This window comes from Podarcis bocagei (genome assembly GCF_964188305.1).
Source record: "Podarcis bocagei genome assembly, chromosome: 5".
NCBI classification, from domain to species: domain Eukaryota; kingdom Metazoa; phylum Chordata; class Lepidosauria; order Squamata; family Lacertidae; genus Podarcis; species Podarcis bocagei.
In genome coordinates this window covers 2,518,179-2,581,779 of record NC_138129.1, presented here as the reverse complement: position 1 = coordinate 2,581,779, position 63,601 = coordinate 2,518,179, and the positions used below count along the sequence as shown (strand labels likewise).

The 63,601-nt window shown below is 48.9% G+C and overlaps 2 protein-coding genes across 3 annotated transcripts; one reads left to right on the top strand and one right to left on the bottom strand.

The window, feature by feature from the left end:
• Positions 1–13,817: 13,817 nt before the first annotated feature.
• RPRD1B (regulation of nuclear pre-mRNA domain containing 1B) lies at positions 13,818–39,094 on the bottom strand. Of its 2 annotated transcripts, none has more exons than XM_081196617.1 (7): positions 38,890–39,094; positions 32,848–32,977; positions 31,091–31,224; positions 28,201–28,313; positions 27,535–27,661; positions 26,369–26,544; positions 13,818–15,751 (listed from the first exon to the last, which is right to left on the bottom strand). In XM_081196617.1, the coding sequence occupies exons 1-7, from the start codon at positions 39,032–39,034 to the stop codon at positions 15,602–15,604; spliced, it is 975 nt and encodes a 324-aa protein (XP_081052743.1). In that variant the 5' UTR covers positions 39,035–39,094; the 3' UTR covers positions 13,818–15,601. The 2 variants fall into 2 exon arrangements, with proteins under 2 accessions (XP_081052743.1, XP_081052742.1); XM_081196616.1 differs by having other exon boundaries at positions 38,884–39,093.
• A 91-nt stretch (positions 39,095–39,185) lies between these two features.
• TTI1 (TELO2 interacting protein 1) lies at positions 39,186–63,397 on the top strand. The gene is made up of 8 exons (XM_081196066.1): positions 39,186–39,650; positions 40,240–42,556; positions 44,679–44,879; positions 46,247–46,395; positions 47,052–47,192; positions 50,900–51,104; positions 52,237–52,324; positions 62,640–63,397. The coding sequence occupies exons 2-8, from the start codon at positions 40,291–40,293 to the stop codon at positions 62,851–62,853; spliced, it is 3,264 nt and encodes a 1,087-aa protein (XP_081052192.1). The 5' UTR covers positions 39,186–39,650; positions 40,240–40,290; the 3' UTR covers positions 62,854–63,397.
• The last annotated feature ends 204 nt before the right edge of the window (positions 63,398–63,601 follow it).

Below are 63,601 nucleotides of genomic sequence, written 5' to 3'. Positions count from 1 at the left end.
ATGTCTGTGCATCTTATGGAGCGAATGCGTGGTCCCTGGAGCCGAATTGCCCAGTGGCAAAAAGCAGGTCGTGCTTTTTTTTTTTTTTTTTTTTGAAAGAGGGAAGTGGGTGTTGAAACAAAGCCGCCGAGCAGCTGATCAGCAAGCGATCGGGAGGGAGATAAGGGATGCTAGCAATAAAGGAGGCTGCCTGAGAGCGGGGAGGTAAAGACAGCAAACCTGCAAGGAGAGGAGACAGGAAGACTAAATCAATGAAGAAAGAAATTAGAAGAAAAGGAGGAGCAAAAAACTGCTCCAGCTAAAGAAAAGACACTAAGGCAAACAAGAGGGAAGGGACTGTTGAAAGGAAGCAGCTGATCAGTGGGAGCAGGAGAGAGATAAGGGACACTAGAGATAAAGGAGGCTGCCTGGGAGGGGGGAGGTAAAAGCCCATGGATCCTCAGGATTTTTGCATTGGGTCACCCCAAATTCACCATCAGATCACATAGCATGTTCATGGCTACAGCCTGCCCCCCAAAAATCACGCACCCACTCTTGCCTGGGGCCGCAATGGTGCAAAAACGTGGTTACAAAGCATGGATCCACATTGATCCTCAGGATTTTTGCATTGGGCTACCCCAAACTCACCATCAGATCATGTGTCTGTGGCCACAGCATGAACCACAAAAATCATACATCCACTGTTCAGAATATTTTTCTTTCTTGTATTCCTCCTCTAAAAACTAGGCGCATCTAATGGTCAGGTGCGTCTTATGGAGCGAAAAATACGGTATGCCCCGGGACCCAGCGGCTGAACAGGCCCAAGTGGAGGGTCCTCAGGAGTAGCTGGGAGAAAGTTGGGGGGGGGAGAGAGAGACCCTTTTGTGTTGCCAGAATGCAGAACTGAGCACAGTGAAAACTTGTCAGGACCAGCCTTATCATGACAGCTGTCCGTGGGCAGAGTAAAGAATTCCATCATCCTTGGAAATAAAAGGATTTTGCAGCCTCTTTAAACCAGCTGCCTCCACGCTGACCTGACCCTGATGGAAACGGGGGGTTATCTCTGCATTCTTGAGCCAGGCGGCTCAAGGCTGAGGCAATGAAGGTAAATTCTGCCCATGTTTCCCAGTGCCAGGCGCTGGGAGGACTTCAAAGGGCTGGCCAGGCAGCAAACTCCACAGAAAGCGATGGAAGAAACCATCTCCTTCCTGGGAGGATTTTAAGCTGAGGTCAGATGGCGATTTGTCATGGACGCTTTAGCTGAGATTCCTGCATTGGGGTTCCTTCCAACTCTGATTTTATGATTCTAGTATATATAAAGTTTTTATTCGTTTTTTAACATATCGTTTTCAACAGTAATTAAACATACTTTTACATCTTATTCAATTTTTTTTTTACTTCCATCAATCCTGTCTGAAAATTTTCCAATCTAATCTCTCAGTATGCATTTCTTATCTTCCCGATTACATTTCAAACTCATAACCAATATCTCTATCTTTTTCTACTTCGTAACACTTCATATATTTCTCCTTACAAAACTTCTTGTAGTCCTACTAGCGTAATTTGTTGGTTACAGTTGCTCTTCAAATAATTCATATACTTCTTCCAATCTTCTGTAAATCTCTGGTCCCGCAGGTTTCGAATCCTTCCTGTCATTTTGTCCAATTCTGCGTAGTCCATTAATTTCATCTGCCATTCTTCTTTTGTCAGAATTTCTTCTTGTTTCCGTTTCTGGGCTAACAATACTCTTGCCACAGTTGTTGCATATAAAAACAATTTAACATCTTGCCTATTAATGTTCTGACCTAAAATACCAAGTAAAAATGCTTGTCTTTTTTTAAAAAAAGTATATTTCAACATCTTTTTCATCTCATTATATATCATTTCCCAGAAGTTCTTTACTTTTTTACATTCCCACCACATATGATAAAATGTTCCTTCTTTTTCTTTACATTTCCAACATTTATTATTTGTCTTACACATTTTAGCTAATTTCACTGGTGTAATATACTATCTATACAACAGTTCCATGGTTCTAGGGCAGTGCAGTGCAGTGGTTAGGGTGACAGACTGCTAGGACCTGGAAGTGACCAGGATTCAAATCCCTGCTTGGCCATGAAGCTCACTGGTCATGACCTTGGGCCACAACCTCGCAGGGTTGCCGTCGCAGGGACAGAAAGGGGAAGAGGAGAACGATGTATGAGCTCCCTGGAGGGGTATATCTGAAAGCAATAAATAAATAAATAAATAAATAATGGGGGATTCTTTGCATTGCAGGGGGCTGGACTAGAGGACCTTTGGGGTTCCCTCCCAACTGTAACTGTGTGGGTAATGCTAACGGCAGGTACACACAGAATTTTACTGTACCTATTTTGTGGGCAAAACGCCTCCTGCCTTGCTCTTCTTTTGAATCCAAGTCGCTTGGGGTTGCCCTGGGCGAGAGAAAGCTGCTAAGATTTCCCAGCCCCACTCGAGCCTGCCTGAAGGGGGCTCTGGCTTCCCCCTTGGAGCAGTGGGGCTGGCGGGGCAGAAGGCAGGGAGACCAACAGCAGGAGAGCCAGAGCCAGCAAGAAGCAGAGTCCACAGCCGGCAGTTGCATCCTCACCTCTAGAAGCATAAGGACAGGAGGAGAGCTGGATCAGGCCGGCCAGCCCAGCCTCCTGCTCCCACCGGGGCCAAAGGGAAACCCCCGAGCAGGACCTGAGCAGGAGAGCAGCTCTCCCCTTCCTTTTACCTGTCCTGCTTCAATGTGTGATGGGAATTCTGAGGTCTTAGATCTATGTTAAACGTTCATAAGTGTACCAACCAAGCGCATACATAGATCAGCACAGGAAGACTGACCCGAAACCATTTTGATTCCCAAACTGAGCAAATGTTTTCTCTGCAAGGTCAAGGAAAATGGAAAAGCCTCCCCATTGTCTTTTCCTTCACAAATCCTAACGGTATGTCTGTGTATGAATAGGGTGATCCTGTGACCTGGCTCAGGAACTAAGTATTTATCATTACGAAAGACTGGCCAAGCTCCCCAGGTTATCCAATCAAGTGACCGTTAAACATGTAACCTGGCAGACAGGAGGTAAACAAAGCACTCAGATTTCTGCTGTAGACCACCTTTTCTGTGATGTAGGTACGATGTATCTGGGGGCTGGTCTTAGGTTACACCCCTTCTGTGATGTAGGTATGATCCATGGAGGGGTGGTCTGGAATTCCAGGGCAGGGAATTTAAAATGTCTATCTAAGGGCAGGCACACCTGGGTTCTGGGTTCTTCCTCCTTTCCTGCATGTGAGGGGAGCACCCTGTTGCAACAGATCAGTAAAAGATCAGGCTTACTAGCTGCTTTGCTTCTCAATATTCTCTGCTTGGCCTCTGTTATTTTCTCCTACCAATAGGGAACCTACGTAAAGACTCTATATGGGCTCTTGGGTACCCCATAAGGGAAAAAGGGCAGATTTTGTTTACAATGTTAACGGAAAAATCCGAGGGCTCCCTTGGACAAAAACAAAGACACCAACCAGGATAACTTGGAGCAAAACAGCAGCCTGTAGGCTTGGCCTTTATTGATCTGTTGCAACAGGGTGCTCCCCTCACTTGCAGGAGAGAGGAAGGACCCAGAAAAATGGCGCGCAAGGCCTTATAAAGACTTTTGAAATTGCCACCCTGTAGATCAAGACCACCCCCAGAAACATCATACATACATCACAGAAGGGGTGTAACCTAAGACCACCCCTCAGATACATCACACCATAGCTGTCAACTTACAGATTTGAAAATAAGGGACCAGCAGCCTTGAAAATAAGGGACCAGCAGCCAAAATAAGGGACCTGCAGCCTCACCTGTTCCAGGCACTCCAGTCTTCCTGTCCTCCTGCAGTCTAGTCAAACTCATGCTGGGTAGCTTCAAGAACACTGTCCAACCAACTTTGTAACCAGAGGTTCAACTGAATAGAATCTGAATCACATGCACCACAAAGCCTATGCAGCCTCAACTTAAGATGGCTCCCCGGTCTGGCTTTGCACTGCAAAGTTTGCAGCAGCACATGCAACAAAATGGTGTCCAGCATTCAAAAAACCCCTCAGCTTGCATTAACTAGCCACACACAAGGCATGCAAGCTCCACCCCCCAGTCGTTCTTAGACTTCTTATTGGGTGAGCAACACAGCCAAGCAACACAGTTGGAGCCTCCCTTCTCCCTGGCCGGCAGGGAGGGAGGGAGGGAGAGGAGCTGCTTCCTTTGAAATTTAAGGGACATCATTTAAGGGACATCCATCAATAAGGGACAGCAGCGGGACATGGCGCTGGAATAAGGGACTGTCCCTTCAAATAAGGGACACTTGCCACTTGACAGCTATGCATCACACCTACATCACAGAAAGGAGGGGTTGAGGGAGGAGTTGTGGTGGTAACCTGAGTGTCCTGTCACCTGGCTGGTTCCCCCTTTCCCCCTCCCCATGAGTACTTTCCAGGTGACAGAGGGGAGTTTGCAGTTTCCTTTTTTTTTTAATGAAATTTTTATTGGTTTTACAGAATTTTAAAGAACAAACAAACACTTAAAAAGACATACAAACACGTATAATTTCATAACCTTTTTTCATAAACCTCTTTTCTGAGACTCCCCCATACCCCCCCTTTCTGCATCCCAATGTCCATAATTTTATAGCAACTCCCAATTGTTCCTTTCCAACCTCTGTCATCTTAGTCATCTCTGTATTCTGACCTTATATCACTGTATCCCTTTATTCCTAAAAACCACAACACTCTAACATTCATCAAGTTTATAATAGTCCTTAAGATAACTTTTGAATTTTCTCCATTCTTCTTCCGCCGTCTCTTTTCCTTGGTCACGGATTCTGCCTGTCATCTCGGCCAATGTCATATAGTCCATCACTTTCATCTGCCATTCTTCCAGAGTGGGTAGATCTTGTGTCTTCCAATACTTTGCGATGAGTATTCTTGCTGCTGTTGTAGCATACATAAAAAAAAGTTCTATCCCTCTTTGACACCAATTGGCCGACAATGCCCAAGAGAAAGGCCTCTGGTTTTTTAGGAAAAGTACATTTAAGTACCTTTTTCATTTCATTATAGATCATTTCCCAGAAAGCCTTAATCTTCGGGCATGTCCACCAAAGGTGATAGAAGGTACCTTCAGTCTCTTTACATTTCCAACATTTGTTATCGGGCAAATGATAAATTTTTGCCAGCTTGACTGGGGTCATGTACCACCTATAAACCATTTTCATAATGTTTTCCTTTAAGGCATTACATGCCGTGAATTTAATACCGGTGTTCCATAACCATTCCCAGTCAGCAGACATAATGTTATGACCAACATCCTGTGCCCACTTAATCATAGCCGATTTAACTGTTTCATCCTGAGTATTCCATTTCAGCAGCAAGTTATACATTCTTGATAAATTCTTAGTATTGGGTTCTAACAGTTCAGTCTCTAGTTTTGATTTTTCCACCTGAAAGCCAATTTTCCTGTCCTGTTTGAAAAACTCCATTATTTGATGATATTGAAACCAATTTTGTACTTTATGTTTCATTTTCTCATGACTTTGTAATTTCAATTTATCTCCCTCCTGTTCCAAAATTTCCCAATACTTCGGCCATCCGACCTCCATATTGAGTTTCTTCACTGCCTTAGCCTCCACTGGTGACACCCATCTGGGGGTTTTGTTTTCCAACAGATCTTTATATCTTATCCAAACATTGAACAATGCTTTTCTAACAATATGATTTTTAAAGGCGCTATGCAGCTTGATTTTATCATACCATAGATATGCATGCCAAAAGCATTATTGAAACCTTCCAGATCCAAAATGTCTGTGTTCTCGAGGAGCATCCACTCTTTCAGCCAGCAAAAAGCTGCTGCCTCATAGTACAATTTTAAGTCCGGCAGGGCAAAACCCCCTCTTTCTTTAGCATCTGTCAATATTTTAAATTTGATTCTGGGCTTTTTGCCCTGCCAGACAAATTTCGAGATATCTTTCTGCCACCTCTTAAAACATTCCATCTTGTCAAGAATCTGCAAGGTCTGAAACAAAAATAACATTCTAGGCAATACATTCATTTTAATCACTGCGATTCGGCCTAACATTGACAATTTCAAATTTGACCATATTTCTAGATCTTTTTTGATTTCTGACCAACATTTTTCATAATTATCCTTATACAAATTCACATTTTTAGATGTCAAATAAACCCCTAGGTATTTCACCTTCTTGACCACCGTCAACCCTGTCTCCTCTTGGAATTTCTCCTTTTCCATATCTGTTAATTTTTTTCCTAGAACTTTGGTTTTTTGTTTATTCAACTTAAATCCAGCTACCTGGCCAAACTGTTGGATTATTTCCAGGACCTTTTTCGTACTAGTGTTTGGCTCTTGCAAAGTCAATACTAGGTCATCTGCAAATGCTCTTAACTTATAATGTTTAGCTCCGACCTGCACTCCTTTAACCTGCTGGTCATTCCTAATCATATTCAGCAACACCTCCAGAACTGAAATAAAGAGCAGTGGGGAAATTGGGCACCCCTGTCGTGTTCCTTTTTCTATCTTAAGTTCCTCAGTTATTACATTATTTACAATCAATTTAGCTTTTTGTTCAGAATATATTGCAGCCATACCATTCTCAAAACCTTGGCCTACCCCCATCCCATGAAGATTCTTTGTCATAAAGGTCCAAGAAATATTGTCAAAGGGAGTTTGCAGTTTCCTGCCCCCAGAGGGAAGAGATGATCATTGGCCTTTGTTCCAGTCCATGCTGAATCCACTCCCATATGCAAGTTCTTTGTGATCTTGGTGGTCTTCTGTCTAGGACCATCAGGGTTGGCATAGCAACTGGGCAGGGCTCCTGTGTATGTGCTGGTATGCTCCAGGGATTATGGCTGCCCTGTATCAAACCTTCCCCATTTTGTAGTCCTTCCTTCATGGAGTAAAATAAAAGTGGAACAGTGCAAATCCGATGTATGGTTGATTTTCTATGAATTTATAACAGAAGCGTAGCGTATGTAGTGTTTGAGTGTGAGTCTGTGCGAAGTTTGTAGAAACTGAATGACTGGGGGGGGGGGGGGGTCCTGCGACAACAACAAATAGATACCCAGAAATTCTAGCTTTGAGAGAGAGGGACAAAGACTCTTCTCTACCCTCTTATCGGCAGAGGCTTCTCTCTTCCACCTGGAGACAAGCGGAAGCCAGGATCAAGCCCCTTGCACAGTGGCAGGGACCCAACCCCCCCCCCCCAAGCCCTGTTCTTCCTGACCGGCTTGCAATGTTCAGAGGAAAAATTGTGGGTGTCAGGCTAGGACTGCAAACCACTGGCAGAGATACAGGATTGGGTGGAAAATGGAATCAGACCGCGCTGGAGAAGCCGCAGGTGTCGGAGATAAGATTCTAGCCTTGAGGCCGCAGCATTTAGTCCTGGGGGAGAATGGGATGCGGTCAGAGCTAAATTGACGTAGCAGTGTGGTTTGGGGCCAGTTTTGCCAGGAAATCCCCTGCAGCCATTGACCTGAGATTCAAGGGGCTGTTTAGAGAACACATTCCTTTCTGAATGGAAGAAATTAAATTGTCGATATCCAACGAAACTGGCTGTGGAAAGATACATAGCAGATAAAAGAGGAGGCTCTCTGGGGCCACGAAGCTTGCTGACTTTTTTTGGCAGGGGGGCCGACCCTTGGGAGTCTCTTCCAACCCTACAATTCTATGATTTTAAGCTGGCCACTGTTTGGGGGTGAAGATTTTTTAAAAAATTAATTTTACTTTATAATGCATATAAAACAGAGAGAACGATTATAAAAACAGATGACAAGAGATGAAAAACAAGGCTATAAAATAGGCGTGTAGAATGAGTAACAGTTCCGCAGGGGTCCAAGGAAATACTATCAGTATCATCAGATTATTAATTCCAGATTTGCTAGGCTGGTGATGAGGGTTGCCTTGAAAAGGACGGCTGAAAATGCCAAATCACATAAAAAATTGTCTGGAGCTTCTAATCTTTGTCGACACCTCAATTACTGTTTGATTTTCTCCGTTGTAGCTCTATTCCAGAGTGTCCAGTCTAAGGTTTTGGGCTGTTGAGCCGCAGCTACTATTTGAGTTGCCAATTTCATGGATAAAAGCAATCCTTTTAACAACAGACCTGCATTGGCATCCTCAGAAATACTCAGCGTTGATTTAGGACGACAGACAACCGTTCCTTTAGTAGCGTTTGTCGTTCCTGCCAGAATTAAATCCCAAAAATCTGGCACCGTTTTGCCTTCCCATCATGAAGGATAATGTGCCCCCAGCTGGGCGTTATGAAATGGGAGGCTATTGGGGAGACCCCGCGTTTTGCTTCCATCCCTGCTGAATCTCCTGCGTTGCATTAATTGGAGGAGAGGAGGAGGAGGAGAGACCTAGCAGCCTGAGAAGGGCAGCCTCCTCCATCTCCCTCCTCTGCCTCTCCCCAGTCCTTTTCATCTGCTCCCAGTTCAGAGCAATTACTTCTCCGCTGGGTGCAGATTCCTCCTTGATCTTCTTGGCTCTCATCTCTCCCCTCGGATTGAGGCACTAATGAAGCCTCCGCAGGTGAGATCCTGCAGCATCTACTACACACGACTCTTCCAGCTGCTGCTGTAACTGACAATCGCACCCGCTTCCCGTGGAGAGAAGTAATTTAATTTTTCTGGCCACCGTGAGGACAGGATTCTGGTCTACATGGGCCACTGGCTTGATCCTGCAAGGCTCTTCTTCTGTTCCAATGAATGCCTGCAATAAGTTTTGTAAGACTACCATATTTATAGGTTTTTTAAAAAGGTAACGACATAAGCTTTTTGAGGGCTCAAAAAGAAAAGGAAAAAACGCTAAGCAAAACTCTCAGCATACTGCAAACATTTTTTTGTGCGCGCGCCAAGTTTCTGTCCATTGCTTTGGGCTATTAGATAAGGCTGTATAAAAATCCCCCAAAATGAATAAAAGAAGATCAGAGATTTCCCGCACAGCATCTGGTCTCCCTCCCTGCATTGTGTTCTCGACCACAACCATTCCCTGGCCTAGAGAATGTCAGCAGCTCCTCCAAAACAACATCTGGCTTGCCTCTCCAAAAACCAGGGGGTTGGCGGGGGTGAAGAGGGGAGAAAGCCTTTCATTTGTTTTCCAGGACGTATTTGTAGTCATAGAATCGTACAGTTGGAAGGGACCCCTGGGGGTTATCCAGTCCAACCCCCTGCAATGCAGGAATCACAGCTAAACAATCCCTGATAGGTGGCCATCTAGTTTCTGCTTAAAAAACCCCAGCGATAGAGAGGCCAGAACCCTCCTTCCAGTAGTTCACTTTCTGCTTATTCTTCTTGACAAAGGGATAAAGTCGCAAAGCTGCCATCAGCAGGGAGAAGAGGCAGAATTTCAGCAGGCCAGTCCCGGAGCCCTTTGGCTGTGGGGCTGCTTCTTCAGGGTGATTTGCAGCGGCGGCTGGTGTCCATTGAGGCTGGTAGGAAGGCAGGCAGGCAGGCCAGCACTTTTGTTGTTTAGTCGTTTAGTCGCGTCCGCCTTTTCGTGACCCCCTGGACCAGAGCACGCCAGGCCCTCCTGTCTTCCACTGCCTCCCACAGTTTGGTCAGACTCATGTTGGTAGCTCTGAGAACACTGTCCAACCATCTCGTCCTCTGTCGTCCCCTTTTCCTTGTGCCCTCCATCTTCCGCAACACCAGGATCTTTTCCAGGGAGTCTTCTCTTCTCATGAGGTGGCCAAAGTCTTGGAGCCTCAGTTTCACGATCTGTCCTTCCAGTGAGCACTCAGGGCTGATTTCCTTCAGAATGGAGAGGTTTGATCTTCTTGCAGTCCATGAGACTCTCAAGAGTCTCCTCCAGCACCAGAATTCAAAAGCATCCATTCTTTGGCGATCCGCCTTCTTTATGGTCCAGCTCTCACTTCAATACATCACTACTGGGAAAACCATAGCTAACTATACGGACCTTTGTTGTCAAGGTGATGTCTCTGCTTTTTAAGATGCTGTCTAGGTTTGTCATTGCTAGCACAGCACTGGGTAAAGGTAAAGGGACCCCTGACCATGAGGTTCAGTTGTGACCGACTCTGGGGTTGCGGCGCTCATCTCACTTTACTGACCGAGGGAGCCGGCGTACAGCTTCCGGGTCATGTGGTCAGCATGACTAAGCCACTTCTGGCGAACCAGAGCAGTGCACGGAAACTCCGTTTACCTTCCTGCCCAAGCGGTATCTATTTATCTACTTGCACTTTGACGTGCTTTCCAACTGCTAGGTTGGCAGGAGCAGGGACCGAGCAAGGGGAGCTCACCCCGTTGCGGGGATTCGAACCGCCGACCTTCTGATCGGCAAGTCCTAGGCTCAGTGGTTTAACCCACAGCGCCACCTACATCCCTAGCCCAGCACTAGGGGGTGGCAAAACAAACCCTTTCCTGTCTTGTCCCCAGCTTCCTCTTCCCTGCTGAGATCTACAAGGGCCAAACTGAGGCTCAGGATGAGGAGGAAGAAGGCTGTGCCATTCCCTCTCCTGGGTTGGTTGTAAGTAAGGAGGCTGGCAAATGGAGGCTGATGCGAGGCTGAGCCCCACTTGTCCTCATGGGACCAGCTCTCTTTTCCCAGGAAGGCTCATGGCATGGTGGCTGGAAGGAGAGATTCTGAGCAGAGTTCCCTGCATATTTCAAGCAGCACTTTTACAACCAGCAAGTTTGTGTCAGTGACTCGTTGAATCAGGCACTGGCGGGGGGCCCTTTTGCTGCTTTCTTTCCTCACTTGGGGGGGGGGAATATGAACCTTTGGCTGTGGAGCTAATGCACTGCCCATAAAAGTATTTGGTAGAGATTGCCAGCCAAGGGGGTGTGAACTGCTCTGACCCCAGGAAAAAGCCAGAAAGAGAGCCAGATTCTCTGTGTTGTTGCTTTTTTTTGCTTTGAACAAACTGTCCTGCTCACTATTTACTGGGACTCTGGCGTCCTCTTGCCCACAAACTGGAGGGGCTCCAGGACAGGGCAGGGCTTATGATGATGTCTGAGGAGGGCTGGGTTGAAAGGAGGCCAGAATGACCATCATTTTCTGCAGTGCAACAGGGGAAGGGAGAACCACCTCCCTGTTTTCAGGCATCCTGGAACTGAAGGACACGAGCAGAGCATCTGCTGGATGAGGCCAGGGGCCCATCTATCCCACCATCCTGTTCTCACAGCTGCCGAGCAGATGCAGAAGCATTGCTCCAACTGCGGAGGCAGGGCAGAGCCATCCTGGCTAGGAGCCATAGAGAGACACCCCCCCCCCGAATTTGTCTTTTAAGGTCTTCCAAGTTGGAGGCCATCACTGCCTCCTGCAGCTTTGGGTTCCCTACTTCAACCATGCACTTGAATTTCTGCTTAACCCTCAAGAAAGAAGGGCATTTTCGCTGGCCAGGTTTAATTCAAATCCATCCAACCCCCTTTGGGGAAGTTTCTCAGGCAGGGTGGAAGGAGAAAGAACTTGCCCAGGTGAAGACCACCTGGTGGAAACCCTCACACACATGGTTCTTAATTGTAAACTATATGCTGATCTCCGTCAGCAATTTCTAGATCAACTCTGCATCCCCAAATGGAAACCAGAGTCGGAGGCCATACATTTTCTATTACTGGGGAATGATCAGGAGCTCACCAAGTTAGTGGCTAAATATCTCTATTTGGTATTTTGTCGTTGAAATACACTGCGGACGCCTGATCTCTAAGGAGACCAAGAGATGCGTCGATAGACTGCTCTGCCTCCTTTCTTTTAGCAGATGTTTTGTGCCACTGGGGAAGTGGTACTTCTGTATTGATTTGTTTTGGATGTTGTATGTGATGCCAATAAAGGTTTTACGATACGATTTTATCTGCCCTTGGGCTCGGAACCTGCTTGTGGGTTTCCCATCACGGGCATTTGGCTGGTCACTGCGAGAAGAGGAGGCTGGCTAGATGGGCCACTGGCCTGATCCACAGGCTCTCCTTAGGTTCTTGTCGGGAAGAATCTCAGCAGAATACAGGCTGGTCCTCAATCTCTCCCAGCTATTAATCCCATCTCTCTCTCATTAATTCAATCTACAGGCAACTGGCTCACACAAAGGGGAGACATGGAGAGGGAACAGGTTAGGATGGAGGCACCGGCGCCAGCTGTGCTGAATTTCCCAAGGTGTGGAGTGAAGACCCCAGAGGAGCAGCCGCCAGAGCCGCTTATCTCCACGTCAAGAGCCCTCTTCTCCTCCGCCAGCAGACTGGTTAGCGAATTCCTCCTGGAAACCCCAAAGAAACAGAGGCACAGAAGACAAAGGGCATCTTTTACCCGATGCTTAACCCCAACTAAAAACAGAAACACGATTTTGAAAGCTTCAGCTTGGCATTGTGGAAGTTGACAGCTTTATATTTAATAAAGGATTTATTTTTTTAAGTTCAGTAGGAAAGGGCAGTTTCCGTGGTGGGATTGCCACGCAGGGCTGGGAAAGGATCACTGCAGGAAATCGTGGAGAGCCACTGCCAGTTAAGACTATACAGAGCTAGACAGACTGGTAGCCCAACTCAGTTCGAGGTAGCTTCCTTAAAACAATACGCCCGATTGAAAATAAAACGTGCCAGGCCTGCCTCAACTGCACACTGATCATTTCAAAGAATGTGAGCGAATTAGGACAGAGGGACATAGAAATGGGTCTTATTCTGTGTCATCCTTGCTGGGCTCAACTGACATCCCCCTGCCTCCAATGGAGTAAATTTAAAAAGCGTCCAGGAAGATGTGGCCTCTGCTCCGTTTGTGTGCTGGTAGCAATTATCCGACACTGAACTCCCATTCCTGCATGCGCCACAGTTTACAGCCAAAATATCCCAAGCACCATGTAGCAGAACAGCCCAGATTTTCAAGGCTTTTTGGCTGTTCTGCTTCTCCCTGTGAGCCACAGACAGGACCTGGCAACCCATCCACAGGTTGGGGGGGGGGCGGGAGAGAGCTTCAAGTTGCTTGGCTGACACACAAATTTGGGGAGTTGGCTCTTTGTCTGTGCATGGAAGGGAAAACAATGGGCGAGAAGGATACACAACACTCTTGAGGACTGATTGTAAAGAGCTGAGCCTCAGCCCTGCAAGAGGCACCCAACACCCCAAGCTGCTTTTGCAAGGTTGTGACACACTGTGGTTGCCACAGAGTGAAGGAAGATCCCCAGTCCTGTTACGTGAGCAAGGAATCGGGGCCAGGGACACCTTTTGGCATTAAGACCTCAATGCAAGATCTAAGATACAGATGCTTCCAGCTACTCTTTTTGGGAAAATGTTCTAAAACAAAACGTAACTGTGCAGTATAAAGTAATGGATAGACAAAGTACAATCAATCTGGGTAACATTAATGGGTTTCCAGGAACCAATAATCAACGTTTAAAGTTCCATAGAGAAAATAACTGCAAGGGTTTGATGGCTGAACTTGGGCATTTACCTGTGCTCTCTGAAAACGGAGTACACCTGTCAGCATCAGTCAGCTGGCTATGGAATGCACCAAATTTGGAAGAAGTTGATTCGGGCACTGTTGAGCTTTATGGACCTCAAACATCCAGCTACATCAGAAGCTGCTTCCCGAGTGGAACCATGATAAAAGGTGCTCCCGATTCCAACCTAAATACCCTTGACTAAACACCCATATTTGGGAATTCCAAGATTTTCCAGAAGGGCAGCCAGATCACTCTGAGGCAGCAAGAACAACAGAGTGTCATCCTTGCATCTGATGAAGTGGGCTCTATCCAAAGAAAGCCAATAAATGTTACTTTCCAGGTGTCCAAAGACGCCGTTGTCCAAGCACAAGACTCTGAAACACACACGGTGGAGCCCACCAATAAAAGAGGCACTCGCACCCGTTGAACGACACCCTCTTTATTCAAAAATATATTTATGAGACATTTCAGAATATACTGCTGCGAAAATGGCAGCCTATACCTCTAAAAATTATTTCTAGATCGATTCATATACAGATTTAAGAAAATGTTTGGGGGGAAGAATGTGGATTTGATCTCGAGGGAAGATCTCGCACGGAGCACCGGGTGCCCAGCCAGACTCCTGCCCCTCCTTGACCCTTTAAAGCAAATCAAATTCACAGGATTTCAATGACGTTAAAAATTAAAAGTGGAACATGTGGATTGCTTACTCTGTGCTGCTGTGTCCAAACCCTCTCCCCTACGCCACAACCCCCCAGGGATTTCCCCATGACCCCCTGATCTATTTAGAGGGGAAAACATTGCATGGAGGACTCTCGTCTCTGATAATGTGAAGTGGCATGATGCATGCTGATGTTTGTGGCTGGACTTGGCACATGCAAACACACACCGGAGATGCAGAACACTTGCAGGCGAAACGGAGGGCAGAGGGCTCTGGGGAGACAGCAGGGTCCCCCCAGGGGAGGCAAGGGGGAAGCCCCCTCCTCGAAAGATCAGAGTGTGAGGGATGGAGGGATGGCCCTTGTGGGCACTGGAATGAATTGGAGCTGGCAAGTTTGTTTTCCTTGTGGGGGGGAAACTCCCGAAGAACAGGAGACCCCAAAACAAAGGGAGAACAGCTGCTATTACTGCAAAATACGTCTGCCTACTCCAGATGTGCAAATGTTCCTGCACTGCTTGTGTAGTGAAGGGAAAACACGAACGGGATTTTGACTAGGTCCTCCAGATGTTGTTGGACTCCCTGACTGAGAGGCCCAATGATCACGGATGATGGGAGCTGGAGATCAACAGAATCTGCAGGGCAACAGATGCTCCCCATCCCTGAGACGGACCAGCAATGGCCACAAGACCACAGCTACAGAACTCCCAGCTCCTTTAATGGACTTGACATGCCAACGGACTTTCCTTGGAGGAAGTGGACACCTGCTACCTACTTCTAAGCTCAGCCCATCCGCTTACAGCAAAGAAGAATTTTGACTGAGGTCTCAGAGCCTTCTTAAGAGGGTCACACATCCCAAGTGGGTGCATCCTGAGAATTCCCACTGTGGGATGAAGATAAGGGAGCCTGAGTAAAACTGACATGTGCTGAATGAAAGACAAAGGGCAGCGCTGGTTGGAGGAGGAGAAGTTTTGCCTGGGCCATGCAACCTCCTTTTGGTCACCTGTGCGCTGCATGTCTCCACACAGCCATGCCATGAGAGAGGAGCCACACACTGAGATGCACCCGCAGAATGGAGGCCTCAGCCCCTGGACACAGCCACGCCGCATGCACCCATGACAGAGTTGTGAGGCCCAAAAAACCAAGCTTGACACACACCAAACCAATTCGGAAACAATCCAGTTCTTTTTTTATGTGAGGGGAAGGAGGGGGAGAGAGCAAAAGTGTAAATCAATTTTTCTTTCTTTTGCCTAAAAAGCTCCCAGAAGACGACACACATGATTTGCACAGGTGGTGGTGGAAACTGGAGGTGCTAACGGGGGCGGCCAAAGAGAAATTGAATTTTCTGCCCAACACGAGGGCGCTTGCCTCCTTCCGAGAGAGAGCCATGTCCCATTGCAACGCCGTGTCCTGCGGAGGGTCAAAGGAGAGTCATCCTATGTCCAGTACTTCCTGTGTGAGAATGCGGTGGGAATTTCCGGTGTCCTGCTGGTAGTAACTGGAACTGTGGGTGGAGGGAGGGGAAGGGGAGAACAGACACCCACGTGCCCTAGTCAGTTGAGAAAAGGTCCCCAGCAGATGGCAAAGGTGCCAACCCGCCCGTCACGTTGGGCAGCAGCGACAAATCGGGGAGGCTCTGGATGTGGGATTTGAGCTCTTTGCGGACCTGAGTTACCCGAGCAAGCTTCTGTTTGTACTCCTGGGGGGGGGGGGGAGAAGTAAAAAAGCAGAAAACACAAAGGAAAAAATGAATTAGACGATGTTCCTGTTTCCCAACCATCACCCCCCCCCCCGTCTTAGCTGCAGTCAAGAGTTGATTTGCAGCCTTCCCTGCTTTTGTTGCAACATAATGTGAATGTGATTGCCATTTATAGCCACGGGCAGAAATTCTACAGCTTCATCACTACGCTGGGCCAAGTGGAGCCACAGCAAGTATCAGACTAAGGAGCAGAAGAAACAGGGGGCGGGGCAGGAGGAAGAGGAAATCAGGAGGGGAAACACGAATGGGCACAGCGGCAGGGACAAGGCAGGCAATCTGAGACATATATTGTTCGCACAACCCACTATGCATTCTGAAATCAGACGGGGTTGGGCTGACCAAGACTGGGGGAATGGGTGGGACTGTGGGGTTTGCAGGGCCCTGAGCAAAGCGGTGGGTGAGGGGGCAGCGGAAGAGGCCCAAGGAGCTCATCTCATCTCATCTTGACCTTGGAAGTCCCGCTCAACCCATATGCAGCTCCCAGGGTCCATCTTACACAAAAAACAAGGGGACAATCCAGGCTGATTTCAACAGCATTTGTACATGGCTTAAACGCTTCTGAACAGTTTATGACCTGCCAAAAACACACGCACAGGTGGGCTTTGTCACAGATGCACTAAAACGCAATGTGCATGTCCAGAATACAAAGTGTGGTGTGAGAAGTGGCCTTTGGATAGTGTCAGGAATTTTGCAGTGGGGAAAGTCTTAATGCTGTCTAGTTTTCTGTGTGTAAAAAAAACCTTGTGCATCCAACCACAGGCCACACACAGGCTTAGCATTTAACCAAGAGCATTCTGGGGGTGGGGTACAGCTAAGAATTTCCATAATGCTGCCCCCCAATGCTTTCCCTGTGCCCTTGTTTCCGCCACTTTGTTCCTATCCAAACGCTTTCTGACCCAGCTGCTTCTGCCAGAAGAGGGTGCAGTGCTGTGGGAAACCCAACCTCCTGAGCCACAACCATAGCTCTGGTTGGCTTTCTCGGCTAAAGGTCCAGGGGACCCTTGTCCCGCAGGAAGAATGAGGGTACTGACACACTGACTATTCTTTTCCAAAAAGGCCTCCTTGGACCTGGGGGAGGAGAGGGTGGTGCCTCCTCACCACACTGTCTGCCAAACAACGGTGCAAGAGCTCTCCATCTCCAAGCCACCTCCCACCTTTCCCTCCTGCATCCAAGGGGGCTGTGCTAAGTGGCCCTTTGGGATCATACAGTTGTAGGGTCCTGGCTTTACAGCAGGAATACAGTGGCACCTCGGGTTACAGACGCTTCAGGTTACAGACTCCGCTAACCCAGAAATAGTACCTCGGGTTAAGAACTTTGCTTCAGGATGAGAACAGAAATTGCGTGGCGGCAGGAGGCCCCATTAGCTAAAGTGGTGCTTCAGGTTAAGAACAGTTTCAGGTTAAGAACGGACCTCCAGAACAAATTAAGTTCTTAACCTGAGGTACCACTGTAATGCAAAAGCCCCGCTTCGACTGGGGGCCCGTGGTGCGCTCTTCTCCCCGTTTGCTGTGGGAGCACTAAATACATTCAGCAACAGCGGCTGTGGGAGGCAGGGAGGAGGAGAAGAGTTTGGCCTAATGCACAGCCAAGAAGGATACGTGAAAAAGGAAGAACAACATTTTCTTTCCAATAACACAAAGGTCCAGGAGGAGACAAGCAGAGCTAGTGCTGGAAACAGACCCCCATCCATCTTCTGTACATGCAATGTGAGGACCAGTGGTGGGGTTAAGCACCTGTGGGGTGCCTGGGGCCATTCTATTCTCATGGGTGGCTAGGAGCACCCTGCGCCAGCCCCTGACCCAACTTGATATGAGGGCCACATTCAAACACCTCAAGGGCCATCACATCCTCCTGCTCCAGAGAGGAGGGTCAGAACCAATGGATTCAAGTGACAAGGAGATGCCGACTAAACATCAAGAACTTTCTTACAATAAAAACTGTTGGACTGTGGAACAAATCCCCTCCGAAGCCTGCAAACCGTCCTCTACTGGAAGGTTTTAAAAGAGATCGGGTGGCCATCTGTGAGGGATCCTTTAGGTGTGATTCTTGCACCACAGCGGGTTGGACTAGATGATCCCTGCGGCCCCTTTGAACTCTACAATTCTATGATTCTTTGCCCCTTTGGTAAATCCTCTGCCAAAGTCATTCCTGCTGTTTCCAAAAACACACACTGGAAGAGTGTGCTAACAGCTGAAGGACAAGCTCTCCTGCCTTGCCTAGGGGCGCAGACAGAAATGGGATTTTATCGTAGCTGAACATGCTCACAGACAGGAGGCTGACACAGCTGAGTCTACAGATAACTTCCTGCCAAGAATTCGCTGCTTGGAAATTGTAGTACATGACTCTGAACGACAGTGATGGATACGGCACTGGGAGAGCCAGGAGGGAGAGCGGGCAGGAGCTGCGGGCCAATCCTCGCTCTCCTGCACCCAAGAATGCGGGGGGGGGGGGCGTCAACCCATCAGGCCAAGCCTGGGGGTCCTTCCCCATAACCAGTCGGAAGAGGGAGCCCACACCTACCAGGGAGGGCACATTCCCAGAAGGATGTTCTATTCCTCCAGGCCACTTTCTCCCCCCAAAGTAGGGCAGGGCAGCAGAACGGAGGGCTCAACAGGGAGGACAAGGGAGCTCCTTCCTCGAAGTCAGCGCTTCTTCATTCTCTCACCACCCAGGGCCATCTAGTCCAGCTCCCTGCAATGCAATGCATTCTCTCTTGGAAAAACACTCAACTGCATGCAAGTGTACATATCAGGCAGGTCCCTGCTCCAGGCATCCTGCAAGAGGGTGAGCGTGCCCATGAGCCACAGGGAGCATTTCAAGGTCCCCTACGCCTGCTCCCCAACTAATCAACAGCCGCAGTCCACTCTCCATGCTCAGGGGGCTTAGCTGACCCAAATCCTTCTCCCCTTTCAATTCTCACAGAGCTCTTTCAGGATTACATTTAATCCCAAAGAGGCGCCTGATGAGAAGGGACAGAGTGCTTAACCTTGAGAAAAATCTGTAAATGATCTTCCAAGCAACTGTGGTAAAAGAGAATCCTCACTAGAGCAGCAGGGTAAAAATTATTTGTGCTGTAACACAACTCTCTGGAGAGGCACAAGGAAATTACCTTAAACTGCATAATCTGAGGACCTCATTTCATCCAGACCAGGGGCTTCTAAGGCGTGGTCCACAGGCCACTGGGATTCATCCAGACCATCTGTGGCCTCTGGATTGTGCTTGAAGATGGGACATCCATTGCATTACATACTCATATTGTTTTTTAATTGTATTTCTTTGGTATTTTTATTGCTTCTTTTATTGTATCATGATTTGAAAACAATAGGCATTACAGTTTGATTGTTAGTTTTATGGCATTGCAATTATTCCACATCATTCTATAATAAAAGCAGCAATAAAAATGCAATTAAAAACCATGCTAGTACAGTGCATTACAATTGCTACGACTGGCAGAAAAATCATTACGCGGTCCACCAAGACCCACAGCAATTGTGGGGCAGGGGAATTAAATCCCCTGATCTAGACTGGACGGAAAGCTGGTGGTGGACTCTCCTTCACTGGGAGGCTTTTCAACACAGGTTGGATGGCCGCCTGCCAACGATCCGGCAGCTGATTCCTGCATTGCAGGGGGCTGGACTGGATGACCCTCCGGACCCCGCTCCCAGCTCTACAATGCTATGATTCTGTGGCACCCATGCATAAGCAGTGGCGGCAGCGACATGCTCTCTCACCAGGCTTACTAACTGGAGTTCAGATGGCGAACAACAAGCCATCATAAATCTCTGGTGTTCAGCCCGTTAAGCAGTCAATGACCCCCCCAGACCCAGTGCTAAAAATGGCTGGTCTGCATCCACGAGGGAGGCACATTACCCATAAAAGGAAACAGCCAAACCAAAGTAGTAAAGACTTAGCTGAACCAAAAAAAACAACAGAAAATATTAATAGGCCTAATTGAGGCCGGCTGTTCTTGACTTGCAGGGATCAGACAGACAAAGTAAACACTCCGTGACTTATGCTCAGTTCCCATCCCAGCTGAGATTAGGTTCAGGGAAATTCCTTCAGAAGATCCAGATGAGACACACTAAATCAGATTCCCCATTCAACATGGGCCTTTTAAAAAGATGCTGTGCAGGCTGAGCTATTAAAGGACAAGGCATCCTTCGGGGCTGCTAACCTGCCACCGAGCGAGTAGGGCAGAACTGAGATGCAGAGCAAGCAAGGCAGGGTGTGGGCAGGTGCTGGAGATGCTTGCTGGGAAAAGGGGCTCCACTCCCTGTCCACATTTTGATGACTACTTGGGCTTCTCCCTCCTTTCTGCTAATTTCAAAGGCTGGAGCTGCAACAAAGAACTGCACACTGGCGGCTTCAGATGGCGGCCAGAACTGGCTTGCCAAACACTGACTCAGCTGCCGGAGGGGAGCAAGCAATATTTTATACACTCTCTCTCTCTTTCCATAGCTTGCTACGTCCACTACAGTTATCTTCTTTTATCTTATATACTTGGACTTCCCCACACATCCCTTCATGGGTTCTTCTTTAGTCCTTGCTGAGCTGCAGTTCCTTAATTACACTCCTCTTCCGCTTGTTTTTAACTGCTGCTCATATGTCTAACTCTGCTTGGAAATTCATCTAATTATTGCATTTCTTTAAATATTCTCCAAATATTTATTCCTACTCCTCTCTTATATCTGTCTCATCCTGATTCCTTATCTTTGCACTCAACACTGCTAATTCCGCATATTCTATTAACTTATTCTGCCATTCTTCTTTTGTAGGACTATTTTTGTCCTTCCACTTTTGAGCATAAATTATTCTGGCCGCTGCCATTGCATTTAGGAAGAGGCCAAGCACCGTATTTTTCGCTCTATTAGACGCACCGGACCATAAGACGCACCTAGTTTTTAGGGGAGGAAAACAAGAAATAAAAAAAGCAATGGAAAGCATCTGAGCTAAGAGGGAGCGCTCCTCCATCTTCGCTCAGGATGCCTTGCGGGGCTATCCCTGAAGTCAGGAGAGCAAGCGGGATTGGTGCGCACCGATCCCTCTTGCCCTCCTGGCTTTAGTGAAAGCAAGCCTACTGGCTTCCCCCCCACCTCCCGCAAGAGCCGCACACTCTTTAAAGGGAGAGCGGCTCTTGGGGGGCTTTTCTGGGAGGTGGGGGAAGGGACGGAGCCGCACGCTCTGTCCCTTCCCCCATGTCCTGCAAAAGCCAGGGATAGCCGTGCGAAGCCTCCACGGGGCACGGATGCTTTGCACGGCGAAGCCAGGACAGCCAGCGGAATCGCAGCGCAGCGATCCCGCTCGCTGTCCTGGCTTCTGGCTTGGCCGCACGCAGCCTCTCCCAAGCAAGGGGAGCCTTCATCCCCTGCCCGTGAGAGGCTGCACACGGCTAAGGCTCCCCCAAGAGCTGCGCTCCCTTTAAAGAGCGCACGGAGTGTGTGTGCGGCTCTTGGGGGCTTTTCCCGCCTGCATTCGCTCCATAAGACGCACACACATTTCCCCTTATTATTTAGGAGGGGAAAGTGTGTCTCATAGAGCGAAAAATGTGGTACTTTCATAGGTATTTCACCCTCTATAATATTCAATAGCAACATCTCTGGTTTTTTTGAGGAATGACAGCTTAAACATCTTTTTTAGTTCTGAATATATCATCTCCCAATCCTTTGGTTTTTTTACAGTCCCGCCACATATGTATGAAAGGGGAGTGACCAGCTTTCAATCACACTTTGTTCCAGATACAGGTTTACTTTTGCTCTCAATGCCACCCCAACCACCACCAAAAATAGTGGACCTGGAAGCCCAAGGTTTGGAGGAGAAGTACTTTCATTTTAAGTAGTTACCAGGTGTCACTGGGATCTCTTTGCTTAAAGCAGGGATGGGGAGCCTGTGATCCCCCAGGAAGCAGGGCCAGGTCAAGGAGGACGGGAGCCGCAATCCAGGTGAGGCTCAGAGTTCCCCCATCCCAGCCTTAAAGGGAGATGCGCTGTGAGTGGCGCCCATCCACTACAGAGCCAGCTCCAAGGTCCTTGTATTAATTTACAGAGCCCCCAACAGCCTCCCATCCAGGGTAGTAAATCAGGGACCACCTGAACCCTTTGACCCCACCTTGAGCCCTGAGATCACCTGCTGCAGCACTGCTGGTCATTCCCTGGCTTGATGAGGCTCACTTGATAACAAGGCATAGAGCCTGTATTTCTATAGTCAAACCTTGGTTGTTGAATGGAATCTGTTCAGGAAGCCCGTTCGACTTCCGAAAACATTCGACAACCAAGGCGTGGCTTCCGATTGGCTGCAGGAGCTTCTTGCACTCAAATCAGAAGCCGTGGAAGCCGTTTTGGATGTTTGGCTTCCAAAGAATGTTCGCAAACCGGAATACTCACTTCCGGGTTTGCGGCGTTCAGGAGCCAAAACGTTCTGACTAACTAGGCGTTTGGGATCCAAGGTATTGTGAACTGCCCAGAAATTAGTGGATAAATGGTGGTATACAAGTTTAATAAATACAGTGGTACCTCAGGTTACATAGGCTTCAGGTTACAGACTCCGCTAAACAGAAATAGTACCTCGGGTTAAGAACTTGGCTTCAGGATAAGAACAGAAATCGTGCTCCGGCGGTGCGGCGGCAGCAGGAGGCCCCATTAGCTAAAGTGGTGCTTCAGGTTAAGAACGGACCTCTGGAACGAATTAAGTACTTAACCCGAGGTACCACTGTAATAATAATAATAATAATAATAATAATAATAATAATAATAATAATAATAATAATAATAAATTTAGTGTGTACCAGAAATTCAGCAGGCACCTTCTGTGCCAACTTTTGAACGCCTGCTGTAAACTATGCAGGCAATTAATACGACACTCCTTCTACAATGGTTAACTGATGTCTGCTTTTACCTTTTTGTGCTTTTATTGCTGTAAACCCCTTTGATATACCACACAGCAGTAGACAATTTTTTAAAATAAATGAATAAACAAACCTTTCCTGGCCTCCTTGAAAACTGTTTACAAGGGATGAAATGTCGTGTCTGTGTGTTATTACATTTTTTATTTTGAGAAAGAAAGAACAAAATGGAATACTGTAATAGGAATGAAGAGTAGTAAGTAATAAAAGAGGGGACACCACAGAGAGTTAAGTTAGTGTAAATCAATTATAAGGACGCAAACTGCCTGCTACTTTGCCATTCCAAAACTGAATGAGCAGGGCTCATCTTTCAATATCTTTGTCATGATAATTGTTGGTATGTTGCCTTCCTGCTGCACATTGGCTTTATCTGCAAAAACAGTCTTCCAAGGTTTATTCAACCACTCTGCCCATTGGGAGTTTTACTTTTTCTGAAACTGAGCAATGCAGAGTTTCACTGTTGTCAATAAGGTCTGAGATTGTGTTCTACATGTCAACTGTGAATTGCATCCTACATATGCACACCATGTCAAGGACAGAAATCATACCCTTTTTTTGCATCTTTTCAACCCAAACCCACTGCTTCTGAAGGTGAAACTTGTCTCTTTATCCCCTAATGAAGATTAAAACCCCATACTTTTTCCTCTGCTCCAGAGTTAGCTTCCAGCTCGTCTCAGTTGGCAATACGTCCTGGTTTGATTAATGCTTTGGTATGGCAGGGCCCAGAGCCCCCAGGCCCTGCTATTTCCAGTCCTTGGCCAACAGCCTGCAATGAGAAATCACTGGCATTCCATGTAAATAGTATTTAGTTGCAGGATCTGCCTTGACCGATGAGTGATTATGTTAGCAGCTTCTAAATTTGAACCCCAATGTTTAGATAGCCAACTGTGGTGCCAGAGAAAGGGATTAACTGTTTAAGTACTTGGGTGAAAAATCACTGTGAGAACCTGGAGCACCCCTGAAGATGCCTTATTTGATCAGAGCACTGCAGACTTTTCCTGACTTAGCAAAATAAATCCCAATTTAGATTTGCCAGAGGGGAGCCAAATTTCTCCTCCCAGCTCATTCCAGAAAGTTTTTGGCCTTTCAACGCACTTTTTCTGAGAACAAGGGGTTGGCTTTCCTACAGTAGAGACCTTGCGCCATAAGAGGGCAAAAGAAAGCAAACAGGGCATTACCCGGGAGAAACCTATACCGAGGATGTTTTGCCAGAGAGCTTGAAACACACCAAGTTGTACATTTATGCCACCCTTTGCAATCCTCCTAGGTCAGGTCCCAGAAAAGCAGCTGGAGGATTCCTTTATACTGAAGTCAGCATGCTAATAACCTCACATGCATCAACCAACGTTGTATTTTGGCAGCAGTGCCCTGAGCCACCACAAACCCATTTTTAAGGAACAATCCTGCTCCTTAACACATGCAGAATAGGGTATACCAGACTTGGGAGGCTCCCAAGGACCCAGAAGGCTTAGGACTTCAAGGAGAACTGCTTCCCCTTACGAAGTGTCTCAGGGGGTGCAAACGTGAAGGGCAGCCTTGCCCAATTCACTGGCAAAGAGGAGAGCTTATGACTCTAGAACAAGTGCATCAGTTGCACTGCTGTGCAACTCCTTGAACCGCAGGGGCGTTTTGCTCATGTCAGGGACAAAGCAGCACATTTTCAAACCACGCGCTGCTCCCCCTCTTATAGTAGATTTCATCAGCCAACAGCCTCAAGAAGAGCTGCAGTGCAAGCGCGCCTGTGACATCTGCAACAACATGTACAAGTTCAAGACAAGAGCCAAGAGAAAGTGGCACTCTGAAAAGCAAGGGCGACATGCGGCTTTCGAGGCGACAACACCAGCCCCGTGGTAGGACAAGAGGCTGCCATTGGGACAACCTGCTTAGCACTCGCTGTCTCCTTCTGGACAGCTCTGCACTCTGCAGCAACTCACGTTCCGCCCAAGAACAGCTGCTCCTAACAGTCAGCCCTGACAGCCACAGGAAGCCCTTAATGTGCTAGCCAGGGGCAACACAACAGATGGCAGAGTGACATACAAGCAGAATCATTAATTATGTTCCCGTCATAATCCCGGGGTGTAGAGCAGAACATGTCGCCCTGCTGAAAATGGTACATTTCAGATAAATGGCTCTCCACCCGGCTCATGCGCTCTCTTCCAGTGGCTTTTGGACGCTGCCGAGCTCTAGCCTGCTGCCAAAGCCATATTTGTCAGCTGCTTCCTGTGCTCCCAAGTCAAGCGGCTTTTTACAAAACCGCTTTTATCATCTGCCCACATGCGTGGTTCCATGTCAGGTCAATAGCAATTCAAAAGGGCTTCAGCTGAACTCGCAAGATGGCAGCAGGCGGTGAGGTTGGAAAAGCTGAGCGCAGCAGATCAAGTGAACCAAGAAGAGGAAAGTTACCGGCAAAGTGCAAGTGGGAGGGACTCTGATAATACTGGGGAGCTGGCCTGAACTTAACGCCAGAGCAACCCAGAACCCAAATTTCCTTCGAGGAAGATCACGTTTCAGGAGTTCCTTCTTCCAAGTGAAGTACAGTGGTACCTCGGGTTAAGAACTTACCGGTAATTCATTCTGGAGGTCTGTTCTTAACCTGAAACTGTCCTTAACCCGAGGTACCACTTTAGCTAATGGGGCCTCCCGCTGCTGCTGCGCGATTTCTATTCTCATCCTGAGCAAAGTTCTTAACCCGAGGTACTATTTCTGGGTTAGCAGAATCTGTAACCTGAAGCGTCTGTAACTCAAGATACCACTGTATCACGTTTTTAACATTAACTATTAAAACATGATGCCTTCTACTGTATACAAATGGCAATCCAAACACACACGCTTCCTACGCTCAAGCTTTACACACAAGTGTGCTATCTTCCTCTCCCCCAGAGGAGCACAGAATGCCTTCCATCAACAGCCCTATCTGGACAGGGAAAGCCTAACACACTCATGCGACCTCAAAAGTTACATTGCTGCAATAAACTATATATGCGACTGCCTTTGAATCATAAAATCATAGAGTTGGAAGGGACCCCAAGAGTCATGTAGTTCAAGACTGTTTCAAATTTGCAGCTGGAGCAGGCTGCTTACTAGGGCACGATGGTCTGAGCATATAGCTTCACACATCTGTATTTATCAGCTAAAATTTCGTTTCTGGGGTCAATTCAAAGGGCTGATAAGCCATATGTGGCTCAGGAGGCCAGTATCTCAAGGACTGCCTCTGCCCACATGAACCAACCCAGGCACTGCATTCGTCATCTGAGACCCTCCTTCTTCATGTGCCTCACCCAAGGGGGGAGGTGACAGAGGGTGGCCACACAGATAGACCTTTTCAGTGGTGGCCCCGTCTGTGGAATGCCCTTCTCCAGGGAGTCTCACCTGGTGCCATCATTGTCTATTTCAAGGCAAAAACCATTTTCATTTACCCAGCAGGCCTTTGGGTCTTAACTGGGAGGGCACACACCTGGAGAGGCCACAGTCCCCAGCTTCAGGCCCATGGGGTGGTGGTGGAGACACAGGTGTGACTGCTTCAGCTGTGACTGTGCAAACCACATGGCCATTATTGGAAATGTGGATTAAAGCAACCCCAAAAGCCAGGGTAGACTCGAGGAACTGACACGTCTAAGAAAGGACGCTGCTCGGCATCTATCGGAGGAATGCTACTCACTTCTAGCTTTTTCTCCTTCTCCGTCAGCACGTCCTTCTGGTTCTGGGTGTACTCAATCAACATGCGTGCCAGCTGGCGCCGGTCTTCCAGCTCTGCTGCCAGTCGCCCATTGTACTCCGCTAGTAGCAAACATGCCTCGTCCACGGTCTTCGAAAGACGCTCGGCAGCCTCTTTGTCTAGGCACAAAGGTGGCAAATAATCGACACTGACTGTGTGCAAAAGCCTTTGTGTGGGTGACAAAAAGCAGCTCATCTGGGGTGAATTCCAATCAAGCGTGGATTTCACAAGGACCAGCGAGCAACACACTTCTTTAAGCACTGGCAGAGCAAGACAAGTGCAGCTAGCCCAAAGTGTCCTTTTATTCCTGGAAGGCCAAGAGGTCAGGGTTAGGGCTGGCTGGCTGCAGGTGATCCAGGAAGCAGACCGGCACATCTGCAGGGAGGGGTGGTCCCAGAGCTGCTCTGTGTGCGCCCAAGGTTAGCAAGCTGCTAAGGCCTGAGCAGGCCGCTTTAGAGGACTTGGGGAAGAACATCTGTTGAACTGATAGCTGCAGTGCCACCCTCTGCAAAAGCAGTGCTGAACTGAAACTGTGTTGGCTCCCTTCTGATGAGCACAGACAGCAAACTCTACTACTAAATGCCTGATTCAGCTCCCCCTGGGCCCTACCGTGAAGAGAGCTGTGCTACCACAGTTGCCTTGGGAGTGTGACTCCTATGCATCAGGCGCTCTGCCTAGATCTCCACCCAGCAGCACACACTGCAAAAGTGGCATCCAAAAGTGGAGGAGGTCATCAAGGGCCAGAGAGGAACAGAAATGAACAAATGTGTCCTGGGCCTCTCACATAGTCAGTTAAAGCAGCGGCCTCTGCACACAATCTGCAGGGCTCCCTTTACAAGGCAATGATCCCCTTCAGTGAGGAACGTGTCAAATGCTCTTGCCACACAAACAGCAGCAGGCAGGGCTTGGCATGTGGCTCAACAGAGTCCAAGCCACATTGGAACGGAACAAAAAGGGGAAAGGCGGGTTCATATTCGTCTTTTGGCATTTGAGGGTGAAGGAAACCCTTAAAAATCAAAACAAGCTAGTCTCATTGGGCGGTTTCCAGGTGCAGGGACAGAGTCGTGTCCTGCCTTTTGCATCCAAGTGTTTGTACTTGAGAGCCTCACCTGTAATCTTCTCCAAGAGTGAGACGTCCTGAACCTCCTGGGGAAGAGAAGCAATTTTCTGCCGCACTGTGGCATCTCCCGATGCTGCGTTTTCCAGATCTTGCAGGGCTTTGATCAAGTCCTCAGTCTGCGCAATTGAGACATAAAGAGACTGCCATGATCACTTTCCCAGTACATGTAGCCACCACCACCCTGCTTCTAACTTCTTATTCTAACACAAGTCTTGCTTTTCGAAAGCTCTCACTCCCTGCCCCTTGGTCAACAAGCCACCCTCAAAACCAAACTACAATCACAGAATATTTGAACCCCTATTTCTGGTCCACAGAACAGACAGCAGAGCAGGAAATCTGAGTTTAATGAACTTCCTGGAATCATCTACCACCATATATAAATTAGATCACACCATGCTGGGTATAATATACTGTCTTGCTTTGGGCAATTTGTTTTATTTTGCTTTGACTGCAGCGATTTTATGGAATAATATTTGTTTTATGTTCCGTTTTACTATGTTCCATGTTCTTCCTTGAGTCGTGAGGGCGTGTTTCTGAGCAAATAAACAGAACAACACTGGTCCTCCTATTGCATTTGCTAATGGCGCCACCATGTGGCTCTCTCTTTAGAATCCAGGGCCTTTTTCTCTCTCAATCCTTGGCCTTCCAGACATACCAGAAGAGGCCCAGCGTTGGGGTCCTGCGGGGAGTAGCTCCCGGGGTAATCGTCATCTTCTTCTTCTTGTATCTGCTGAAATGTCCGCTTCAATGACTTTTTCTCCTCTGTAACTGAGAAAAGACACAAGAGAGACAGTCACATTCTGTAAGGAGACATTGTTCCAGTGGTACCTTTTGAAAAGCGGGTGTGCATGTGTGAAAAACCCCAAACTGCTTTGAAGGTCAAAGTCTGATCAGGTTCATCTTTTAAAAAGAAAAGAAAGTTAGCTCTAAAAGCTTAAAACAGAAGCCAACCCCACCTGCCAGTGTCCCATAGATCAGGTTGAGGAACAAGCCTCCTGCCTTCAGGGTTGTGAGAAAGATAAAAGGGAAACCACAGAGGCCTCCATTTCCCCTCATTTCAATTCTGCACTGCTTGGGGCAGCTTTTGGGAGCTTGCACAATTGGTGATGGGTGGCATTCTTTGCCACTGGCTTAAAGGTTCTGGAAAAATCAGGAAGGTGTGAACAACTGAAGACTGACATATCATTAGGCCACACTCCAGAATCTTCCATATTTTGTATGCATCATCTTATCATGAATTTTACTTCCTTTTTTTTTTAAAGGAAAACCCGTCCCACAAATTGCCAAAGATAAATAGAACACTGCAGATACAGAAAGAACCTGCAGTAACCTGGGGAGGCAGGCACCAAGGTAGAAAGACAAAAGGCTTCCCCATTCCCCATAGCAGATCCTTCTCAGGCTGACTTGCTGGGCGATCGCAAGGTGGCGCTGTTGGATTCCTGTGTCTTCTTCCTCTGCAGACCAGACAAGTAAAGAGCTCCGGGATGCCAGAAACCCCTCCCATCTAAGGTAGAGAATCTGAGAATCCTCCGGAAAAACAATCTCTCAAAGGACCTGTTGATTGTACTGTTGAGAGTGTATTAACTTATGATCTGTGCGTGTGGTTTGGGAGCTGCACGGTCAGGGGAAAAACAATGCTGTCCAGGGTTGTAAAGACTGCGGAGAGAATAATTGGGCGCACTCTTCCCTTGGATCAAATTTATGCTTCCAGGTGCCATAAGAAAGCTACAGAGATAGCACAGGATAGTGCGCACCCCGGAAATGATCTCTTTCAGTTTCTGCCTTCTGGAAGAAGGTACAGGGTTATAAAGACTAGGATTAGCCGCCTGAGAAGAAAGGTTATCGTATTGTATCGTATCCTATCGTAGAGGAGGACAGCATGCAGAGGCTTTTCAGAAAACATTTTGGGAGGCTGCGTGTCCCCTGGTTCTTTTCCCCTTCCCCTTCCTTTTTTTGGACAGAACCCCAGGTTTGCCCAATACCAGCCCTCCTCCTCCTTGCATACAGAACTATCGGCATGTTTTTGCAGGTGGGAACCTGGGCACAGATGGTGAAGAGCTGGAGGGCAAGGGATGTTTGGCATGTCCTCAGCAATCATGCCTGGAAGGGGAGCAGCATCTGGCAGCACCAGGAGAAAGACGAAGCACAAGCTGGTCAGAAAGCATTTGCTGCCGCCATCGACAAAGGGGTCAGGTGTTTCTGGCTGGCTTCCAGGGTGCAAATTAAACCCTCCTGAAGCTGGCGGGCTCCTCTTCTTTGCCAAGCCAGATCTTCCGACCAAGAACTCGAGGAAAGCCAGCTGTGCTGAGAGCCCTCAGTCCCCAGCACCCCTTTCAAGTGCCATTACGTTGAAAAACAGAGCAGTAAAGCTCATAAGGAAAGGGTAAACCATCTGAGAGCAGATGAAGCTGCCTCATATACGACTTCATGAGGCAGGGGAGGGAAATGCTTTGGGCAACTGCATGCTGACACTCTCGTTCCTATCACAGGAGTAAACATGTCAGATTGTAAATCAAATGCGACAACGTAACCTCCTGCTCCAGTCCCAGGATGACAGTTGAATGGTGCCAATTTAGTGAAGGATGAATGAACGATGGGGGAAAGTGCCCAGTGGCCAAACTAGTCACGATTGGCTCAAAAGCTACTCTCAGTTTATCTGCCTAGACTTTGGGCTTAACCCAGACTTCTCTGTAACCCAATTGGGGGAAGTCACTACAAGGAACCATGGAGACCTACGGCACTGCCAAATAATCATTAACAGACACGAGTTCTTTAGAACCCGGTGACTGCCACCATGGCTACCGCGGTAGCAGACATGTTAAGAACAACTACAGTGCCTTTACTCCCATAACAAGATGAGCTTCAGAGCATAGAATGGTCTTTAGGAACCTTGTGATTTGGGGAGCAGCCAGAACTCAGCAGCAAAGCATAAGCTCTGCATGTAGAAGGTTGGCTGTCCAATTCCCAGTGCCTCCAGTTAGAAAAGGAGTGGAGAATCTTTGGCCCTCCAGATACTGTGTTTTGGTTTTGGAACAGACTTTTGGAACGGATTAAGTTCGAGAACCAAGGTACCACTGTAATATGATCTGGTACAAGGCAACTTCCTATGTCTCACTCTGGCTGTTGCCTGCCAGGGTCTAGAAACACCCCTGGGATGATGGACCCTGCTCCACAAGCATAACTTACAGAGAAGCTGGAGGGACAGGATACAATAAGTGTCTACACAGTGCAGATGTGGAGACTGTCACCAGTTCAGTTCCAACCAAGCAGGAGCCCTTGAGCGCAAGTACCTTGAATTCAAATGGCCATGAACCACAGCTGGGGATCCTGTGGCCCTCCAGATGTTTTTCAACTCCCATCTGCCCCAGTCAGCATGACCAAATGACCTGGGATGATGAGGGTTCTCATACAATAACATCTAAAGGCCCCCAGGTTCCCCACCACTGCCATAAACACACCATTCTTTGCTCCTTAGCAAGCTACCTTTTCATAGTGGCTCAATCAGAGTCAAGGGTGTTTCAAAAAAGCAAATACTATTTTTTTACCTTTGGGTTGGGGGCTATTGGAGTCTTCCAAAGACAGTTTCAACTGCTGTATGAACTCACTGCCATACACACTCCTCTCTTGCCAGATGTTCAGCAATCGTTCCAAGGGCTTTTTGCAGCCCTCATCTGCCTCTCTGGAGGGTCAGAAATTCAGAATGTCAGAAAGGGGTTGAGAGAGAACACACACTAGGGGGAAAAGTAGTAGAGGGTGTCCACTCCATTCCTTCCCTCCCACATAAAATGTTTAAGGAGAGACACAATCAGAGACAAAACAGGGATGAAACTGAGCTAAACCCATCAGGCTTCCCAAGTAAGGTGTTCACCAGCATGCCAGCCACTTATATCAGTAGGCACACAAATTTGAAATATGCAATTTCAAAGGAATACAGTGGTGCCCCGCAAGACGAATGCCTTGCAAGACGGAAAACTCGCTAGACGAAAGAGTTTTCCATTTTGGAGGTGCTTCGCAAAACGAATCTCCTATGGGCTTGCTTCGCAAGACGACAATGTCTTGCGAGTTCCTGCTGGTTTTTTCCCCCTCCCCCCTTTTTCTAAGCCGCTAAGCCGCTTATCAGCTGATCCGATCAGCAGATAAGCCGCTAAAAGCAGCTAAAAGCCGCTAATAGCGCTAATCCGCTGATCCGATCAGCAGATAAGCCGCTAAAAGCCTCTAATAGCGCTAATTCGCTAATCCTTCAATGGGCTTGCTTCGCAAGACGAAAAAAAACGCTAGACGAAGAGAATCACAGAACGGATTCTTTTCGTCTTGCGAGGCACCACTGTACTTAGTCATCAGCAACACGTCCAGTTAAGTATAGAGTTATCCAGAACACACTTGCTCACTTATTCATCTGTGTGTTCTAGATATAATCAGTTTGCAGACTAAGGTCTTCTCTAAATAGCACCGCAGCCTCTAAGTAGCTGATAACATACAGTGTGCCAAGAAATGACACGTAGCTGCTCATTTGTAGCTTGCCCCACAGTGAGAGAACAGTCACTCAATGACAGATGGAGCGAGCCAAGCAGAAAGGCAATCTGGTGGAAAAAAATCTGATAAATCCATAGCATTTGAGAAGCTGACCTCACTTAAAATGGTGTTCAGACAGAGCAAAGGCACGTGGAATAACTAGCAATTGCACAAGGCTGCCAACTGGGGGTCTGAAGGAAACAAGCTGAAATTTCTGCAGGGAATACTCCAAGTGGTAATGTGTTTGCCACAGTTATAACTCTTCAAATAACAGATCAAAGGAAAGTTAGATTTGCTGAAATCTGAAAAGAACACTTCTGCGGTGCAGAATGATCAAATACAGTGTGTTCAGCTCAATCCCAGAGGGAGCAAAGCAAGCGTGCATTAAGGAAGCCCCTTGTAGTACAGTCGGTGTAGAGCCTGCAGGTCTACTGCTCGTGTTTCAGCTGCAGAGAGCAAACCCTTCACCCCAATTCTAATGCAGGGTCTTCACCTGCTGAAGGACAACATGGAGGGAGACAGTCTACCTTCTCCCGGGGGGGGGGGGAGTTCCAGAGTCTAGGAGCAGCTACCAAGAAGGCCCTTTTCCATATCCCCCCAGGGTGTGCCTATGAGGGTGGTAGGACCGAAGAAAGGACCTCCCTTGAAGATCTGTTTTTGTTAACAGCCTGGCTGCTGCGTTCTGCATTAAACAAAGTTTCCGAACTTCACAGAGAGCCCCATATGTAGCCCATTGCAGTCATCCAGCCTAGAGGTTGCCAGAGGCATTAGAAGAGGTTGCTATACATACCTGGCAACGTGTGAAAAAGCATCCACCAGAACCGATTCAAATTCCCTTGTAAACTCAGGCCCCTTCCTTTTACTGTTCTGGATGACGTCATTGGCCAAGTATAGGAAAGTCAGCTTCCTACTTGACTTTGCTGGGAAAATAGAAGAGGAAAAAAATATCTGTATAGCATGTTTAGCTCTCAAGTCACCCATCCTTTTCATTCAGTCTCACAGCCACCCTCGAGGTCGACATCACAAACAGAAGCCAAATTCTCATTTCATGCCCCCTTCTTTAAAGCCAGCAGCAGATCTACACTTAAGCAGAGCAGAGCTGCAGAAGCAGAACAAGGAAAGACGTCTTGTGGCAACTGAAACGCCCAACAGATGGTTTATTGTGGCGTCAGCTTCCACAGGCTAGTATATATTTCATTTCATGCAAGGTGACCTCCCAAGCTGGCTTGCTTTGTTCTTGAAGATTCCTGTGATTAGCCTCAGTAATGCCATGCTTTCAAGACAAAACAGCTCTCAATTAGCCTATTTCAAGTCAGATGGGTGGCTTACAAAATGAAACAAATCTTGTTTTCTTCCATTTTATCTTGTATTTTTATTGTTTACATTTATTGTTTAAATTATTTTAAACGCAGCGTTAAATAATCAGGCATGACCAGAAACAAATCAAAGGAAACAAGCAAATCTAAAAACATTAAAAGCTTAAGAAAATTATAATGTCCTTTGCAAAAAGGAACTAGACCAGGGGTCAGCAACCTAAGGCCCATGGGGGTCGCTTAACAGGTTCATGGACCCCCCCACCCGCTCGGTCAGCTCCCGTGCACCGTGCTAAACTAGCGCGGAGCAGAGCACAAACTGCCTTCTGCAACATTCCCTGGCTTCCCATTGGCTGCAGGAAGCTCCTGCCAGCCAATGGGAAGCTGCACACGCCTCCTCTGTGCTGGAAATAGCGTTTGCGCATGCGTGCATGCGCACTCTGGCCCACCGCGGCGTCTGCAGGACCATGAACCGGCCCAAGCCACAAAAACTTTGCCGACCCCTGAACTAGACCAAGCACTGTGGACTTTTCAGGAAAAGGCATTCCACAACAGAGAGGCCACTGCTGAAGAGGCTCTTTCAGTGACTCATAATCCCCTGCTGAGCCTCACTTGCTGGGAGCATTCAAAGAAAGGCATCCGATTTAGAGCTCAGGGTCTGGGTAGGAAAGCACCAGGTAAACTAGGCCCAGGCATGGACTTGCCCTTCCCAGATGCCCTGCTCATCCCTGCCCAAATACAAAAGGAGTCACTCTCTATTGAGAAATCATGCCAACCCCTATGGCGTGGTGTGGTGTCTAAATTAACAAATTTCATAGAATTCTGCTGCCCTTGGAAAAGACTTAGGTTCCCAGACTTGAAGAGAAAAGAAGTCTGGAGAGTTGAAGAAAAAAGAAAACAGCTACCAAAAAAGCATTTCTTTGCACCATCAGCACTTGCAGCTGGTGCTCATTCTAATTACAATATTCCAAGAAGAGTTGTGTGAACTGCTTGGCTGCACTGAGCTGTTTCAGTGGTAATTATTTCAATATCAAAGCCAATAAATATGACTTATTTGTAGAAATCCTTAAAAACAAGCAAGCAAGTGGCATTGACAAGAATGAACTCATCGGTAATCACGGTGAAGGCTTGGGGAAAGAGGCAGCCCCAGAAAACAATGTTGATGCTGACAGGCTGTGCGATTCTACGATATCTTTCATCCAAGCATGCCCTATATTGCTCAAACCTGACAGGCCACAGTATCAAAGCTAAGCTTTTAAAAAACAACAACAGCCTGGTAGCCTCGTACCAAATTAAGAGAACACAGATGAGGGGCAGTGGCGGGAGGGGCTTATTCACACCCCACAGATGCTTGCAGGGGTCAGGAACGTAACCCCCCCCCCCGCCGCAAATCTGATATTCCCTGTATTTCCTTTTTATCTGTTCTGAAGATAAAAGTTCAACTTCATTGCAGTGAGCCACACACACGGCTTCTTTGCACCATGTGTTCCAACAGGTTCCACTCAATGCAAACTGGCTCATTTGAGTCAAAATACAGAAACTGCTTGGCATCCTAACCAAGGAAGGGCAGTTAACAAACTGACTATCAAAAATGCATGCCACAGAGCATCAAATTGACTCAAAAAAATGCATGCCACAGCACGTCAGAGCAGCAGTAGCACAGTCTTTGTTGCAAGTCTTCTGCCCTCCCCAATTCAAAGCATGACAATTTCATTAGCGTTCTGAATAGTTCATTAAGTTCAGAGTGACTATAGTGGTAAGTGCCTGGCATCAACCAGCACATTTTAAACTCCCAAAAAATAAAAGTACACCTTAGACTCCTAACAGAGCTTTCTAACTGTAGAAGCAAGGCATCACCCTAAGGTGATGTGACCTGGTACCGCCAGGTGCTGGAGGGGCAGGGGGAGATGGGGGCAGCCAAAGTGAGTGCCATACTCCTGGAAGGGCACGAGCTACTGAGACCCCATTTAGGTGTGAAACCAGGTATCTTTCTCTTACTTTACCAACTGAGGGATCACTCCTTGCTAACAGTCAGCTCAAATGTTATTTGCAAATCGTATATTTTTAGAACCAGCAGGACAGGATCAAGAACAAACACTTTGCCCTTGAAGCTGAATACTGAACAATAGACTATACTGTGCACCAGAGAACAGACAACCCATGCTATTCAGAGCAATTCAATTTAGTTTTCTGAAGATGTTCTGGGCCAATGTGTAGCTTGCCAGTTGCCCCTGTTGACTTTTGACCCTAACAGGCCTGCAATTTTTAAACCCTCCCTTTCCCATACCAGGTTTACCCAGCATTAAGCAAAGAGTGCCTTTTGACACATGTCTCTCCACCAAGACACGCAATCAATTCATTATACTATCAAGGCTGGAAGAATAGCTTTCTTATGAGGGGGTAAAACTGAGCTCAGCACCTGCCATTAGAAGAACAGCCACAATGTAAGTTCTTAATTCCTCAAACACATCCTTTGTCAAGGCCCTGTGTTGGGCAGATACAGAGAAGCTGAACAACTCAGCAGGTGATAAATTAGTAGACATTTTGTCAAAACTGAAGCTTGAGGAACAGAAGAATCATACAAGGACCAGTCCCAGTGGGAGTTCCACAGGCAGAAAGTCTGAACCTTCCCTGATCAAAGCTGTGAAGACCACATCATCAGCTCTTATGCTCAGATTCTCCAAGCTAATCTTCAGCTCAAGCCGCCACTGAGAGGGGTGGGGAAAGAGCCTGCAGATCAAGTTGCATTACAAATTACAAATTGGGATGTTAAGCGATAACAAGCCCACAGCCCAAGTTCTGCAGGGATCCCCAGCTCCTAAATGCTGCCCTGCAGAAGCAAATAGAATTTTTATTATTTATTGAATTGATATACCGCCCTATACCCAGGGGTCTCAGGGCAGTTCACAGAAGACACCCAGCTTCTGTTACCACCCACCCACCTTATCTCAATGACACAGGGACCTGAAAAAAGGCCTCAGTAGAAGATATTAACATCCAGGCAGGTTGATCATCTGGAGAATCAGATTAAGGTTTCTAAGTATTCATGGCCTCTTTTGATGTGGCAGAAGGACCTGTCTTTTAATTGTACAGGTATGCTTATTGTAATTGATTTTTAATATTTCTATTTATTAGTAAGTACCTGGGCACCTGGGTCAAAAGCCATGTAGGGCTTTCAGAACCAAAATCCACATCTTTTATTGGAATCCAGTGAAGCCCTTTCATAACTGGCAAGATATGATCCCAGTGGACTGCTCCCAGTTAAAATCCCAGCAGCTGCATTCTGAGCGTGTTACAGCTCCCCAAGTGTCTTCAAGAGCAGCTCCACATACAGCACATATTAACAGCATGGGGTAATGGTTCCCAGAGCTACCTTCTGATACCAGCCCTGCAAGTAGCAGTGGAACCGCCACACTTCCAGCTCACAACTCACACAGCTGTTGCACAAAGATGTTGGGAACAACGGGATCTGGAGAGCCTCCACAGGCCTTCCAACAACCCTGCTCTGCTCTGGAAGGCTCTCCTACAACACACCCTTCCAGGACAGCACATAGTGCTCTGGTCAGGCGACTGTTCAGCCATGCTGGCATTCCCTAAACTAATGCAGTCTTTCGGGGGACTTGGCACTCTGATCACACGACTGTTCAACCATGCTGGCATCTCACACATCCTTTCTAAAGAGGGGGCATGGTTCTCTGGGTATGCCACGCTTGCACACCCACCCACCACACCTGTGCGCTCTTTCCCAGGAGGGGGCACACTGCTCTGATTACATGACCATTCAGCCATGCTGACGGCCATAAGAACCAACTCCTAGGAGCTGAGGTCCCATAACATATTTGAGGGGGGCAAAGTTGGTAGGCATTGCAATTCGAATGGTGTTTGTGCTGTGTTGTTGCAGGAATTTATGTATAGGTTGGGAGGGGGTTGCCCCTCCAGCAGATATCATGCACATGCAGCCCACTACCAAAACCAGCACAATCACTTTTGTGACTTGTCCCCACCAAACACTTTATCACAGTTTCTTCCTATCTATTCAAAGGACCTTTGCTGCACAATACCAAATGTAACAATTCACTTATTTATCTATGTACTGGGTCACTGGGAAAACTTCAGAAATTCCTATAGACATGTGAGCTCAGCTACTCAGCAGCCCCTCTGCCTGAGTGATAATCTCTGGCCTCCTGATACCTGAGTGCCAGACAGGTAGCCATTCCAGAAAGAACAAACCCAGATGAAGACAAAAGGGTGTGGTTAACTTGGCTGGGAAACAGGGAAATATAAATATCTCTTTTGTTACACTTGATGGGTGTTTGGTGGAGGGCAAGGAGAACCATGGGGCAGGGTCCAGGATGCTCAGATTACTGCCACCAGACCTCCCCTTTCATGATGTAACCGTGATGTATGAGTGATGTCGTTTTGGAGTGTGTAACATGGGGATTAGCCGCTAATAAAAGTTTGGGTTCTCTTTTGTTGGGGGCTTCCACCCCATCTTGTGGCAGTTGGGAGTCCTGTCACGACAGTCTTCAATAAAGACCAAGCCTACTGGCTGCTGTTTTGCTCTGGTATTCCTGGCTGGTGTCCTTGTTTTTTTGTCCAAGGCAGCCCTCAGATTTCTCCGTTTACAGTGTAATGTGATCAATTATTGGTACCCCTACTGGCAACTTGTGCGCTCTTTCCCATGAGGTGAGCACGCTGATTTGATTACATGACTGTTCAGCCATGCCGGTGGCCACAGGAACCAACTGCTAGGAGCTGAGGTCCCATAACATATTTGAGGGAGGCAAAGTTGGTAGGCATTGCAATTCGAATGGTGTTTGTGCTCTGTGTTGCTGCAGGAATATATGTATATAGGAATTTATGTTATGTGATCAATTATTGGTACAAGTGAGAGCTGGACCATCAAGAAGGCTGATCGCCGAAGAATGGATGCTTTTGAATTCTGGTGCTGGAGGAGACTCTTGAGAGTCGCATGGGCTGCAAGAAGACCAAACCTCTCCATTCGGAAGGAAATCAGCCCTGAGTGCTCCCTGGAAGGACAGATTCTGAAGCTGAGGCGCCAAGACTTTGGCCACCTCATGAGAAGAGAAGACTCCCTGGAAAAGATCCTGATGTTGGGAAAGATGGAGGGCACAAGGAGAAGGGGACGACAGAGGACGAGATGGTGGGACAGTGTTCTTGAAGCTACCAGCATGAGGGAGGCAGTGGAAGACAGGAGTGCCTGGCGTGCTCTGGTCCATGGGGTCACGAAGAGGCGGGCACGACTAAACGACAACAACTGGCAACACACCCACCCACCCACCCCCTTCTCTGGTTACACAACGGCTCAGCCATGCTGGCCCCCTGCTTCCTCTCTCTCTCTCTCTCCCTTCCCTTTTACGCGACTGTTGGGCCATGCTGCCCCTCCCCCCGGACCTAGCCGTGAAGGGATGCGAAAGAGGAGGGACCCGGGGGAGAGAGGCCTCCTCTCTTCCTCGCGCCCCCCGGCGCCCCGCCGCCTCCCTCCTCCTCACCCTTACGGAGCTCTCGGTGCCAGACGGTGACGATGGGCCCGGCGTGCTTCCGGTGGTGGATGAGCCACAGGCTCAGCGTCTGGACGCTCTGCTGGGAGTTGCTCAGCTCCGACAGCTTCCGCTCCAGCGCCGACTCCGAGAACGAGGACATGGCGCGGCGGCGGAGGAGGAGGAGAGGAGCTCCGCCCGGCCCGGCCTGGCGCGGCCTCGCTGGAGCGGCCCGGCCCCGCCGCCCTCCCTCCCTCCCTCCCGCCCGGCCTCACAGACCACCAACCGCCGACACAAAATGGCCGCGCGCCCTTTCACCCCGGCGCCGCGCGAGGGTCAGAGGGCGGCATGCTACGGGGGGCCGCGGGGGACAAACCACCCAGGAGGCGCGAGAGAACTCCGGCCGCCCCCGCTGCTGCTGCTTCGGCCGAACAAGCGGCGCCAAGTCCAGCCGGCGCCTCCCTAAAGCGCACGCGCGGACTCCCAGCGACGCGTGCGCAGTAGGGCCCGGCCGCCGCGCATGGGCGGTGCTGCTCCGGTGGGACTTTTGTCGCTCCTTCCCGCTCGCCCGTCTCCCCCGCGGGAGATATTTCGCTCCGCCAGAATTGTGACTTCCGGCATGGGGCGCACTCTCGCTTTCTCCCGAGCAGCGCCTGAGGAAGGGAGAAGCGGGGGGAAGGCGAGGGGGGAATAGGCGGCCAAGGGACCTGCGACCCGGGGCCACTTCCAGGGCCTTGCCGGCGGCCTGACCCCGCCCACTCGCGGGACTCGGGCCCCAGGTGAGGCAGTGTGGCTGAGTGGGTAGAGCGCGTGCCCTCCGGGCATAAAGGCCAGGCCAGGCCCCCTTTGGACCCCAAAGAGACTGGCAGTCTGGGCCAGGGACGCGGCCAGGCTAGACCAGAGGGCTTGACCCCTTGCAAGGCATTGCAGGGGGTCAGGCTGGATGACCCTCGGGGAACCCCTTCCAACTCCACAATGCTGCGATTCCTGCACTGCAGGGGGTCGGGGCTGGGTGACCTTTCGGGGTCCTTTCCAGTTCTACACTTCCGGGATTCCCAGGCCGCTTCCTTTGTATGCCAGGGGGCTTCTCTTTCTCTCTTCAGCTCCAGGCATTGGCCAAAGCTGCCCTGCTCTGCACACACAGGGGTAGCAGGCCATGCAGTGAAACTCTTTAAGGGACCTTGAGACTGCCTGCTGTTTTTCAGAGAGCCTTCCTCTAGTTTTTTGAGAACTTAAGGCCTCTTAAGGCTGACAAAAGTTATGTGAAGCGGCACATTGGGCTTGTTACCTTTTTTATTTATTTATTGTGTTTCTCCTCCTCCTCCTGAAAGCTGCTCTCACAGAACTTATTATCCCTTTCCTACGCAGGATGACGATGACTGGAGGAGAGGCCTGAGTCGAGGGCGGCAGGGCCAGGCCATGGCTGTTTTCGACACCCCGCAGGAGGCGTTTGGGGCCTTGCGCCCGGCCTGCGTGCAGCTGACCAAAGCCCAGACGGCAGAGAACGTGGAGCTGCTCCGCTCCCAGCTGCGAACGGTCAGCGACTCTGCCCTGCAGGAACTCCAGGAATATGTCCTCTTTCCCCTGCGCTTCACCCTCAAGATCCCAGGGCCGAAGCGGGAGCGTGTGGTCCAGACCGTGGCCCAGTGCGTGGCCTCGGTGCTCTCCGCCACGTGCGTGAAGAAGCCCGAGCTGCTCCTGGAGCTGTTCTCCGAGCTCTGCGTCTGCCTGGCCTCCCCCTCCAGCCCGCAGCAGCTGGCCCCTCTGTCGGAGGAGCTGAAGGAAGCTGTCTTGCAGGCACTGCTGGCTCTGTTGCATTCAGCTTCCGGCGACGTCCTGGCGACTCTGTACCAGCCCTCCAACCTCCCACACCTGGGCTTTGCCGTCTCCTTGCTGCTCTCCCTGGCGGAGCAAGAGAAAGCCAAGCAGCTGAAGATCACGGCCATGAGATGCCTGCAAACGCTGCTTCTGCAGTGTGACTGCGAGGGGGGCCACCGGCCGCTGGACGGCGAGGAGGCAAAGCGTTGCGGGGATCTCTTTGCTTCCTTCCTGCCTGGGATCTCCCTCACGCTCTCCCGGATCATCGCGGGGGACGTGAAGCAAGGCCATGCCATTGTCGTCTCGGCCATCAAAGTCTTCTCCCGGGTGGTAGCTTCGGTCATGGCAGATGAGCAACTGGCACAGATCCCGCCAAAGACGGAGGCATCTGTGCAGGGGCAAGGCAGGCTCTCGGAGCTCGTGGTCTACCGAGACCCCGACTGGGCAAAGAGCACAGCAGCCAAGCTCTCCATCCTGATCGCGAAGGTGGTTGGGTCTGTGTCCGTTCACCCTCACTGGAAGGCGAGGATGGAGCTGGTGGAAATGGTTCAGCTCTTGATGGCAACCTGCGGCCGGTCTTTGGTCAACTCCGCCAGCCAGCTCCTGAAGGCCTTGGTTGGCCTCGTCAATGATGAGAGGCCCGAGATCCAAACTCGGAGCAGCGAGGTCCTGCGGAGCACCGCCGAGCAGGGAAGGGTGGCGGAGAACCGCCTTCTTGCCGACATCCTTTCGGAGGACCTCCACTCCCTGGCCACTGCCCTTCCCCGCCTGATGCGCTCCCAGGATGACCAGGGCAAGACGGTCACCTTGAACTTGCTCCTCGGGTACTTGAAGCTGCTGGGCCCCCGGGTCAACCTGGTTCTGAACTCCGCTGCCCACCTCCACCGCCTCTCCAGGGCCATTGTGCAAGTCCTGGAGCTGGACGTGAAGGACGTGAAGGTTGTGGAGGAGCGGCGTCTCGGGAACGTGCCAGGACCTTCACAGCACAGCAGCAGCGCCCAGAGGAAGTGCTTCCGGTTCTTTGCCGACGAGCACATATTCTCCTTGCTCCAGCAGATCTGCCGGGTCCTCGGATACTATGGGAACCTCTATTTGCTGGCGGACCATTTCCTGGGGCTGTACGGAGAGTCGGCTGTCTACCGGAAGCAGGCGGCGATGGTCCTCAATGAACTAATTGCTGGAGCAGCTGGGCTGGAGGTGGACGTCCTTCATGAGCGGGAAGAGGTGACCAGTAATGAGGATGTCAGAGGCGTCGTGGCTTCTGTGCTGGAGGAATACGTGGACCAAGCCAACTGGCACCTGGTCACCAGCATCGAGGCTGAGGAGGTGGCCAGCGAACTGGAGGCGAAGCGCTCCGGGCTCCTTGCCGTTCCGCCTGGCCAGCCCCTTCCTTTCCCAGATGCCAAGCTCACCGTCCACGCCATGAACGGCAACATCTGGCAGATTTGCATCCAGCTGGAAGGGGTGGGCTGCTTTGCTTCCGCGCTCAAGCAGGACTTCCGCCCGCTGCTGATCTCAGCCTTGTACCCCGTCCTGGAGAAGGCAGGAGATGCCACGCTCCTTATCAGCCAGGCAGCCAGCGGGGCCATGGAGGACATCTGCTGTGCCTGTGGCTACGGCTCCATCCCAGACCTTATCAACCAGAACGCTGACTACCTGGTGAACGGCATCTCCTTGCACCTGCGTCACCAGGCTCACGTGCCCCGTTGCTCGCGGGTCCTGGAAGCCATGCTGAGACACTCGGATGCCAATGTGCTGCCCCTGGTGGATGACGTCATTCAGGACATCCTGGCCAAGCTTGACCTGCATCACGCTGACCGGGCCGCCTCGTTCCTCGGGGTCATGCACACGCTGCTGCTGAGGCTAGGTACCGATTCACCGCCATGCTTCTATCCTGCTTTTTCTTTCAAGGAGCTCAAGCCATAAATGGCTCTGTTTCCCTCTCACAGGGACACGGGTGGTGCTGTGGGTTGAACCACAGGGCCTAGAACTTGCTGATCAGAAGGTCGGTGGTTTGAATCCCCGCGACGGGGTGAGCTCCCGTTGCTCGGTCCCTGCTCCTGCCAACCTAGCAGTTCAAAAGCACACCAGTGCAAGTTGATAAATAGGTACCGCTCCGGCGGGAAGGTAGACGGCGTTTCCGTGCGCTGCTCTGGTTCGCCAGAAGCGGCTTAGTCATGCTGGCCACATGACCCGGAAGCTGTACGCCGGTTCCCTCGGCCAGTAAAGCGAGATGAGCGCCACAACCCCAGAGTCAGCCACGACTGGACCTAATGGTCAGGGGTCCCTTTACTTTTAACCTTTACTTTCCCTCTCACAACAACAGCCCTGTGAGGTAGGGCTTAGCTGAGGGATGGCGATTGGGCCAAAGCCAGGCTTCGTGGTCGTGGGGAATTCGAACCCTGCTCTTCCAGGTCCTAGTCCAGCAATCTAACCACTTTGCCACCTTGACTCAGAGTAGGAAATTCACAGCACCCCCTCCAAAATGGGGGACCTCTGTCTTGTCTGTGCTATCCCAGGGGTCCTGGCCTTGGTTGCAAGGTGTTGCTTAATTCACCCATTTCTCCCTTTCAGAAATTCTGTAGCCGAGTTAGGAAATGAACCAGGGCCTTGGATCCGTGCTGGTCACATCTACACCAGTGGTTCCCAAATTTTTTCAGGCCACTGCCCTCTTGGTTCCACATTCACATCCCCAGTGCCCCCAACCATGTAAAAATCACTAATTAGGATATCAGTTTGCCCAACCCACTAAAGAAGAGAACAGCACAATGAAATTCAAATGGTAGCAATTAATTGCATGTTTATTCAAAATCCAGTTAAAACTATTTAGTTTAATTCAGCAAAGCAGATGAACTTGAATCAGTGATGCCAGCTTTTCAAATTCTGTTAGTCCTTTAAACCTCTGGCACCCCCTTCCTGCCCCCTTGCCTCTTAGTGCCTTCCTAGGTAACCCCACTGTCCCCCATGGGCTGGTGCTTCCCACTGATCTACACTCTGTGGGGATGCCAAATGACTCGGGGAATAACTCCGTTAATCTATGCATGGGATTTCCTTCAGAGGATGCGTACTCAGGAATGCATATGTGAGAGTAATATTCAGCACTGAGAGTTATAGCCAACTAAATCATACTTGCGAGTAGACCTATTGATATTGAGGCACCTATGACATGCCTTTTTAAATTTCAATGGGTTTGCTCTGGGTACCATCAGCGCAGGATTCATCCCAGAGTTATTCGGAGTCAAGGTCTACCTGTTTAGAACGGAACAAATTGAATTCCTTGAAACTTGGTCTGCAGCCTGATTGTCCCAGTTGCAGAGGAAAGCCAGGAGAATTTGTAGCTGCTACTATCTACTGTACAGTACCTCTTTTTGTTTTTTAGAACTTTATTAAGGAATCAAAATATCTTACACAATGAAGCGAAATGAATCCGGTGGTGACTTGCTATCATAGTTCTATATTATATGGGAGCATGAAGAGGTTGATTAAAATCAGACCAGAAAATGGGATTATCATTCTCTCGGGATCAAAGAGGGCTTGTGGTAGTGGATTTTGGTATGTAGTCAGCACCAAATAAATCTGGTTTCGTGGGAATTTGCCAGTTCCTTAATGCATGCCAGAAACATCCATCATGCGAGGGCTGTTGGCTTGGTGGTGTCTCGTAAAACACACATCAAATGATTCCACTCTTCTGCAATTGGGATGTGTAGGGCCTTCTGAAACCAAATGTGAAGGGGAAAATCAAACTTATTTCTCCATTATTGAGCAATAGTCAACCTAGCCGCAGCGAACACATATATAATAAGAGTTTTACGAACATAGCCTGGCATGGAGATTCACTGCACTGTGTCTTCCCTGTGTGGCTTAGCCCTCTTTCCCCAAATTGGGACTTAAATCTATATCCCAGCTGCCCAGAATAGAACCCATTTCGTAGCCAAGGTCAGGATTGCTGTGTTGGGCCTAAGGAAGTCACGCTTTCATCCTCTTGGCAGCTTCCTGGTTTGCGGTGGAGCGCCGAACAGAGAAGAATTTGGAGCACGAAGGTGGCCGTTTCTCGGGAGCAGCTGAGCAGAGTGAGGAAACCCCTTCTCCGCCACTTCTCACCGCAGAGGCCATGGAAGAGTTCTTCCTCGAGTACATGAAGCAGAAGCGGATTGCAGAAGGCAATCTCACAGAGGAGGAGGAGGAGGAAGGTCAGTACAGCTGGAAGCGCTTCAGGTCTCTGGTCGGAGCCCAGAATGCTCTTCCCCTACACTCATGACCCTGCATGTGCATGGAATGCTATAGCTGCATTTGGGAGAGCTTGATCTTTTAGTGTGGCAGCAGCTGCCCTTCGGAACTCCATGCCTATTGACGTCAGGCAGGCGCCTTCACTGTACCCTCTTTTGGGGCCTGCGAAAAACATTCTTGTTGCAGAGGGCCTTCTTGGGAGTGGCGCCCGCCCTGTGGAACACCCTCCCATCAAAGAGATAAACAACTACTTGGATATTTAGAAGACATCTGAAGGCAGCCCTGTTCAGGGAAGTTTTTAATGTGTGGCATTCTAATGCATTTTTAATCTTTGCTGGAAGCCGCCCAGAGTGGCTGGGGAGACCCAGCCAGATGGGCGCGGTACAAATAATAAATTATTATTATTATTGTTATTGTTATTGTTATTCCAGTAGCACCTTAAAGACCAACTAAGTTAGTTCTTGGTATGAGCTTTCGTGTGCATGCACACTTCTTCAGATACCTGAAGAAGGTATCTGAAGAAGTGTGCATGCACACGAAAGCTCATACCAAGAACTAACTTAGTTGGTCTTTAAGGTGCTACGGGAAGGATTTTTTTTATTTTGACTATGGCAGACCAACACGGCTACCTATCTACTACTGGTTATTGTTATTGTTATTGTTGTTGTTGTTGTTTAGACTAGCCTACCCAGATGGGTGTGAGTTTTAACCTGCTTTTAGTCTATTGCTAGTTTAACTTTTTGAAAGTTTTGAAATATTGTTCATCTTTCATAGATTTTGTTGTTGTTTAGTCGTTTAGTTGTGTCCGACTCTGCGTGACCCCATGCACCAGAGCACGCCAGGCACTCCTGTCTTCCACTGCCTCCCACAGTCTGGTCAGACTCATGTTTGTAGCTTTGAGAACACTGTCCCACCATCTCGTCCTCTGTCCTCCCCTTCTCCTTGTGCCCTCCATCTTTCCCAACATCAGGGTCTTTTCCAGGGAGTCTCCTCTTCTCATGAGGTGGCCAAAGTATTGGAGCCTCAGCTTCAGGATCTGTCCTTCCAGTGAGCACTCAGGGCTGATTTCCTTCAGAATGGAGAGGTTGGATCTTCTTGCAGTCCATGGGACTCTCAAGAGTCTCCTCCAGCACCAGAATTCAAAAGCATCCATTCTTCGGCGATCAGCCTTCTTTATGGTCCAGCTCTCACTTCCATACTGCTTTGAGACTTTTTTCCTACAGTCAAGCAGTGCAGCATAAAGTTTATGAAATAATAATAAAAAAATGTGTTTAAGTTCCACCCTGTATCGTTCCCATAAGTGCCAACAACCCTCCTTTCTCCTTCCCAGAGGATCAGCTGCCTTCTCTGGAGCCAGAAGCAAATGAGCAGAGCCTGGAGACAGAGAGCCTTTTGCCAGCCCATGCCCAGACCGCCAAGGCCGTGATGGAGAGATGTGCCCACTTGCTCTCCGACAAGAGTCTCCATGTGCGGCTGAAGGTATGCCTTGGAGGAGCAGCCAGGACACCAGAGGCTCTGCTGTCGACCCAGCCCTGGAGACGGTATCCAAGTGCCAAGGGCCAGCCCTTGCTTTGAATATGTAAAACAACAATGAAACGAGTTGCTTCGAGCATGTCTGCAGTCCCTTTTTCATGCGCCTGAGACTGATGGGCTTGGCTCCCAGCTCAAAGCGCTGATCTTAAAGCGGCCAGAGGGTACCCTCGGGTATAATGCGAAGAATGGGTTAAATGACACAGTGCTAGGCCTCATATCTTGAGGAGCACATCCTCCGTGTCTGGATACTCTGAGATTAGGGTGTCAGGTGCCCTGGGTCACCATAGCAACACCCTTAACTGGGGACTCTGGAAGAAGCTCTCTGCTGGGAGCCAGAAATCTCTGGAGACTCCGCTGGGGCTCCACACCCTCTGCCGACACATTGCACAAGTTGAGGGGTGGTCAGCTACCAACTGACTCCCGCAAGTGACCAACACATTTTAGTCTTTGACAAAGAGATCAAGGACTGTTTTCTTCTCCAGGTGAGAAGAAAGCAAGAGCGCTGAACACTCTTACATCGCAGAATCGCTCGTCTAGCTGTCTCCACCTCCGTTAATGCCCTTGTGTTTCTCCTCTGAATTCTCCTGCGCTTCCCCTGGCAGGTCCTGGATGTCTTGGAGCTCTGCGTGACGGTGCTGAGTCCCCACGAGAGCCACCTCCTTCCCTTGGCCCATCGGACGTGGCCTGCCCTCGTCCACCGCCTGACCAAAGACGACCCTCTGGCCGTTCTCAGGGCCTTTAAGGTGAGCCTGTTCAGAATCCTCAGCACCCACCCACACCCCACCGGGGCTGGCAAGGGTCTGAACTCGGCCCCCAATGCAGTTCCGGCAAGGGAGGAGCCAGCTGTCTTGACCACAGTCTAGTTTCATGGGCATGATCTGCAGAATTTGGGGCTTCCCCTTGTATTGAATTTTTGCAGATTCTGAAAATGAAGGGTGCTGGAACGTCGTAACGTGGCTTGGGGATTCAAAATATATTTTGGTTAAATTAATACAATATAGTTTTCTTGGTAAGGGAAATTGCATGGAAATCATTGGTTGCCAAGTATTTCCAGTTACATCACTGCCATCGTTTAGCATTAGCTGACATTTTCAGAAGGTGAAAGTTATTTGGTTTTCCAAAAGCAGTTTACGTGATTCTTCATCAGATGTAGACTTACCAAGCTAAAGGTGTCACAAAAATAATAGCAGATTTGAATTCCTCACACCCAAAAACACATTTGAAAGAAAGAGATTTGCAAAAATTAAGTTCCTCCCCTAAAATGGCACACCCTGGCCCTCTGTTTAATAAAACGTTGGTTTTTTTTAAAAAAAGGGTATGTGATAATGATAATACAATTTTATTTATATCCCGCCCTCCCCAGCCGAAGCTGGGCTCAGAGCGGCTAACAACAGTAAAAGTAACACAGTTTACATAAAACCACAATCAATTAATTGAAATACATTCTAAAATCAATTCAGAATAAAATTAATGGCAACCATTGGGCTAGAGTTCTGTGAGGATTACCAAAGGAGGGGATCAGACTGTGCCTTGGCCAAAGGCCTGGTGGAACAGCTCTGTCTTGCAGGCCCTGCGGACAGATGTCAAGTCCCGCAGGGCCATAGTCTCTTGTGACAGAGCGTTCCACCAGATCGGGGCCACGGCTGAAAAGGCCCTGGCTCTGATTGAGGCCAGCCTAAACTCCCTGTGGCCTGGGATCTCCAAGATGTTTTTGTTTGAAGACCATAAGGTCCTCTGTGGGACATACCAGGAGAGGCGGTCCCGTAGGTACCAGGGTCCTGGGTCGTATAGGGCTTTAAAGGTTAAAACCAGCACCTTAAACCTGATCCTGTACAGCCAGTGCAGCTGGTATAGCACCAGGTGAATGTGATCCCATGGCGAGGACCCCGTAAGGAATCTCACCACGGCATTCTGGAGTTTCTGGGTCAGTCTCAAGGGCAGCCCCGGTTTCTGAATATCAGCTGCTGGAAACCACAGAAAGCCAGTCGCCACAGCGGCCAGCCAGACGCCTGTGGGGAGAAACCCACAAGCAGGATTCGATTGCAGGAGCCCTTCTCCCCTCCTGCAGTTTCCAGCAGTGAGAAGCATTGCTTCTTCCAAAAGAAGGCAAGTCGGCCGATGAGAACAACGCAAATTTGCAATAAGCAAAACAGGGAATAAAACTAACAGCCTGGCAGTGCGGTCCAGCGCTGAGCTCCGTAGTGCTAACTGAGTCAGAGTGTGGGGCACCAGGTTGGCTTCCGCAGCTGCAGCCTGGCTGAAAAAGCAAAGTGAGAAACAGGGTCACAGGGGGAAAGTGGCGCAGCAAAGAGGACATCTCCCTCCCTGTATTTCATCTCCTCTTTGTTTCTCAAGGGCTGGTGCAAGATCTGCTTGGGGGGGGGGGGGATTGTGCTCCCTTTTAGTGAATCTGGCCCAGTTGTGCGCCAGCAGATTCTTCCAGTTGCCAACTAACCTGGCAAGGAAGAAGCATTCGATGCCCTCCAGGCTTCCAGCTCCGAGATCTGGCCTACAAGGAGAGCGTTTGAAGTGCAAATGGTTTGAGCGACTTAAAGCTAAAAGCGTAATACACAGGGGCCCCCGCCTTGGGGGGGGGACAAAACCCCCCAGCCAAGCCTGCAATACCCAGCCAACATCTCAAGGACCAGGCAGGATTTTTTTACGCAGAGAGGAGGAGACGTTATCAAGGAATGCAGTTACCTTTTCAGCATTTTGAGATACGCTGCCAAGCAGCAGGGAAGGTGATACTTTTTAATTATAGAAATCCCTTTGATCGTGGTGGCCTCCTTTCTGAAACTGCAGAGAGGGAGGGAGAGAACTTCAGTGCGGCAGGGGACCCAACCCTCCCTGTGCTGGGGGGGGGGCCTCCTCTTGGCAGCCAAGTTTAGAACCGTAGAATTGAGGAGTCGGAAGGGGTCCCAGGGATCATCTAGCCCAACCCCTGCGATGCCTAGAGGCTTAGCACTTCTTGCACTTTCTTGTCTTTAATAATAATAAATAATAATAATTTTTTATTTATACTCCGCCCTTCCCGGTTCAGAAAACTGGGCTCAGGACGGCTAACAACAAATTTAAAACATTTAATTGATGCAACTAAGAACAGCATAAAATACAGTATAAAATGTGAATAACAATCAATTCAGAATCAATTTAGGGGGGGAAATCCATCTAATAAGCATTAGGGCTAGCTGGCTAAATTAGTCCTATTTGGGCCAGCGAGGAGACCAGGGGAGAATTAGCTGTGGGATCCCAGAGCGGGTAATCTTCATAAAAAGAGGAGGGGGAGGGAAGGAAGGAAGGAAGGGGAATAAAAGATCAGGCTGAGTTCAAGTTGAAAACCAGGCGGAATAGCTCTGTCTTACAGGCCCTGCAGAAGGAGGTTAAATCCTGCAGGGCTCCTGGAACAGAGCATTCCACCAGGTCGGAGCCATCACTGAGAAGCCCCTGGCCCTGGCGGAGGATAGTCTGACTTCTTAGGGCCCGGGACCTCTAAAATATGATTATTCATGGACCTTAAGGTCCTCTGCAGGGCAGACCAGGAGAGGAGGTCCCATAACTAGTCCTTTGCATGATGCTGCAGGCACCCCCAACTTGCACATTCACTCTCATACACAGAGCTGCGCGGCACTGTGCAAACAGTGTGCAAGCCCAACCTGCAGTATTTGCTCCGAGCCCCCCAGACTTTGGCTGAACGTGACATAGAGAAATAATAATAATTTATATTCATAGCCCACCCATCTAGCTGGGTTGCCCCAGCCACTCTGGGTGGCTCCCAACAAAATATTAAAAACACAATCAAACACCAGCCATTAAAAAACTTCCCTGAACAGGGTTGCCTTCAGGTGTCTTCTAAAAGTCAGATACAGTGGTAGCTCTGGATGTGAACAGGATCCGTTCCAAAGCACCGTTAGCATCATGAGCAGAATGCAACACGCATGCGCGGGTCGCAATTCGCCACATCTGCGCATGCGCAGGATGTCATTCTGAGTGTCTGCGCATGAGCGAGCGGCGAAATCCGGAAGTAACCCATTCTGTTACTTCTGGGTCGCCACGGGACGCAACCTGAAAAGATCCAACCTGAAGCAAACGTAACAAGAGGTATGACTGTAGTTGTTTTATCTGACATCTGAGGGGAGGGCGTTCCGCAGGGCAGGTGCCACCACCGAGAAGCCTCTGCCTGGGTCTTGTGGCAGATTGCCCACTCAGCGCAGATTCATGCAGAAAGCAAGACTGGGTGCGGGTGGCCTGGCGCAGAGCGGCTGTGCTCTGAAGCAGAATGTAAGAGTCCTGCTTTTCATCCTAGAGGAGAAGGGGAATGGAATGGAGTATCCTGGGAAAGGGCATAGCTGGCTGGAAAACTGCACAGGAGCCCTCGATACGGCAGCATTTGGTTGCAGATTGCACTCATTCCAGCAAATGGGACTTGCCTCTGTGAATGGAATTTCCACAGGTGCTGTGCACTTTGGGAGCCCACAGCGGCGACTTCCTGCGGCGGCGATTCTCCAAAGACGTCCTGCCCAAGCTGGCAGCCTCCCTCGTCACCCAGGCCCCGGTCAGCGCCCGGGCAGGGCCCATCTATGGCCACACCCTTGCCTTCAAGCTACAGCTCGCCGTGCTGCAGGGCCTCGGCTCCCTATGCAAAACTCTGGACCTTGGTGAGTAGTTAATCTGTGGAACTCCCTGCCACAGGAGGCAGTGACCAACCTAGACAGCTTTAAAAGAGAATTAGACAAATTACAACAGCCGAACCTTTGCAAGCTTAGGATAACGGAGCTTGGAAAAAACTATTTAAATATCCCTTCCCCAAAAAACCGAAAGCTTTTCTACTGGGGTTGATAGGCGATGAATTAAGAAAAGCAGACCAGAGACTATTTATGTACGCTACAACTGCCACCAGAATCTTAGTAGCCCCAAAATGGAAAACTCAGGAAATACCAACACGAATGGAGTGGCAGACAAAAATGGTTGAATATGTAGAATTAGCAAAACTGACTCACAGGATCCGTAACCAAGAGGAAACAGAGTTCAAAAAGGAATGGAGTAAATTTGTCGAGTATATAGGTAATAACTGTAGAAGTTTAAAGACTGTAGCAGAATTAAAATAAATCTTGTGATGTGTATAAGAACCTGTGAAAGAGAAAATTTAATATGAAAGCCTGTTGAAGGGAGGGAAGTCTGTGCGCGATAGAACGTGTAGAAAATAAGCAGACATTCGATCGTTGAACTTTAGAGTGTTTATTTTGTTTGTACATGTTAAAGAAAACTCAATAAAAAGTGTATAAAAAAAAAGGATAACGGAGCTTGTTGCTTGGGAACGGCAGCACAAGGGGCTCTGCCAGGCCTGGCGCTTGGGAACGAGACAAACTCGGGGCTGGCAGAGCTGCTTTCTGCAGGGGTTGTGTGTGCATCTCCACCTGCCCAGTGCCAGGTCAGAAAGTCTTTAGCATCAGTCTTTAATCAGTCTTTAACATCAGCAGTTCCATCTAGACCATGGGCGCGTTTCAGCCCGGTTCTTGAGTTCGTTCAAAATCTAAAACAGCTTATCTTGTATTCCTTTCTTTGAATTTGTGCCATTTAGGTTTTTTAACCCTTTTTTAAAGCCTTGTAAGGACTGCAACTCCCTGTGCTCCTGCCTTCTTAGGTAGGAGGCCTTGATTCACTCTGCAAGCCCTAAACCTTGCCTGACCCTCCTTGTTTGCAGATGCAAGCCGACGCTCTGCCCACCCTCCGGGGCACTCCCTGCGCGAGTCGTCTTCCGCTGATGCTTCTCTCTTCCTGTTCCCACAGGTGAGGGCGACCTGAATAAAGTGGAGGACGCCTGCCTCCCCTACCTCAGCGCCAAGCAGCCTGCCAAATTGCAAGAGGCCGCCTGCAGGTAATGGAAACGCAGGCAACACAAAGCCTTTCACGTTGTACCCGGAACAGAATTTTAAGGCAGTGTAGGGATCCCTCGGCCATCAAGTCTAATCCCCCCTCTCTGCAGAAAAGCTGCCCCCTGCTAGATCCATAAATATGCTCCACAAGCAACACCACAAAGCCGGCTGCTTCAGGTGACTCACACAAGTGAGCCAAGGTGCAGGGGGCCTTGCCCTTCACTCAACAAGGACCTGCATTCATTCATTCCATCATCATCTTTATTTTATTTATACCCCGCCAATCTAGCTGGGTTTCCCCAGCCACTCTGGACAGCTTACAGCCTATATAAAACATAGTAAAATATCAAACATTAAAAACTTCCTGATACATTTATACACTGTTTAGGGAAGGTTTAAATGTTTGGTGTTTTATTGTGTTTTTAATATTCTGTTGGAAGCCACCCTGAGTGGCTGGGGAGGCCCGGCCAGATGGGTAGGCAATAAGTAATAAGTTATTATTTATTATTATTGCTGCTTGATTGTTAAAAAAACAAAAAACCTTGACGCAGTTTCCAAAGGGAATAAAACAGTAAAACTATCTGTAAAAACAGTAAAACAAACAAACAAACACCCAGCCCTTTGAAACATCCCAAAGTCAGCTATGAACTAAAAAGAGATTAAAACATACATCAACTTTATACATGTGTGGACAGTCCTTGCCAGACCAAAAAGTTTGGAGTCCAGTGAAGGCGCTTGCCCGAGGCCAAGTGGCAAGGGGTTCCAGAGTGTAGCTGCCGCCCCACTGAAAGACTGAGTTCTTTCCAACGCAGAAAAGGCATCCTGTGGCCTTGTATCAGTGCCAGCTCTGTTGATCAAAGCGGCTCAGTGGGCACATGTGGGGTCAAGGCGACCTCATAGGTAAACTGCTCCCAGGTTTTTCAGGACTTCCTATACTAATATTGACACCTTGAACTTGGCCCAGTAGCAAATCAGCAACTGGTGCAGATTTCTGAGCACACACAGGTGTTCTCTGCGGACAAGGGCCCCTCCTCCGGTCAGCAGTTGTGCTGCAGTATCCGGCACTAACCCCAGCCTCTTGGGATTCCAGTTCCAGGTAGGTGGACCAGCCAATGAAATCTTCTTACCGTGTAAGACTCTTTGGAAAAAGGCAAATTTGGTTCAGTGGGAAGCCTGCCTAGCCCTGTCTGCTGTTTTCACCAAACCAGGCAAAGGTGGCTCTCCCCCAACACTCCCATTTTCTTTCTGTTTTCTCTCTTCCGTCCCTTTGGCCCTGAACGTCACTTGCGCTTGCCTGAGCCCAAATCTGTTTCTCTCCACCGCTTGGCAAATCCTGGAAAAGGACCAGACCCTCTGTTGCTGTCGTGGCTTCTTAGGTAAAGGTAAAGGGACCCCTAACCATTAGGTCCAGTTGTGACCGACTCTGGGGTTGCGGCGCTCATCTCGCTTTATTGGCCCAAGGAGCCGGTGTTTGTCCGCAGACAGCTTCTCGGTCATGTGGCCAGCATGACTAAGCCGCTTCTGGAGAACCAGAGCAGCGCACGGAAACACCGTTGACCTTCCCGCCAGAGCGGTACCTATTTATATACTTGCACTTTGACGTGCTTTCGAACTTCTAAGTTGGCAGGAGCAGGGACCGAGCAACGGGAGCTCACCCCGTCACGGGGATTCGAACCACCGACCTTCTGACCAGCAAATCCTAGGCTCTGTGGTTTAAACCACAGCGCCACCTGCGTCCCTGTGGCGTGGCTTCTTAATTTCCCTTTAATACATGTTTAGTCAAGGATATTTGGAGGAGGAAAGAAACCCCCGGTCAACTCTCGTTAATAGCAGAAGAAGCACCAGTGGTTCTGTTGATGGGGCTCCAACCTGTTGGGATGCTGCCAGGGACAAGGAGGCATTTGGCAGCCCCCAGGTGGCTTTGGCAGCCAGGCAAACTCCGGTTCTCGGAACAGCATCAATCAGCAACTCGAGCCTCCGAAACCTTCAGAAACTGAGCACGCTCTTCTCAGCAGAGTGAATAAATCTACACAACGGAAGTGGCAGACAGAAACATGTGTAAGCATTATTTACAGGTGTTTATTCAGCATCAGGAACAAAGGAAAAACATGTCTTCTTCCCTTCGTGTCCAAGCAAACCAGCAGTACAGCAAAAGCAATATACAGCGGAAGTTCCCAGCAGACTGTGCTGGACGTAAACAGGCATGTGACCTACAACAACTCCACATATCTGTTCCTCTTAAGGAGGAACGGAACATCAATATCTGAACACAACAAAAGCCAAAATGCCCTGGGGGCAGGGGCAAGTGCTGAGGGTCCTTGCTCTGTCACAGTGGGAGCGAAAGACCTTTCCCATCTCCAGAGTTTCTGCAAGCTTAAATTCAAGTTACGTAAGCCTCTCCCTTCCCAGAGGTTAAGAGGACCTGCTTTGTGGACGCCCAGCCTTCCTGCCAAACAGAAGATGGAGAGAAGATGCAATAGCCATCTTCAGAGATCTGAATGGCTGTCGCATGGAAGAGGGAGGCAGGTTGCTTTCTGCTGCTCCAGAAGGGAGGGCCCGAACCAATGGATTCTAGTTACAAGGAAGGAGATCCTAACTCAACATTAGGAAGAACCTTCTGAGCGTAAGAGCTGCCCAACAGTGGAACAGACTTCCCTGGAAGGTCCTGGACTCTCCTTTGCTGGTAGTTTTTAAGCAGAGGTTGGGTGGCCATCTGCCAGGGGTGCTTTAACTGAGATTCCAGCATTGGGGGGCGGGTTGGGCTAGATGGCTTTTGGGGGTCCCTTCCAATCTGCTTTTTCTTAACGCCATGCACTATTTTATAAGGTTCTATAATGTCGCTTGTTACTCTAAACTAAAAAAAAGTCCCAGATGCTGCAACCTTTCATCATGGACAAAGTGGGTAGAATTTTTTTTTTCTTCCAGTCTCATACAAACATCCAAGTTGCATGTTGTAGGACTCAGGACAGATCAAAGGAAGTCCTTCATCATCATCATCGTCATAAAATTTTATTTATATCCCACTGTCCCCAGCCGAAGCTGGGCTCAGAGCGGCTAACAACAGTAAAAGTAACACAGTTTACATAAAACCACAATCAGTTAATTGAAATACATTCTAAAATCAATTCATTTTAAAATCAATTCAGAGTCAAATTCATGGCAACCATTGGGCTAGAGTTCTGTGAGGATTACCAAAGGAGGGGTCAGGCTGTGCCCTGGCCAAAGGCCCGGTGGAACAGCTCTGTCTTGCAGGCCCTGCAGAAAGATGTCAAGTCCCGCAGGGCCCTAGTCTCTTGTGACAGAGCGTTCCACCAGATCGGGGCCACAGCCGAAAAAGCCCTGGCTCTGGTTGAGGCCAGCCTAACCACCTCGCGACTTGGGACCTCCAAGAGGTTTTTGTTTGAAGACTGTAAGGTCCTCCGTGGGACATACCAGGAGAGGCGGTCCCGTAGGTACAAGGGTCCTAGGCCGTATAGGGCTTTAAAGGTTAAAACCAGCACCTTAAACCTCATCCTGTCCTTCACTGTGATACCAGAATGCTGGCCTAGGTGGGGCACTGGCCAGATCCAGCAAGCTCTTCCTATGGTCTTCACCATCAGCTGCAGGGCCGCAGATTCCTACCCCCCCCCAGCTTGTGCCCAAAAGGCTATTCTTGGAAAGGCCAGGGCACCGACGACAGCCTTTTTGCAAAGCAGATCGGCCTTTTTGCACCGCAGAGAAGCTTCTGCGCTGAGCAGCCTGCTTCCAACTTGCCCGGACGAGCCAGACCCATCGAGACGCTCCAGCTCCGTTCAGCGCAGACCCGGCGGGTTTGCACAAGCCAGCGATGCCGAGCTGTTTCTCGCCACGGTTAAACAGGCGCCTCTCCGTGCTCCCGGCTTGGGCCGCTTTCATTCCCTGCATCCCCATCTGCCAAGTTGCAAGCTCTGGTGCAGAGCCCTGCCAAGCGAAAGCTTAAAAACAAAGTAAAAATCAATAAGCCGCACTTGAGCAAAGCAAATACAAAGGCGAGCACGTCTGCTTGGATTAACCCGGGCATCTTTCGCCATGGAAACGGAGGTTGCTTGGAAACTGCTGGAGTAAATTCATATATATATATATATAATTGCAGGAGTCAAGTTGGTCCTTAAGCTGCACAGCCCTCTGGACCGCCAGGGGAGACTCTCGGCCCAAGAGAAGGGTCTTGGCGTGGAGGGTGCGTCACCCAAGGTCAGGCTGGACCTGAGATGGCCAGTCAGGAAGTGGAGGCGCCTGAGGGAAGGGGTCAGGGGGCATCTGCCATGTCAGGCTGGGGAAGGCAAGTAACCAAACAATTAAACAATTGCAAACAATTATCAGTAATATCCAAGGCAACAATGTACCAAGTACAACAATGCAATGTCAATATAAACTCTTTATGTTATAATCTATACAAAACATTAAACAGTATGAAAACAAAATAACAAATAAAATAAGTCTTGTAAGTCTTCTTTCAGAGACTTGCATAGTCTACAAAGACTTTCAGAGACTTAGAAGACTCTTGGATCTATGTTTCCAAGAGAATCCATCAAGAGCGCATATCTTGTGACTTTCAGAGATTTGTAAGATTTCTGTTTATTTGGTTTTGCAGAGAGTGCATATTTCATATACAGTCATACCTTGGGATAAATATGCTTCAGGATAAGTATTTTCGGGTTGTGCTTTGCGGGCAACCCGGAAGTAACGGAGTGCGTTACTTCCGGGTTTCGCCGCTCGCGCATGCGCAGATGGTCAAAATGAAGAAAGAACTTGTGAAGAAGGAACTTGTATTTTATCCGCCCTGAATCTTCCAGCATCATTGGACATGGCTTAGTGAGGACTTGCAGCAGCTGTGCCCAAGCTCTGCTGGCTTGGAGGTCCTGGTTCAATCCCCAACATTTCCCCTTAAAAGATCCCTGGCAGGAGGACTGGGGAAGGGGCTTTTGCCAGCGGCTGTGGGGAGCGCTTGCCAGCCTGAGGGTGCCAGACTGGCCGTTTGGCTCGGTGCGAGGCAGCTTCGTGCGTCTGTTGACTCTGGCCGCTGCCGCCCGGTGGGGTTCAAGTGAGATTAGGTTGCCGGATGGCGCCCAATGCCCAGTGGTCTCTGTGGCTGTTGCTGCCCAGACGAGGCAGGCTGTGCGTATCAGTCAGGGCTGCAGAACAAGCAAGCTGGAGTCCCTGGTGGAGTTTCTCAGGTGCAAAGGCTCTAGTGACGACAGCCTAGCTCTCGGCATCGTTTTGTAGGCACAGGATTGGGATGAGGGACAGGGATGGGATGGAGCATCTGTGAATCATAGTGCTGTAGGGTTGGCAGAGGACACCCAGGGGCCATCCAGTCCAACCCCCTGCGATGCAGGGAATCCCAGCTAAAGAATCCCCACCCAAGCCCCATTTAAAAACCTCCAAGGAAGGGGCATTCGCCACCTTGGAAGGCGTAATGGGTTGCATCACGGTACCCCTTCCATCTCTTCCTCTGTGATATGGGGAGCCCAAAGGTGTCCTCTCTGTACATCCTAAGGCATTGTAGTACTTTTCTCTTTCCTGCAGAATCCCCTGTCTCTGCCTTTTATTTATTTTATTTTATTTTATTTTATTTTATCCTTTTCATTTCATTTCATCTACAGTCATACCTTGGGTTGAAGCTGTTTCAGGTTGAGCGTTTTTGGGTTGCGTTCCGCGGCGACCCAGAAATAACGGAACACATTACTTCCGGGTTTCTCCACTTGTGCATGTGCAGAAGTTCAAAACATCACGTGCATGCGCAGAAGCGGCAAATCGCGACCCGTGCATGTGCAGACGCGGGTTGCGTTTGCTTCAGGATGCGAATGGGGCTCCTGAACGGATCCCGTTCGTATCCAGAGGTACCACTGTATTTCATTTATCTCCTCCATGGAGTTTGAGGTGGCATGCATACCTCTCCCCTTCCTCATTTTATCCTTACAACGACAAGCCTGCCAGATAGGTTAGGCCGAGAGCGAGTGCTTGGCCCACAAGGTCACAGCCAGTGAGCTTCGTGGCCCAGCGGTGGACTCGAACCCCGGTCAACTGGGTCCTAGTCCAGCACTCTAACTGCTGTGCCATGCTGCCTCCGTACTCAATGAATTAAGCGCCCTTTGTTGTGGAGCCCGTCTGGTCCTCCCACGCGGTTCCTCGCCCAAGAGGATAGATTTCTCCAGGTCTGCCAGCCGTTTCCTAGGCCACGGAAGAAGTGCTGCGATTATCCCTCTAGGAAAGGGCTCTGCTGAATCCCAATCAGACCTGAAGAGCCTCTCTTGGTTTCAAGAGCGGTGGCTTGGCTGCGGAGAGCATCTAATTCCAGCCTCGGAGGCCGTGTCGGTGGGCACAGCGCAAACACACCTGCCGCAAAGAGGCAGGGAAGTGGCTGAGCTGGGTGGTGCCTTGCCTGGTACAAACAAGAAGTTGAAAAAGCCACGCAAATCCATTAAAAAGAGAGAGAAGGAGAGACCGGTTTCATCTCCAGAGGCCTTCTCTGCCTGCAGCCAAGTCTTTGGTGTTTGGATTTTGCCCAGTTTCCCGCAGCGGCTCTAGAGGCGGCCAGTGGTTGTCAAACTGCCCACCTCCGGGAGGGTAATTCTGGATTGATTCGCCTGGAGAAAAGCCACAGAAATCTGCCAGGGGAATCACACAGGTTTGGGGGATCTGGCTTGGGCTGCCTAGTCGGTGTCGTGCTTTGGAACCGAGTTGCTTCATCAGTTTGATTTGATTCACTTATATTCTGCTTTCCCCCAATGAGCTGTGGCCAAACCATATTACAGCAGACATTCAGAGCATCAAATTACGGAACGCTGGAAATACCGCTGTACAAAATGCAGAGCATGTCAGTAAATTCAAAAATGACAAAAATCAGCAATTTGGCTCACTCAGAATGACTTCAGAAACCAAAACAATCTAGGTTTTAAGTACATAAACACATTTCAATTTAAGCTGTTTAAATTTTTCAATCCTGATTAAGGCAATTTGTAGCAAAGTAACAGTAGAACAACCACACCAAATTTACTGGTGTTTTGGCCAATCAGAGGGCATTTTCTGCAACAGCTGCTCCCACATCTGTGGAACTCATTGCCTCTTGAGCTCAGCATGACCAGGAGACTGCAAACCTTTTCAGAAAGTTCTTAAAACTTTCTCTCAAGGTGGAGTGCCTGCCTCATTTCTTTGATTACTGTTGGCTTTGATTCTAGCAATTTTGAGTGGGCCTTAAAAGAGAAAAGCATGATTTATAGACCCCAGGTCCCAACATAACCCCCACCAGGTGCATTGGCTTCTGTACCTGATATCTGCGTTGGAGGACGAAGTCCCATAGAAAAGCAGCAGCAATGGCAAGATTTATAAGTCAGTGAGAAAGGAGGCTGCATAATGAAACTGTTTGCAAAATTCTGTGAGAAGGAGAGAGAGAGAAGGAAAGGAACCGCTCTGTTGGCGTCAGCTGGGTCGGCCTTCCCCAAACTGGGGCCCCCCAGTTGCCTTTGGACTACAGTTCCCATCATTCCCCAAGCCAGCATGACTGCGGTGACTGGGGCTGATGGAAGAACCTAGAGTCCAAATGAAGATAATAATAATAATAATAATAATAATAATAATAATAATAGTAATAAAAATAAATAAATTATTATTTATACCCCGCCCATCTGGCTGAGTTTCCCCAATCGAGTGTTAAAAACAATACAGCATTAAATATTAAAAACTTCCCTACAGATAGCTGCCTTCAGATGTCTTTTAAAGATAAGATAGCTACTTATTTCCTTCACATCTGAAGGGAGGGTGTTCCACAGGGCGGGTGCCACTACCAAGAAGGCCCTCTGCCTGGTTCCCTGTAACTTGGCTTCTCACAGTGAGGGAACCACCAGAAGGCCCTCGGAGCTGGATCTCAATGTCCGGGCTGGATGATGGGGGTGGAGATGCTCCTTCAGGTATACTGGACCGAGGCCGTTTAACGCTTTATAGGTCAGCACCAACACTTTGAATTGTGCTTGGAAGCGTACTGGGAGCCAGTGCAGATCTCTCAGGATTGGCGTTATGTGGTCTCGGCGGCCACCCTCAGTCACCAGTCTAGCTGCTGCATTCTGGATTAGTTGTAGTTACCTTCAAAGGTAGCTCCATGTAGAGTGCATTGCAGTAGTCCAAGCGGGAGATAACTAGAGCATGAACCACTCTGGCCAGACAGTCTGCGGGCAGGGAGGGTCTCACCCTGCGTGCTAGTGGAGAGCGCCAGGTTGGGGAATCTCAGCAGTCACGTCACACTTTGAATTTTGTGTATGTGCAATTCCTACTTTTAATAGAGCAAGTTTGGGAAGAGATCATAATGTCATCTCAGGTGTTAAGCTAAGTGTGTGTGTGTGTGTGTGTGTGTGTGAGAGAGAGAGAGAGAGAGAGAGAGAGAGAGAGAGAAGGTATGTTTGCGTAAGATAGATAGATAGACATTCCTTCCAGAGATTTACTTCTTTCTCTCACAGCCTTTTAAAAATTTAATCTCTGAACCAGTTGCTTTATGTAATCACATTCTGAAAATGCAGCTAACTCTGAACCCACAGCTATTCACCTCCGTGTGGGAATGTATTGATGAAGGAAGTTTAAAATAGGATGTGGCAATGCCTTTAATCAGGACTCTCTCGTTTTTTCCCGGGCTTCGGCTCGCAGCAAATAAGCATTAAGGCGGAGAACACTTATTTAGCACATTGCAATTTCCAGGGTGCTGACTGTGCTGTGAACCAGAACCGTATTTTGGGGGGAAGGTGTGGGGAAGAAACAAGAGGCTTTATCCAGAGGCAGGGCTCCAAATGAGTCGAGACAGGGCTGGTGTTCTCCGCTGCCGTCCAGGATCAAACATATGGATTGCAAAGCAACCAGGATGAATTAACATCCTTTGCCATTGATTAGGTGGAGAGAGCCTGGCAGGGAACCATCACTGCAGAGCAAAAATGGTCTCCGGCCACCCAGTCCAAAAGAAAGGAAGAAAATTCTTGTGGACAAGACTTGTGGAAAAGTTGTTTGATTTGGAAAATGAGCTAGTCATTGCAGGGACTGGACTAGGAAGGCAAGACTGTCCTCACCTGCGATGTGAGCCTGGCCTCAATTTGCTGAAATAATGCTGTGTAATTATGAAAAGCCACACCTTGCACCCATTAAAAAAACCGCTGAGCCTCCAAAGTAGGAATTTGGGGGAAGCCTGAAAGAGGGCAGAGCCATGTGAGACTCAGAGGGAAACCACTTCCGATCATCATTCTGAATGATGCGATTTGGCGATTCCCTTTTTACGATACGATACGATAATCTTTATTGTCATTGTCCCATACAGTTCAAGAAGGACACTGACAAACTGGAACGTGTCCAGAGGAGGGCAACCAAAATGGTCAAAGGCCTGGAAATGATGCCTTATGAGGAACGGCTAAGGGAGCTGGGCATGTTTAGCCTGGAGAAGAGGAGGTTAAGGGGTGATATGATAGCCATGTTCAAATATATAAAAGGATGTCACATAAATGAGGGAGAAAGGTTGTTTTCTGCTGCTCCAGAGAAGCAGACATGGAGCAATGGATCCAAACTACAAGAGAGAAGATTCCACCTAAACATTAGGAAGAACTTCCTGACAGTAAGAGCTGTTTGACAGTGGAATTTGCTGCCAAGGCGTGTGGTGGAGTCTCCTTCTTTGGAGCTCTTTAAGCAGAGGCTTGACAACCATATGTCAGGAGTGCTCTGATGGTGTTTCCTGCTTGGCAGGGGGTTGGACTCGATGGCCCTTGTGGTCTCTTCCAACTCTATGATTCTATAAACTGATTTTTTAAAAAAATTGTTATTCACGTTTTATACCGTATTTAATGCTGCTTTTTGTAGCATCAATTAAGTGTTTTAAATTTTTTTGTTAGCCACCCTGAACCGGGGTTTTCTGAACCAGGAAGGGCGGGGTATAAATAAAATATTATTATTATTGCTATTGTTATTATGTTGTTGTTCTTGTTGTAGATTTCTTTTTATGTTGTAAACTGCTACAGGTTACGTTGTATGATTTTAGAGGAAAGTTTTCCTTTTATGCTCTGTCGCCCATTGTAAAGGCCTTTGGCTATATACAATAAAATGGATTGACGAAGAGCCCTGTCTTTGACTCCCACTTGGACTCTTCTTCACAGAGGTCTTTAAACAGAAGTTGGGTGGCTGCCTTTCAGGGATTCTTGAGCTGTGATTCCTGCATTGCAAGGGGGGGTTGGAATAGATGACCTTTGGGGGTCTCCTTCCAACCCTGTGACTTTATGATTCTAGACTTCCCATTGACTCAGCTTCCCCTCCCTGCTTTTGTTTTTGTCTCCGCAGCGTTTTCCTCCACCTGATGCAGGTGGACCCGGATGCCGTCTGGCTCTTCCTCAGCAACGTCTGGTGCCCCCACCCCTACGAGCCCCCCCACCCCAGCCTGTGCCCCGTGAAGCTGGCCGGGGCGGAGAAGAAGCGGGGCGAGTTCACCGACAACGTCGGGCGGCTGCTGGGCGAGCTGCAAGGGAGGGAAGGAGCGGTGGCAGCTGCACCCTGAGAGACACCCTTGAAACCTGGAGAGACGGGAGCCTTTTGCTAGAATCTGGGGGTCCAGTGGTGCTCCAGGCAGCAGCAGGAAGGGGAACAGGAGGGTCGATGGGGGAAGATCCTCAGGCAGCATTGTGCAGTTGCTGAAGAGGAGTCTTGGAGATGCACCTCCTTGGGAGAAGGTCTCAGCTGGCCAGAGAACATGACTGCGAAGCCTCTGAGCATGAGATGACTGCACCTTCCTAGGGACCTCAGCCCATCCGCACCTCGGCTGAATGTGGAATAGGCACCCCTTCTGTGTCCTTTGATTTCCCCTCGTCCATACGGCATTGACCAGAAACAGCCGCTGCCCTCGACGTTCTTCTTCTAAATCTGGAATTTCTCTGATCCACGGAAAATCCAAAAGGGACACCTGCTCTGCCTGTCGTTTTTATTGATTCAAAAAAGGTTATGCAGTATTCTGCAAAATGCAGTGTTATGAAACAGGATCTGGTGTGGCAGTTTACCTAGCGCATCTACAAATACAGACATGAAATAAAGCCGAAATAAATAAACCACAGGACTGTTTTGCTGCGTAGGTGGCAGTGGCTGCAACTATAGTATAGATATAATGGTTAAACAAGACAAGGTTCCCCTGTTACTCCAAGTTATTAAAGTATTCAGGGGCCCCGAGTCACTATGTTGACCATATTTGTTCGTAGGTCAGGGTGGGAGTCCTCAACCATGTTCTTCCTGGCTTACAAATGAAGTGAAGTCAG

Bases quoted from the DNA above. Each gene is read 5' to 3' on its own strand.
- RPRD1B (XM_081196616.1), bottom strand. From the start codon at position 39,034: ATGTCCTCGTTCTCGGAGTCGGCGCTGGAGCGGAAGCTGTCGGAGCTG. The intron at 27,662-28,200 runs GTATGTCTGGAA...TCAATTGCGCAG, and splicing joins CCAACGCTGGGCCTCTTCTG to ACTGAGGACTTGATCAAAGC. The intron at 15,752-26,368 runs GTGAGTAGCATT...CCCCCCCCCCAG, and splicing joins AGAAGGAGAAAAAGCTAGAA to GAGTACAAACAGAAGCTTGC.
- TTI1 (XM_081196066.1), top strand. From the start codon at position 40,291: ATGGCTGTTTTCGACACCCCGCAGGAGGCGTTTGGGGCCTTGCGCCCG. The intron at 42,557-44,678 runs GTACCGATTCAC...TCCTCTTGGCAG, and splicing joins CACGCTGCTGCTGAGGCTAG to CTTCCTGGTTTGCGGTGGAG. The intron at 51,105-52,236 runs GTGAGTAGTTAA...CTGTTCCCACAG, and splicing joins ATGCAAAACTCTGGACCTTG to GTGAGGGCGACCTGAATAAA.